General features: G+C 36.8%; 8 protein-coding genes, 2 non-coding genes and 2 pseudogenes across 10 annotated transcripts in view; 6 read left to right on the top strand and 6 right to left on the bottom strand.

Annotated features, from left to right (window-relative positions):
• Positions 1-5,136, bottom strand: part of LOC137737577 (uncharacterized) — a 6,200-nt gene extending 1,064 nt beyond the window's left edge. Inside the window, exons 1-4 of the mRNA XM_068477107.1 lie at positions 4,672-5,136; positions 2,789-3,024; positions 1,757-2,576; positions 1-1,364 (exon numbers count right to left, since the gene is read on the bottom strand). The exon at positions 1-1,364 is cut by the window's left edge and continues 1,064 nt beyond it. Of these exons, the coding sequence (XP_068333208.1) occupies positions 1-1,364; positions 1,757-2,576; positions 2,789-3,022 (2,418 nt within the window). The 5' untranslated portion in view covers positions 3,023-3,024; positions 4,672-5,136. The remainder of the gene's footprint in view (positions 1,365-1,756; positions 2,577-2,788; positions 3,025-4,671) is intronic.
• An 8,645-nt stretch (positions 5,137-13,781) lies between these two features.
• On the bottom strand, positions 13,782-13,855 carry TRNAN-GUU (transfer RNA asparagine (anticodon GUU)). Its single transcript has one exon. It is a non-coding gene; the product is annotated as a tRNA-Asn (tRNA).
• Positions 13,856-17,755: 3,900 nt separating this feature from the next.
• On the top strand, positions 17,756-19,528 carry LOC137736710 (xylan glycosyltransferase MUCI21-like; annotated as a pseudogene).
• A 5,375-nt stretch (positions 19,529-24,903) lies between these two features.
• LOC137736888 (xylan glycosyltransferase MUCI21-like) lies at positions 24,904-28,898 on the top strand (annotated as a pseudogene).
• A 2,066-nt stretch (positions 28,899-30,964) lies between these two features.
• On the top strand, positions 30,965-33,707 carry LOC137736527 (chorismate mutase 3, chloroplastic-like). Its single transcript, XM_068475785.1, has 6 exons — positions 30,965-31,161; positions 32,092-32,314; positions 32,414-32,500; positions 32,641-32,784; positions 33,269-33,361; positions 33,468-33,707. Exons 1-6 carry the CDS (start codon positions 30,965-30,967, stop codon positions 33,705-33,707), a joined length of 984 nt encoding a protein of 327 aa, XP_068331886.1.
• Positions 33,708-34,757: 1,050 nt separating this feature from the next.
• Positions 34,758-38,013, bottom strand: LOC137738143 (protein RETARDED ROOT GROWTH, mitochondrial-like). Its single transcript, XM_068477772.1, has 7 exons — positions 37,656-38,013; positions 37,169-37,280; positions 36,501-36,642; positions 36,148-36,296; positions 35,814-35,965; positions 35,330-35,444; positions 34,758-35,093 (listed from the first exon to the last, which is right to left on the bottom strand). The coding sequence occupies exons 1-7, from the start codon at positions 37,949-37,951 to the stop codon at positions 34,959-34,961; spliced, it is 1,101 nt and encodes a 366-aa protein (XP_068333873.1). The 5' UTR covers positions 37,952-38,013; the 3' UTR covers positions 34,758-34,958.
• A 142-nt stretch (positions 38,014-38,155) lies between these two features.
• LOC137738144 (cell division topological specificity factor homolog, chloroplastic-like) lies at positions 38,156-40,257 on the top strand. The gene is made up of 2 exons (XM_068477774.1): positions 38,156-38,321; positions 39,367-40,257. The coding sequence occupies exons 1-2, from the start codon at positions 38,235-38,237 to the stop codon at positions 39,949-39,951; spliced, it is 672 nt and encodes a 223-aa protein (XP_068333875.1). The 5' UTR covers positions 38,156-38,234; the 3' UTR covers positions 39,952-40,257.
• On the bottom strand, positions 40,243-40,314 carry TRNAW-CCA (transfer RNA tryptophan (anticodon CCA)). Its single transcript has one exon. It is a non-coding gene; the product is annotated as a tRNA-Trp (tRNA).
• Positions 40,315-49,435: 9,121 nt separating this feature from the next.
• Positions 49,436-51,478, top strand: LOC137736759 (eukaryotic translation initiation factor 5A-2). The gene is made up of 5 exons (XM_068476018.1): positions 49,436-49,677; positions 50,424-50,546; positions 50,639-50,695; positions 50,824-50,898; positions 51,135-51,478. The coding sequence occupies exons 1-5, from the start codon at positions 49,555-49,557 to the stop codon at positions 51,234-51,236; spliced, it is 480 nt and encodes a 159-aa protein (XP_068332119.1). The 5' UTR covers positions 49,436-49,554; the 3' UTR covers positions 51,237-51,478.
• Positions 51,479-52,209: 731 nt separating this feature from the next.
• Positions 52,210-55,392, bottom strand: LOC137736758 (isopentenyl phosphate kinase). The gene is made up of 11 exons (XM_068476016.1): positions 55,209-55,392; positions 54,628-54,858; positions 54,406-54,503; positions 54,248-54,290; positions 53,866-53,927; positions 53,704-53,760; positions 53,510-53,545; positions 53,348-53,425; positions 52,886-52,952; positions 52,728-52,790; positions 52,210-52,605 (listed from the first exon to the last, which is right to left on the bottom strand). The coding sequence occupies exons 1-11, from the start codon at positions 55,285-55,287 to the stop codon at positions 52,403-52,405; spliced, it is 1,017 nt and encodes a 338-aa protein (XP_068332117.1). The 5' UTR covers positions 55,288-55,392; the 3' UTR covers positions 52,210-52,402.
• Positions 55,393-59,895: 4,503 nt separating this feature from the next.
• Positions 59,896-63,197, top strand: LOC137736992 (probable WRKY transcription factor 3). Its single transcript, XM_068476329.1, has 4 exons — positions 59,896-60,440; positions 61,283-61,986; positions 62,084-62,245; positions 62,417-63,197. Exons 1-4 carry the CDS (start codon positions 60,000-60,002, stop codon positions 62,685-62,687), a joined length of 1,578 nt encoding a protein of 525 aa, XP_068332430.1. The 5' UTR covers positions 59,896-59,999; the 3' UTR covers positions 62,688-63,197.
• Positions 63,198-63,317: 120 nt separating this feature from the next.
• On the bottom strand, positions 63,318-68,460 carry LOC137736993 (protein ENHANCED DISEASE RESISTANCE 2-like). Its single transcript, XM_068476330.1, has 10 exons — positions 68,189-68,460; positions 66,035-66,347; positions 65,582-65,665; positions 65,233-65,478; positions 64,998-65,136; positions 64,747-64,909; positions 64,515-64,643; positions 64,227-64,421; positions 63,839-63,961; positions 63,318-63,750 (listed from the first exon to the last, which is right to left on the bottom strand). The coding sequence occupies exons 2-10, from the start codon at positions 66,306-66,308 to the stop codon at positions 63,640-63,642; spliced, it is 1,464 nt and encodes a 487-aa protein (XP_068332431.1). The 5' UTR covers positions 66,309-66,347; positions 68,189-68,460; the 3' UTR covers positions 63,318-63,639.
• Between the last annotated feature and the right edge of the window lie 1,111 nt (positions 68,461-69,571).

Here is a 69,571-nt window from a genome sequence, read left to right as displayed (position 1 = left end):
CGATGATAAAGGCATTGCTTTCTGCTTTTCAGCAGATGCTTCCACAAGAACGACACTATCATCAGCCTCGGGAACAATGGGGGCTTCCAAATCTATTCCTACTGTGATCTTCACACTGGTGCTTGGAGCAGGAGATTTCAAAGATTCTTCATCATCACTGACATACGAGTTCAAATCGATGACATGTCTGAAACTTGCAACCTTCATATCTATTCTCTCTTCCACAACTACAATTTCTGATACATTCAGTGTGGCCAAGTCAGGAGCTGAAGGATCACAAGGCAAGTTGATATCCAGTCCTCTGTTTCTCTTATTATTTTCCACAGACGGGGAGGTAAGAGAATAGGACTCGTTCTTAGCATTATGAGGCCTTTCAAAAATAGGAAATCCAAGAAGTTTTCTCTTGCACAGGCTGTCACCAAGTTCGGTCCTTCTGGCCTCAACATCATTCTCGCAAGGAACTGATTCTATGTCCTGAGCAAAAACTTGATTTAAATCGTCCACACCAGTCTTTGAAACTCTGCCTGCATTGGCAAACTCATTCTTAGAAGAAGGCTTGGCTCTTAGCCACGGCAAAGCTGCAAGATGGTCCTCATGCTTTTGTTCTACCCCTACGATCTTAAGACCTTGCTGGGGTATTTCCTCATCGGATGAGCTATTTGAAAGCACTACATTTAAGTTTACTTCCTTTGCAAACTTCACATCCTTGCAAGTTGAACCCTTGTAGTGCGCTGCTGAACCCTGACTCCTCAAGTGCTCAGAGCCTCCATTGTGATCGTTACTGCTGCTCTGATAGTCGTAGCTAAGAGACGGGAAGCGAACTAGTTCCTTAGATCCTGAAGATGAACCATGGTGAAACCCATTTTGGTATGGTACTTCACTTCCAGAACCATGGTTAGAACTAGAATTGCTGTTGAGATACCACCTATCTCCCAAAATCCCATTGCTCTGAACTGATGACTGTGAACTCTTGCTCAAGGTAGCAGATGAGGGAAAACACGGGTGAGTTTGAACTGATAACGGCTTTTGGCTTACGCCACTGCCTGTCTTTTCCAACGATGGAACCGAGCGAGTCCACGGCCTGGCCACATCTGAGGAAGGAAGAACGGGATGATATGGACTGGGCATATGAGAAGCCACAAAATTGTTCAGATGCTTATTATTGGAAATTTCATGATTTCTTTCCGAATCCTCCACAACACAAACTGTCCTCTCTCTCCACAAGTCCACCTTGCTTTTATCAGTCAGATGGAAAGCAGTTTCGTGAACATTGTTAATAGAACCTTGCATTGGCTGGGACGATATCAGCAACCTTTCCGTTTGGAGACATTGGGAAACAGTTTTAAGGTTGCTTTTACTTTGCCCTGTAATACAATACATGAGAGCTGGAATTAACTTTTATAATGGAAATGATCTATAACAAGAAATGCAGCATTCTCAAAGCATAGCCGAATGGCAACATAGCCCATAACAGGTGCCTAAAGATTCACCAACTACGTGCATCGTAAATTATGAAAGAATGAGGTGATCCTGCAGCTCTGAACACTAATGTAAGTTGTTCAGGTTAATCCCTTATTTCATCTTTTATATTTCTTTGTTGTTTTCTAATACACTCCTATTTATAATTTTGATTTCTTTATCAATTTCTTTGAAACAATCTAGAATATACTATAATCGCACATATGAATACTAAAGCAAAAGGAAATGCAGAAGTCATAAAGGACCAACTTAAAGTTTCACCAAACTTCATGTATACCTGCTTCAAGGACATGGGAAAACCACCCTTTTCCACTTCCGTTCTCCAAATGTATGTTGTTCTGGATAACCTTATCACTTACAACATGAGAGTTGTTGAATGATATTTCCTTTGGCAAACCTAAAAGCTGCGACCTCGACTTAGCAGCCTGATAGGGGCCCTGAATCTTTCCTTGATAAGAGTCATGGCCCAGAGGATAAGCGTATTCTGAAGCATTTGTTTCTTCAACTTGAATAGGCTCATTCAAGTCAGCCAAACCATTTGTGCTCCTCAAACATGTATCAGATCTTGAAACATGTCCTTTGCAATCTGTCTTCACACCTTCACCAAAAAAGAGCTTTGCACCACCCTCGAGTTCAGTTTTACAATTTTTATTCGGCTGACAACTAGGTGTGCCAGAAACTTTCTCATCAGTGAACTGCTCCCCTTCGTCAGAATCAATGTACACATCAGCTGGAAGTTGAAGATCAAACATCTTTTTCCTCACTTTTGTGGGTCTCGACTCCATCACCTCAACATCTTTCGAACTAATCCCATTTTGGTATGGAAATAAACCAATTTTTTGGTTGTTTCCTTTGACAGCACTAGATGGAGAATGGGTACCTTCAACACCTGGAACCAATGGTCCAGCATTAACAGAGTTTACCAAAGGAAAGCTGGAATCATGCCATTTCCGAGCATCTTCAGATGTAATTTGAGATGCTAAGGGACTTGACGACAATGATGTTTCCATGGGTATCTGGTTTCTATTAAGTTCTTTCATTTTTATTTCATCCATCAAGTCCCTTTGAATTCTGTACAGCCGGTGAAGTTCAATCACCTAGAAGACATGAAAATCCATAAATGTTCAAGTTCCTACTATATAGAGTAGAATAACAAATTAGCAAACAGCATTTGGATTCAATCAGTCAATATACCAACTTAAGGTCCTCCAAATATAGAATTCAATTAATTTACAAAGATATCCAATTGACAGAATCACAAAGAATTGGTAAAGGTTTGAGAAATATTGTATGATAAGAAAGTAAGTACCTGATTCTTAAATGTGGCCTCGTGCTCAAGCATGGTCTGCTTGACTACATCCTTATCATACCCTGGAAAAGCATCACTTGTGGCCCTCGGCAAGAAACCGTTGCAATACTGCCTGTTTGACAAGGTTTTATCTCCATAATATAAGGGCCAGCTACAATTGTTTGGATCCTCGTTAAGATCTCTCACTGAGTAATACCCGGGCATGTAGCTTTTGCACTCCATTTTTGTCCCCATTCCTGGAAAAGGAAAACAGTAAAGCAATACTTCAGTGACAAAATTAAGGCATACCAAACAGGGAAACTGATGGACTATACAAGGAAAATGATATCAAGTACACGTCAAGGAATCCTATTTGGCAGAACTACTCATCCTGGCTCTTAATATGACCGGAGAGGGAAATGAGTTTCGTTTATATACAAGAAACAACAATCTTCCGTGCAGTGTAACACAGTAGCCTGAATAAGAAAGATGCTTACATTTAAGTCATAAGAACTATTAAATCATCCACATTCCCACCCTGAAATAAGGTGGGACGAACAGAATGACAACAGTGCTAACCACTCAAGTTGGTACATACTAGAACACAAAGGTGAGGAAATTCTAATGCAAAAATCAGCGCAAGGGCCAACAAAGCAACGTGGTTTGCTTTCACTATGGCTAAACTGAGAACCTAATGTTTCTTGAAACAAATTACATGAATTCCATCTTCATCGAGAACTGTCAGAGTAATGCAAGCGATTGCTACACAAAAAGGCCTCCAGACAGTCTTGAGTCCTGTGCAATATGAAAACTTGGCAGTGCCTCAAATATGAAATCACTAGTTAAAGCTACTATCTAAAGTCTATTTTATGAATCATGTCACCCAAAATAGAAAATTTTGCATGCTTGAGAGCCCCAACTATGAATATTACTGCGCTTCAGCTGAAAATTTAACAAACGCTTTTGTCCCCTCGTAGACTTTGAATGCTATCTAGAACAAAAATCCAACGTACTGCTGCTTTTCGACCAAAAAAACACAATGCTGCTAAAAGAGCAGGGATCCACATCTGTCGTTTACAAGGGAAATCAGCGACAACTGAAGGAACTGCGCCAAAGCAGCACAATAATAGCACATGCACAAAGACCTCAAGTACCATTTTTTACAGGTTAACCGGAAATATAAACCAATCCATTCAATTTACAAAAGACACACAAGTGAACACTTAATATGATTTCAAATCAGTGATGTCATCTATAACGAACAAGAACCCATTGCGTTTAATGGGTATCGATCCACCAAAACGGAATCAACCCACAGTAGAAACCTCAATGAATCAACAACAATAGAAACTAAATTTACCATTCCCTTCAATCTCAAGCCTAATGGATGCGAGCTTCAAGAAAACAAAAGAGGTATCTTTAACTGATGCAATTCGAAGCAGACACAAAAAGGCCAAAAAGCTGAAAGCAAAATAAGCAATAACTAGAGACAAGCTATCACAGTATCACCAAACCAGAGTGAAATTTGAGGGGAAAAGCCCAACATACTGGAACTTTTAGAAATCATATGTTCGAGAATTGAACTCTGCAATAAAAGTTAATTAAACAGATCTGGAAAAATTGCAGACGACAGAAACCCAGAAATTACAGTAACCAAGTCTAAAATTACCCACACACAAAAAATCTAATTTTCCAACAAACCAATCAACAAAGAAAAGAACCTGAAAACTTGCAATGAGGAAACAAATGCACAAACCCATAAACCCAAACATTCAACCCATAAATCCCAACAATTTACCAAAACTTGATACTGAATTTGAATTTACCCAATTCATCAAATCACCCAAAAAAACTATCTGAATTCAGAAAATTCAATTTACCCAGAAAGCAGATAAGAATTTTACCTCAGACCCACATCCTATTTTGTTCACCTCTCCTCCTCAAAGCATCATCCCCAACAGATTGAATCATTCAGAAGAAGCTTTTCACGCGGTGGAAAATTCACACTAAAAAAAAAATAGCAAAGCAGCTGAAAACCAAAATTGTATATCTGAAATTATACAAAAAAACAACAAAGTGGGTGCTTTTGCAAACACCATTCAGGAAGCCTAGATCGTCATCAGGTTGAAGAAAAGGAGGAGATTTCGATCTGATGGGCCACACACACTCTCTCTCTATCCCCCTCTCTCTCTAACAAAAAAAGAAAGCACAGAACTTTAGAGAGAGAAAGAGTTTTTTTTTTCTTAGAGAGAGAGATCCCAGATAAGAAATCTTCACACAAACAAAAGACCTTCTAAGAACAGTGACATGGAATTTGTCAACATCCGGTCTCTTTTTATTCTCTGCTTTTTCTTCACTTCTCTCTCTCTCTCTCTCTCTCTCTATTTTTTTTTTCTCCATCAATATTTTTACCAATAATTTATATATATATAGGTTTTCCAGGAAATGAAAAGAAATGGGCATTTCTAGATTCTCTCCACCTTCCTTGCTTTTGGTACAGATATTAAAAAATATTATGAAACAAGTCTTGGTAGACTACATAGCAGATTAAATACATATAATATATACACACACACATATAATATATATTATATGTAGTAACATATGCAACGCCTGCATTACTGCAACAGCAGGAGGCACACCAAAGCTTTCTGAGCCCAGGTTTGTTACAAAAACACTGATTAATTAACACATAAAGCACTCGGATTTTCCCATTTTAAGCAGTGATTAATCGGTTAATCCCAGCAGACAAAATGTGGGTCCCACTGGTACTGTGGCAAGGATGAGGTTTCCTGAGGCTTTATGACAGCAAACAAATGCCCTTCCGGATGCATTTTATTTACGAAAATGGGATTTTTTATGCTTCTGCTGTTTGGCATTGATTGGCCGGTACTCTGTTTTTTCTTGTAACAGCGAGTTTATTTGGTTAAAAAAGCAGATAGTATAGCCTCTACCACGTGGCTGTTTTGGAGCAAATCTTAGATTGCACGATGAGTGTGCCAGGTCAATTAGGAATGTTAATCACTTTATTAATTACAAGCTAATTAATCATGATTTTCTTCGTTTTACCAAACTAATCATTATAGAAGGTGAATTTATGGAGAGATTTCACTTATCATATACTTCATGAAAATAATTACTCGGGCGACGTTAATCTGCTGTTGGGTATACTAGATTTTTATGCAAATAAATTTGCTTCAAATGATATTCGGGAAACAAAAAGTTTGTAAATGCATCCAATTATTTGATTAGTACATCTCTATTTGAAAATTAATAAAAATTTTGGTCCGTTACTATCTTTATGGGACAATTACTCTCTGTTTAAAAATAAACGGTGAAATTCTTGAAATTCTAATTTACGATTTGAAAAAACTAATGCTTGTTCGAAATAGGGTTATGCTTGGGAGACTACCAGTTTAAATCATATTTTGTAAACCATATCACGTGGTTGTCGATAATTATATTATTATTTAAGTGTTGATTAACATGTTGAGTATGGACTAATCACGTCATCTGTAAATACTTTAATAACAGTGTGCTCTCTTGTATTTTATTCTCATCTGACCTTGCTCAGGTCTATACACTGTTAGGGTTGGTAGGGCATCTCTACTAAGGTTCTCTCGAGTTAGGAATCATTGGCCTTGAGCTGGGTAATCTACCTATGTGTAACAATTTTTTTAAAATTTTCACTCCAAGTGCGCAAATATTGACACAAAATGTTGAATAATGTAAACGATCTCGCACCAAAAAGTTGATAAAATAAAACACAACACTTAACAAATAGTTATGCTACTGATTGCACCGATATTATTTTTGGACAAAACTTTACATATGCGTAACCTTAATACAAAATAAGATAAAACGGAAAATAAAATTGCGATTAATAGTGTGTTGAAATATATTTAGAAATGTCCATCAAACAAAACCAGCAAAGTCGCGACCCCAAAATACAATCCCAAAAATGGCATCAGTGGATGGTCTGGGCAAAGCAAACAATGCATACCTGTTTTGGACATAAACTAAACATGGTGCCTAGCTCAAGTAACACAGATATGGAGGTTGAGTTGTTCAAAACCCTAGGGCAAATCCGACCTACAAAACAAAACCAAGTTGCAACAACCTAAAGTTCACGGGGAAGGAATCGTACTCGAGACTTAGGTTTTTCAAAGCGAGTACATTTGTTCTAGTTAACGTGGCGCTATAACGTTTGCTTCATCTTGGTCATGTTAGAAAAATTAATTAAAAATCAGAATGAAGATTATGAATATTTTTCTTAAATATAATTTAGATGATATTTAATCATAAATTGGTTGTGTATCTCCACCGAATGTCTCAAACTTCAAGACACTTGAATCAACCACTTCTAATTCTCTTTACCAGACATGAAAACCTTTTCTTGTACATACTCATTGAGTCAAAGTTCTTTTTTCATCCTCTTTTTCAATCGTATAAACCTATTTAAAAAATGCATATATATATATATATGTATGTATGTATCTGTCTCTCTCTCATGACTCTCTAGTGGTTTTGACAAATCTACCCAGAAAAATTCAAGCAATTTATTTTCAATATACAATTAAAGAATTAATTACAATACTTATATAATACAATTACTACTTGAAGATCAAATTAATTCATGTGAATATATGTATTTAATACAATCACCATCTAAAAGCATTGTAGTCAAATCCTATCGTTAAACTCATATAAGTTGAACAAATGACAATTTTTATAGTTAAAAGATTAAAAAAATAAGCATAAGACATTAGCAAAAAATGAGTTTTTCCTAGATGCGATTGAGTTGAATTCTTCTCCATACATGTAGATTAAAGTAGATTATCAATTACAAAAAAAAAATTAAGAAATATAATTAACCTTCTAAACAAGTAAAGTAATCATTGCATTTTTTTTCTTTTTCTTTTTTTTCCTCTTTTTCATTTGATATGTTAGATTTTTTACTCATACATGCGAGAAACGTCAACAACAAACACATAGCGCATGCTAAGAGGTTAGCATTTAACTTAAGTAACTAGAGACAAACTCTCTAATCCATCCAACCTACAATGCCCACATACAATTGAGCACAACGAATAACTGGTTGTTAATTATTTAATCAGCCTAGATATTTTTCCGATGGTCCTTTAATTCCCCCATTAGTCACTTTCATGGAAAATGTGTGAGGCTTTCCAACCAGAGGAAGATTTGGCAAACTAGATGTTAAGGGCCCCACAAGGGTTTATGGTGCATGGGGTCCCACAAAATTTGATTGACTCAAGCTTTAAATATAAAAGGTTGATTTTTGGTCAATTAACGCTAATTTTATTTCCATTTTGTGGGTAATTTGGTGAGAGGCTCTGGTGGAAAAAAACTTATTGAAATCAGATAACAACTCTCTATGTGTTTTTCCGGCTTCCATAATAGTGAATTTTCGTGGCAAAACAACCCGCTTGTCTTCTTTTAAAAAAAATTCAGATAAAGACAAATTTTTTTTTTTCCGGGTAAATTGATGGAACCCTAGTTTGTTACAGGAACAATGAGTTCTTGAGATCTACTCCTCTGTACAATTTTCAGAAACAGTTGCAAAAGCCAACTCAGTGTTTCAATTTATTCCCTTGAATAGCAACCCCATCCCCCTTCAATTGGTTTCAACTACAAGAGTTAATAAAACAGCATGGACTTGGTACAAATGATTTCGGTGACAGAACTACGGGTTTTTTATGTCTTGGCTTTCACATGATCTTTTTTTCACATATTTTTAGTTTTGCGTTTGGATTTGTTACGAAGGTTAATGAAAATATTGGTAATTAGAGAAGGTCTTACTTATCTGCCTTTAAGACCGAGGCATTGCAAATTGTTTGTTTTCAAGTCTAAGTCATGTATCCTTATCTCGGTTTAGGTTGGCACAACACTTCACTTTTGATATGTTCGGGATCATAGGGTTACTTATGAACTTAAAGACTTGACTTTACTAAACCGGCACACCTATTTGTTGGCTCCTACCACTCCTCCTTCTTTGGTGGCATATTTGCTCTTAATCTTGATGTCTCTTATAATCAAGATGAAATACTTCTTGTTTCTCGTGTTTTGTTGCTTGAGCGTTGTAATTTGTTTAGAATCTCAAGTACTCATTATGAATCGAGATGAAATATTTCTCGTCTCTACACCGCCAAAACTAGACTATAACGAGTCAAGTTAAGGTAGTTGAGGGTCAGTTTTCGAAAACGAGTTAACTTGTGGGGGCATGTTATTGATTTTTCTTTAACATTTTTTAAAGATGAAAGCAACAAGACTTAATTGTCCAATATCTAGATTGATCCGTGATTTGACTGAAGGGAATTTGGATAAGTTTCTTCTCGCACAAATGAAATTGCACAAAAGTTTGGCTTTGGAAATTAAGGGGCACTATGTGTGTATAAAACAAGAATTGGCGGAGTCACTTTGATAAAATTCCTACCAAACTTTTCCTTTTTCTGAGAAGATTATCCTGCCAAATTTGTTCTCAATAATTTAATATTTTCACTGTAAATAGTAAATTTCAATTAGTAAATTGTAAAGATAGGTTTTTAAATTTTTTTTTATTAAAAGCAGCATTTTAGAAAAGTTAGAATTTCAATTGTGTTTGGTAAATGAAAAAAAAAATCTTTAATTCATGGGTTCAAAGCAACAAAAACTAGAAGCAGCTATATATATATATATATATATATATATATATATATATATATATATTTGTATTGAAAAAAAAACAATTCTTTTTATTGAAGTCAGGTGAACAGTACCAATTAATAAAACTTCAGATTGAAAATCTTACCCCACTTTTTTGTTTTTGCTAAAAATACTCTTAGCACTATAATCTACTAAACTGTTACCTACTTCTTTTCACAGTTGTTTATTCTCATAGTACAACAAAAGCAGTTTTGAAAAAAGCACGGCAACCCCAAACTAGCCCTAACTCAAGCTTGTTTTGATTACAGGCAAATATTAATGTTCTAAAGAACAATAACGAGAGGAGAGGGTTATAACTTGAAAAAAAAGTAGATTGAAGAGAATGTAAGTGATTTTCGAAAAACACTAGTTATAAAAACTGCATCAAATTTTATAGGGTTAAACTTTTCGAGCATATAAGTGATTTTTGCACACTCATATTTACATTTCGTAGATCAAATAAGATTCACGTGACAAAAATAAACATAAGCATGCAGAACGAAAAACCAAAAAAAAGGTTTGCGAAAACTATTTCCCTTTCAAGAATTGCCTAATTTGGTATTCCCACAACTTGATGCATGTGCATGGAAACGGAAAAAGATTTGAAACAGAATCCCAGCATCGAGAAAGGTAAGCCTGCAGCAAGAATAGAACGCCCAAAATGATCAAATGGACAAGTCATCACCATCGGTGGGGTTTTATTTGGCAAAGTCATGGAATTTTAGGGTTTTCCGACTGTGAAAGAATCCTGGTTGGAAATTGATTTGCAAACCAAAATTAAACAATTAGGTGCGATTTGTTTGTGCAAATTAGGCATGTCAATTAGTGCAATTTCAGTAGCTGTCCTAATTGAAAACAAATGTAACATGCACGAAATAGGGTCGTGGCCTAATTGAAAACCAAATTAAAACATATGTTTTGAGGTCACCAAACTTTGATCATTCATCTAATTAATTGTTGTTTTCTGGGACCTATAGTTTAATGGGTACATACACAGGTGCCCATTTGCACGCAATTTTGGTCGAACAATACAAATTGTGAAGCATGTGAATCTACTAAATACAAAGGACGGCAAAAATATATATCATTGCTTTTTATTCAAGCGATGGAGATATTTTTGCTCAACACCTTCAAATGATGATAATACTCACCACCCTATTTATTATTGTTGGATGAGTTTAAATTTTGAGATCTGTGCAGTGGATATATACAAATCTCAAAATTTAAACTTGTCTAATGACAATAAATAGAGTGGTGAGCAGTACCACCATTTGAGGTGGCGAACAAAAATGGTCAGTAAGTGATGTGAGGATAAGGTAATCGAACATAGGATTTTCGGTGCATAGAACAATACTCCTAAACACTTAAGTTACTAATTCTCTATGTAACATATATCACTTCAAGTTAACGAAGTCTTTTTTTTTTTTTTTTGAAAGATGTTATTAACACTTTAGACGACCACGTTGTTGTTGCCGCTTAAATAAAGACCGTCCACAGTTGCAAGTAAGACCGACATGTATTAGAAAGGTATTCAATAATATAGTTAGTTTGTTGATCACCTTTTTGATAGATATTTTTGTCCATCATTGTATGTAGAGAAATGCTAAGGAGATTTTCTCAAAAGTGGAGCTTTTCATGGACTCCCTACCACCTCGTATTTTCAACATAATTTTTGTAATGTTAGCACATGAATTGACGTTAAACTGTGAAGTGACTGAGTGTCCATGGAGAGTTCCAGTTTAAGAGATTCCCTTGGCATTTCTCTTATATGTAAAATGGGAGACCTACAGGTGTCAAAAAGGTATTCAACCTCGTGATCAATTTTTGTGTCTAATGAGAATTACTCATCTATTATACGCAAGACCAAATGTCTTAAAAAATAATCAACAATATGGTTAATTTTACGTGTCTAAATAATATTTTCTCCACCAACTTAACGGGAGAAGTATTTGCCCTAAAATCAGTAAGAGAGCTCCTCTCTGTCAACTTAAGCGTAGTTACAATGACAAATATGCCCCCATTCTTATTAACAATTTAATTGATGGATAAGGAAAAGAAAAAAAATCAAGGGGAAACTTGATATAAGTCTAATTTATTAAAATAAGTCAAATTCCTTAAATTTAATTATTTTATTATCAATAATTATCTATTTAATGATAAGATTTATTATAAAAATCAAATTTATTCCTAATTATCTCTTTGATTATTTCTTTTTATTTATTTATTTTTTGTTATTTCTTGTTCTTCCTCCTGCTTTAAACCCCATTTATAGATTTTATTTTTAATTTTTATAATCAACCTATATTACAGGTTAATTATTTTTATGTATCTATATGACAGATTCTTTTTTATAATCAACGTGTCACAGATTAATATGTTTTGTTTGTAGGTATATTATGTTTTTTTCCTACCTTTTAATTAGGTTTCATATCTCGCCTACATGTATAATATACATTCATATATTTGTTACTTGAGTTAAGGTAGAATGTTTTATAGATAATTTATGTTAGTATATTAGTTTTTTTTTATAAGATATTAATTAGATTTTTTGGAGTTGAAAATGCATAATATTAGATCTTAATTGATTTTTAATATTTAAAAAAATATATAAAATGAGTATAAAAGATATAAAAACATGAAATTAAATAACTAGACTCACTCCTAAAAACCACCTATATTTTTGGACCTAGATCTAAAAGCCCCAAAAACCAATTTATTTTTTGAAAGAAAAAAATCCAACTTAAAAGAAATTCTCCATTGTAAAACAGTCATTAAGCGAAGGGTAAAACCGTCATTAAGGGGGGATTCTTAAGCTACTGCGGGAGTATTTCAGAGGGATAACATTGAGATTCCAACGTTGTCCGTTCATGTCTTTTATGAGTCCGAAATCTTGCGGCGTGAAATTCCATTTAAATCCCAAACTTGAAAAATACTCTCTCTCTCTCAAATCCCTATGTCGATCTGTGTCCACGATTCTTGGGCTTCCAAACCGAATAGCATCTGGAGAAACCGCCCCTCACTTTCAACAAAAATAACGGGAACGCCCCTGTCTTAGCGAGTTGACCAATATACCCCTGATGGGTCCCCACAATCACAGCATCCGCCCTCGACGTCATCATCTCCAATTCTCTCTCCGTGTCCCCCTCTCACAACTCCCAAGAATCTGATTATCTGTGAGCAAGGCATCTGGTTTCCTTTTACCACCAGCTTTTTCAAGACATTTGGTCAAAACTATTGCCCTGGCATTTACCATAATTGTCCTTTAAAGGTAAACTCATAAACAAAACCCACTTTCACTTCTCATGCCTTGGCATTTATCGGTAGCGTTATCTATGTATTTATTTTTATTTTTAACATGTTTTTTAAATTTTTTATTGTCGAATTTTCAAAAATTCTCAAAAGTGACCTAAACTCCTTATATTCGGATACCGTTGAATCTTGCATAAGTATAACTCTCAATACAAATGATCGACTCCACCTGAGAATACCCTAACCAATTACCTAACCAAATTGCCAAAATTTTACTCCTAGTTATTGTCTATTTTGCTTTTTAAACGTGATTTTCACTTCCCCTTTTCTTCTATAAAACCATTCATTTGTTTTTTGGATTTTGATTCTTCATTTATTTATTCCAAGCCAATAAAAGAATATAAAAAAATGTGTAAAATAATGAGATGTGAAAATCATTTTTCTACAAATGTAAATAAAACTATTTTGCAACAATGGTTTTTTTTTTTTTTTTGCACTCATGCAATTAGTATGTGCGTTTGCATGACCTCCTCAACAACGATTTTGCCCGATAATTTTGCTCATTAATTTTATGATCGAAGAGTACTGACATGGACAATTGTCTGTAACATATTTCAATAACCACATATCGTCTATATCGGAGTGATAATTTGATGTAAATTACTTTTGCCAAAGGGTGTAAAGAGGCCAAGTCGGTTAATATAATCAGAAAAGGTGATTGGTAGGTATAGGATTTTATTCCCTTGAATGGTCAGTTAAGGTTCTACGGACAACCACTGTTTTAGTAGGGTAGCAGCTAGATACCAGTGATAAGTCACAACTCATAGGTCATTAAACTCAATTTAATTACACATTTAATCTTCGGTTTGGTGCACTATGCAAATCATTGCCCTGCCTTATTCTTATTAGTCCAGAGATTAACTTACGAATTAACACTTATAACAGAGTCAGCTTAAAAAGTGACATTAAGAAATTATAAAATAAATAAAAAATAAAAAAATTAACACTTATAACGGAGTCAGCTTAAAAAGTGACATTAATCAATTATAAAATAAAAAAACACCGCTAGAAGGAGGGTTCGAACCTCCGACCTTGTGGTTAACAGCCACACGCTCTAACCAGCTGAGCTATTCCAGCTTCCTGATAAACGTGGTTCAAATATAAGATTTAACTAAGGTCTCATGCTTATATGACAACCTTTTGCGTGAGAGAGGTGTTAAGGCCAGTTTAAAAGCTACGCGGGCTTTTCTCTGTTCCTTACGCAGCGTTTTAGCTAATCCTTAGGCCCGGCCACTTTGTACTTGGAATTCTACATCCTTATTAAGAAGATGCATTTCATCAACTAAGTAGGCTATTGATTCCAGAATTCAAAACAAAAGAACAAAGTTCATCCCACGGAATTAGAATATGTATATCTCCACCTTATGTTTTGAGTTCTATGTATCTTATTCCATCATGTTTTCATCTGAAAATGGTGTTTGATGTACATAACCATCTATCATCTAGACCACATACTATCAACAATCCATGAAGTAAGAAATTGGCGAGTAATTTAAAATTTTATGGGTCTTTATCATAAATGGTTCCTAAATTTGACCCCTCCATCAAGATAGTTCATGAATTAGAAAATCGATCAATGTCGTTCTTAAATATTAATGTCCCAAATCATTGTGTTTCTAAAAGCTCTGCATGTGAATATTTTTTTTGTCCGCCCTCTAAGATGTGTTGATGGGCGTGCGAGAGGCCTTTTTATTATCATGGGCACTATGTGCCATTAAGGATTGTTTATTGGAATGTGCTATCCACACATCCTTTTTAACTTCTCACACATCCTTGTTAATTTCTGTCCATTGATATTTTTCAATTCATCTGATCTGACGGTTAAAAACTAAAAAGGTGTGGAAGAAGTAAAAATGAGTGTGTGGATATCACACCCCTTGTTTATTTATGTGAGGACGACATGTCATTTGGTCCTGAACGTAATTGTAATTGCAAATAATCATGATTATTGACATAAAATTGCTCTAACTCAAATTCACTTCACAACCACTATTGCATTATTAGTTGTTAAGATGGAACAATTTAACTAAATATTCAATTATGCTTGTCTAATTAGCAAGATTGGAAATAAAATTTGGAAGCAATTGTAATTAATAAAATGTTTATGCAGACGACATACCACAGTACAACAATATCGTTTTGTATCAATCATGCAATACTATGCGAAAGAAAATTACCATAATGTTGTATGATCAGTAGAAAATGCTATAGTTCGAGTGTATTCGTGCTATATGAGCCTTTGTCCTAATTAATTATGAATAGTTTTATTCACATATTTTTAATTTTTTTCAATTCATTCTACGTCGAATATTGAGAAGAGTATGAAATATAAAAATAATGTGCAAATAACGTTACCTTTAATCATTTGTATTCGTAATTTGACGTCATAAATTGTAGGTACCGTTACATGTAATCCGATGGGACTGTGAATGACTGATGAATGGTCATTTTCCTATTCAGCGAGTCAGAAGAAGGACGAAAAAAACAGAGAACCGATGAGTCCCGGGACCCACACCGGAATCCATTTTGGTCCAATCCGCGCCTTCCACGTCAGATTAATCATCTGCGTCCGCGAGCCCTCCATTGCCCCATCTATCTCCTCCTTCCGGCCGATGGTGCTATCCTGTGGGATCCACCGGATCGATCAAACGCCACGTGCGAGTACAGTCACGATGATGAAATCGTGCTCTCCGGTGTGCGCGGGTACACATGAAGATTTTCACAGCCCTCCTAGTCATGACCATCGTTTTTCATATTTTTCAAAAATTTTATAGGTAATACTTTTGACAAATATATTGTTGTGAAGATTATTTAGTAGTATATTTTAACGATTCGAATGACTATAAAATGTCAAGTCCGACACACTGGCCCTACCCTTGTGTTCAATGCGGACGGGTACACCGAAATCACGCAGGAGCCCATCCTTGTGAATGGAAAGCACGCGATTGGTGGGTTAGTAGGTATGCAGATTGACTGAGTTTTAGCAAGCACCCGATAATAAAACTTCGATAATGATACTGCCAACCATTGTTTTACTTCTGCCATCCCACAGACTTGTCATCATAAACCCTAAGTTGTTGCACAACCCTATAACGATGGTATTTTTCCATACCATCCTAGACAAAGCCTTTGGCAAAAACGATCACCATTCTAGACCTTCGACTTCCTGGCCGCCCCTCGTCTTACTCAGTCGAACCCTCGGCGTTGGTCAGGCCATCTTGAACCAAAATGAAGCGAAGCTAGCAACATAGAAGGTCGGTTTTGAAGTTGTGACTTTTGAACCGACGTCTATGATTGATATGCACTTCGCGTACAAGTAGTAAGAGCCACGCAAAATGGTCAGCGTGCATGGCACGGCGTGGCGCTTACACACTTCTTGTTCATGAGGCCCAGCGCAGTGTTCAAGCAGATTGATCCTCTCGGCACCAACTGGACGGCAAAGGTTTGCTACGAGTGTCCGGCTAGGGCTATGAGGTTGTAGTACATTGACTACAGGATTCATGCAGAGGAGAGTAGCTTGGTGCACAAGTATGGCAAGGATGACATTTTGGTGAAAGGTCCGGCTGCTAAAATTGGTTCCAATTGGGATATTTTGATGAAGATATATTTGAAGGAACAAGATGTTAAGTTGGATTTGAATAGGTTTACTTGGTTTTTGATGTCTAACTTATGGGAAGGCCAAGAAATTCATGGATAAGGAAGGGCAGTGCCAAACCATATACATTATGCATGATCGCGTTTATCATACAAAGTTTGAAATTGATTGACGACACAGAATATCTAATTTCATCTTTCAATAGAATTAAAACTAGTGAGAATCACCCCCATTATATACTGAAAAATAAAATAGGGCATGCATAAATTCAACAATGGAACCAACCCAAGTGGCCAAATTAGCCATACTCACAAAAAAGTGGCCCAACAATTTTTTTGTATATTCAAAACACGATTACCTGAAAAAAAGAAGAAAAATAAGCCACTTAGTATTACGATCTAGTGATACTTCTCTTCACTTATAAGTTAGAGGTATTAGGTTTGATTCTCGAAATGAATTTGAACCACATTATTGCTAGCCTATTGTGAAACTAAGCCCGTCCATTTCCTCCTTAGCGTAAATAATATTAATTATTCAAAAAACAAAACACGATTACGTGAAGTTACTTCATTTACGCTATAACATTTGAATTTGTTTTTTTTTTTTTTACTAAATAGAAGTGATATAATACGTGAAAAGACACATCACGAAACATGTAATATAAGCATTAGAAAGAACTTAAATAGTTAAGTGGTCAAGAAATTCATGAACAAGGAAGGGTATTGATATGTTTTGATATTCTGGCAAAAGCGACACATCACATCATCTAGCTGTTTTATGTAACTGACTTGCATGCAACGCACTTCCAAGAAAATTAAAGATTTTTCATTAATTAGAAAATAATTAATTGGATTGCAAGCTTAAGCAAAGCTTTAATTTAATTTCTTTTCAGGCACAAATAGGTCACTTTAATCTTTCTTTTTTTAAATTTTATTTCGCACTGTTCTCCCTAATCATCTTGTACAATTTCAGGGAGGCTGATTGTTTTTCCTTCCCATCCTCTTCTATTTGTACGGTCACAGTTAAATTACGTCAATATTTTATATTCCTATTGCTTTTTATTTTATTATTTCTACTAAAAAATCAATATAAAATGTTAACGTACTTAACCGTGACCGCACAAAATAGAAGGGGATAGGAATGACATCCAAACAGGAGGGCAGACAATCTGCCTCCCAATTTCAGAACCCTAACCTACCTCTCTCTCTCTCAACACATATTTTATCAGCATCCAAAGCAGTTTCATATATGCCCTGGTTGTTCTCCATTGGATTCATGCCACGTACGTCGGCGTGCTGATAATATATATAGCTGCAGAAAACTGATCACTTCGTTTTTGACATAGCCATTGCCGGCAGCCAAGCCCCCGCCGCACAAGGAGGATGAAGGAGACAAGTCCGAGGACTGAGGCGGTGGCTGTGGCAGCCTTGTGCTTGTTTTTCATTTTGTTCGAAATCAGCCTCTCTTCAACCTCCAGATTTCTCAAATATGCTACCACCACTACATATTCCGCGAAGATTACTACTCAAGGTATGAGAAATATTTTCAATCTCTCTGCTATTTTTCATCCAAAGCAATTACGTATCAAATTCCCTCAAGTTTTAGAAGCATATATATTTCAAGAAATTTGAAGGAAGTTCACCATTTTAGATCAAAGTTACAACCCAAAAAAAAAAAAAAAGTCCAGATGCACCATAAGTCGTTTAACGTTTAAAGCATAGGTTCGATGCTTGAAGCTCAGTTAATTAATAGCATTTACAATGCAGCCGCAGTCTCGAGTTCGATTACTTCTTTAATATATTACTCGACTTAACGCATGGAGGCCTCTTTCATAATAAAATATAATTTAATCAAATACAGATTAATGATATATTATCATTTACTACTAAATATCATCACTAATTTTGTTTTAAACTTCGATTTCAGAGGAGGGTACTTATGAAAAAACGAGGCTGATTAATCAACCAAACTCTCACCCTTCAATTTCCAATCGTCTGCGACCGTACAGATTGACGATATGATCTCTGTTCAATCAACGGTTCAACTGTCTTGGACCCAAATATTTTCACATTCTTCACTATGGGCCCAGCCCAGCTCCCACAGGTGGAAAAAGTCCAGCCTTACCCTCGAAAATTCGAAGGGTTCATAATGTCTCGCATCAAGAACATCACTCTCACTTCCGGCCCACAAAGCCCATCATGTAAAGTCCAGCACAATGTTCCGGCCCTAGTATTCAGTGCGGGTGGGTACACCGGAAACTTCTTCCATGACTTCAATGACGGGTTTGTTCCGCTCTTCATCACTGTCAACACAATCTTCCCCCATCAAGACATCGTGATCGTGGTTTCGGAAGCTCCCAATTGGTGGCCTAGCAGGTATGCAGATCTACTAGCATTGTTCACCAAGTACCCTATCATTATCCTAAAAAATGCTACTGCCACCCGTTGTTTTCGTGCAGCCACCATAGCCATAGGCCTCATAGCACATGATTTCATGGCCATAAACCAAACTCTACTACCAAATAAAAAATCATGCATGGATTTTCGTGTGCTCCTAGAGAAAGCCTATGGGGCAAAAGCCCACCCAAGGTTTTAACACGCAAGCCCACTAGATCACGCCCAAGACTCGTGTTGGCCTACCGCGAAAATGCATGTGGACGCATGATTACGAACCATAAACAAGTGATTAGGTTAATTGAAAAGGTGGGATTTGAAGTGATTGTGTTCAATCCCAAGAGGACAACCCCATTGCACGAATCTTATACGTTACTGAATTCGAGCCATGCCATGATTGGGGTTCGTGGAGCATCACTAACGCACTCTTTGTTCCTTCGATCAGGTTATGTGTTTATTCAAGTGGTTCCGATTGGGCTCAATTGGGCTGCATTTGCTTATATCGGGAGGGGGGCTAGGTCCTTGAATTTGGAATATTCCGAGTATAAGATTAGAGTGAACGAGAGTAGCTTGGTGGACAAGTATGGGAAGGAGAATTTCTTGCTAAAGGACCCATCTGCCCTTCTGAAAAAAGGTTAGCCATCTGAGTTTATGAAGATCTACCTCAAGGAGCAAAATGTCAAGCTAGATTTGGAAAGATTTAAGAGTTGTTTGAAGAAGGCTTATACAAAGGCTAAGAGATTTATGGACAAAAATGGTTAATTACTGTGGTTTTTTGTTTCCGTGATATGAAATAATGGAAGCAACATTTACAGGCTGGTAGTGGCTCTGTTTATTTTTGTTTTTTTTAATATCAAATTTGGTCGTCATTACAGCATCTTAGTAAGTAATCATTTTATTTTTATATTTTGACGGAATGGAAGAAAAGTAATGAAATCCACGATGGTACTGAATAACCTCCTTTTACTTTTGCAATAACAAAACCTTTTATCTTTGTATTTGTTCATCAAATATTGTTCAATTCCATATCCAAGCTCGGTTTTGTCTAAATCTGGCTGAAGAAGAAATTTCTCATTGCAACTTGTTCATTATATAAAAAAAGACTAAATAAAAAAAAACTAAAAATCCTGAGTGCGCTTAATAGATATTTTTGGAGACCACAACAAAAAAAAAAACAAAAAAAGTATAAATTAAAATAAATTAAAACCAGATATTAGAAAATCAAAATGGCTAAACCGAATTTAATTGATTTTTTTTTAAGTGCGAGGTTTTAGTGTTTCGATTCTCATGACTACTTACACTACATTATTATTGACTTGTTATGTAACCCGTATGATGTATCAATCTCGCCCCCAAATATCATTGTATATAAAACAAATTACGCTATATATGAATTTCTAATGTACTTAGAAGTTGCCAAGACGTTACCAAAGGATTGATTAAAAGTTGCCGAAAATATAGAAGAGTAGTAAGGTAGGTGAGTGAGCATGCAGATTGCAGAGGCAAGCAAGAGGCAGAGATGGGAAACAATGACAGCGCTGCATGCAGCTACTAATTTTCAGTGTAACTGACATGCATACAACACCGTGGCGCACGTCCAACAAAAACAACTATATAGACTTCGTGTCAATTCCTAGAACTAATTGGATAACATGCTTAAGCAATCAAGCTTCACTATTTTTTAAGAAAACCGAAGCTTTTCTCCCAAAGTAATGTTTCCTTGCATTAATTTTAGTGAGGGATGGTGGTTCAATGAGTTGGGATATCAACGTGAGTCGAAACTGATTCGTGTTTTGACTCAGTTTCTTTCAAACTTAAGTTTTTTATTTTATTTTACCACCGATGGAATACATGCACTCAATCAAGGGATATATATTGGGACCAAGGTGATACTAGGAATAAAGTGGTCCCAAGACACTCAGAGTCTGGGAAATATACATGCGAAGGTCTTCCAAGATTCCTTTGAAAGTTTGATACAAGTCCCTTTTGTACCTACCAAATGTTGATAAATTCTCTCGATATCACTCACCATATGCTACAACATATGTCGTTATATGTTGACATGTGCGTAATATGGTTTGGCTGCCGACGACTAGCCACCAAGTGTCGATGAAATGCCTCAGTGAATCAACTAAAATTTTTACATAAAAACTTGACCCTCAACACTAGGACGTCCTAATGTTCGAATCCTGAATCCGTCACTACTTGCAACAACATATGCACAACGGTATAAATCACACCAGAGTTATGCCATGATAATACGACTAAAACGACCTGATATCAATGTGAGTTAAACCCGAAACTAGAACTCATCGTTACCTAAAGGAAAAACTAGCTAGTTTTACCTCAAAATTATCAATAGCACAAGACCTACCTCTGGTTAGTTATTTAGCACCTTTTCTTCAAAAGCCCATGATCCCATTTAATTTGGTCGTTTGTCACAAACTCAGTTCCTATAAGTCTGTAAGAGCATCCAAATGCAGGTTCAAATTTATATAAACTCCACTATTTTTTCACTACAACTCAAAAGTCCAAGAGTCCATACATATACCTCCCTCTTCACACACACACACAGATATATATATTAAAGATGAGAAAGAAGTGGTAAGAGGCAGCCATTAGCCAAAGAAGGTCAAAAGATGATGAAGAAGACAGTTTCGAAGGCTGCGGTGGTGGCTTTGGCATTGTGCTTCTTTATCATTGTATTCCAGATCAGCATCTCATCAAACCTCCATATCTTTTAAAAAATATGCTACTACATACTCAAACCAGACTCATCAAGGTAGGAAATTACCGCATTAATTAATTTATTATTTAGTTAATTAAAAGCTTTAACATTTCCATTTCCTCTCCAATTTTCATCTTATTTTGCATGGCAACTACACATATTTGGATTTAACAAGTTCTCTCTGCACTCAAATCACTGATTTCATAGTTTAAATTAATTTAACATACTTTTAATATCGTTTGTTAAATAAAGGTTTGCATGCATTGTCCACCACTTTTATTAGTTATCTTATTAATTGTTTCCGTTTCTCGTTGCATGCAGTGATCCCTCGCAAAGATCTTAATTGGTCCACCGGTAATTCAATAGTATTCAGAAATGGAACCTTTCCCATTTATCCTTTTTTTTGGGGTGCCTTCTTCACTCAACTTTTGATATGTGAACTTTACTTGCACTTGAAACTAAAAATTTAAGATTCGTGTGAAAGTGTTTTTAAAGTAACTGAAAACTCACCCTATCATCATCCCTAAAAGTTTTACCACCCCTTGTTTTCCTTCGGCCACCATAAGCCTCATCTCCCATGATTTCATGACCATAAACCAAACACTACTATCCACTCCAAAAACGTTCATGGATTTTCGTCTTCTCATAGACCAAGCTTATACCGAAACTTCCCATCGCAAAATCTTCGCATCCGACCCCACTGACCCTCAACCGATACTCGTGTGGGCTAACCGGCTTGTGGACGCACGGTCGCGAACCTATAGACCAGGTGGTGGAGCTGATGAAGAAGGTGGTATTTGATGTGAAAGTGTTTGAGTCCAACACCACAAACCCATTGAATGAAGCTTGCATTGTTGAATGCAAGCCATGCAATGATCGGAGTGCATGGGGCTGTACTCACTCACCAATTTTTTCTCCGGCCGGGATCTGTGTTTGTGCAGGTGGTTCCGATAGGGTTACAATGGGCGGCGGATGCATTTTACGGGAAGGTGGCAAAGGATTTAAATTTGGAGTATATTGAGTATAGGATTGGAGTGAACGAGAGTAGCTTGGTGGACAAGTATGGCAACGTGGGTTTGTTGTTAAAGGCCCCATATGCCCTTCTGAATAAAGATAAAAATGGGTGGCCACCGGACATTATGGACATTTAATTGTACGAACAAGATGTCAAACTTGATTTGACCAGGTTCGAGGGTTGTTTGATGGAGGTTTATCGAAAGGCTAGGAGATTTATGGAGTTGAATGATTAGTTACGTAACTTTGCATTTGGACGAAGGAAATAAAATTAAAATTCAGTCCAACGAACAAAATGTTGAATTGAATCATACCAGTTTTTATTGGGAGTTATTACTCATTTTTGTACTTGTTGTTTTATTTTCTAATTATTTTTTTAATTAAAAAAAAAAGAAAAAAGAGATAATAGGAATTCTCTTAGACCAACTCCAATGGTGGGCTAAAAGCTAAATTACCCTCCAAACCCACTCCAACCCAAGAGGAAATTTTGGGTTAAATGCTAAATGCTAAACCAATGTCAAATTCCCCCCAAAATTTAGCCCAGAAATCGGAGTGGACTCCACCCAATATTTATCGGAATTTAAATTTTTTTTAGATTAAAATGTTCATAAAATTAATTTACGATAGTCTACATATCTATTTTTTTTTAAATTTAATTTAACAAAAAAAAATAGCCTAAATTCATTCTTTAATAATCTCGGGCTAAAATTTTAGGCTAGAACAGTTGGAGTAAAAAAGTTGTTTCTGGGCTAAAAGCTAAATTTTCCGGACTAAAAAATTTAACTTTGAGCCCAACCATTGGAGATGATCTTAGGCCACTCATTGGTGCTTTATTTTTCATTGTATAGCAGATCAGCATCATATGAACCTGCTCTGGAAATTGTCGAGGTGTCAAATGGTTAGGTGGCAAGTTGAATTATAATGATTTAAAATTTGAACAGCCTCAGATTTTCCTTTCCTATTTGTTTCTTTAAGCCACAATGTATCAATTATTTCATGGAATCTTAATTAATGGGTTCAACCCTAAATAAACAATATTACTTGAACACCATGTGATTTTCCTAATAAACAAAAAAAACAACAATAATTAAGTTTTATTTTATTCAGTAAGATTGGTTGTATACATCTTAAAACGTCATTATGCTCAGTTTTGCGCTTTTCCGTAAGTTTTTCTAGATCTTTCTCTACCGCTTCTGCCATGAGCTTCCGTCTCGTAGTTACATATTTTAACTAGAGTATATGTAGATCTTCGTTTCATGTTTCCAAACCACCTTAAGTGGTTTTCTCTCACCTAAACGCTGATTTTCCTAACAACTGTTGTATATATAATTATAATAATTAGCATGTTAAAGGACCCTTTCAAAGTAAAATCTTAACGTGCTGAAGACTTGGAAGTCATTCTTCCAAAAAAAAAAAAAAAAAAGACTTGGAAGTCATTTGTTTGATTTGGAAAGTTTCCAATTGACTATATTTCCAATAAAGTGGTAGAAAGAAATCCACTTTTTGAAATGGTACGCATGTGTGTGCGTAAAAAAAAAAACCTTCTCCTTCAAGAAAAAGGTATATGTGCTCGAGTTTTTTTTCTCCACTCACCCTCTTTAATCACATGTATCAACAAAATAAATTGTCAATTATATACCTTTAATTCACTTTCAAATTTTTTAATAATTAAAGTTGATCGTTATAAGCGAGAGAGATTTGATTGACATTTCATAAAAATCGATATATGTCGATATCTGTCGACAAGTGCGCAATATGGTTTGGATAATGACAACTGGCCACCAAGTGTCGACGAAATGCCTCAGTGAATCAACTAAATTTTTACAAAAAAACTTGACCCTCAACACTAGGATGTCCCAATATTCAAATCCTGAATCCGCCACTACATGCAACAACATATGTACCACGGTATAAATAACACGAGTTATGCCATGATAACACGACTAAAACGACCTGATATCGGAGTTAAACTTGAAACTAGAACTCATCGTTACCTAAAGGAAAAACTAGCTAGTTTTACCTCAAAATTATCAATAGCACAAGACCTACCTCTGGTTAGTTATTTAGTACCTTTTCTCCAAAAGCCCATGATCCCATTTAATTTGGTCGTTTGTCACAAACTCAGTTCTTATAAGTCTGTAAGAGCATCCACATGCAGGTTCAAATTTATATAAACTCCACTATTTTCACTACAACTCAAAAGTCCAAGAGTCCATACATATACCTCCCTCTTCACACACACACACACACACACACACACACACACACACACACACACACACACAGAGATATATATATATATATATATATATATATATATATATATATATATATATTAAAGAAGAGAAAGAAGTGGTAAGAGGCAGCCATTAGTCAAAGAAGGTCAAAAGATGATATGAAGAAGACAGTTTCGAAGGCTGCGGTGGTGGCTTTGGCTTTGTGCTTCTTTGTCATTGTATTCCAGATCAGCATCTCATCAAACCAGTGGCGGATCTATAGAGGGACCTAGGAGGTCCCAGGACCTCTCGGCGACCCTAAATTGCTGCTAGAAATTTTTTAAGGACCCCTCGTACTCGAACACGAGGTCTGTTCAGGGTGTTCTGTAACTTCTGGGTTTGGTGGTTTTGTTCTTGCGAAGACGAAAGCAGGAAGAAGATGATTAAATGAGTCTCTCTCATCCCTTCATTCCCACGTGACCACCCTCAAACTTTCCCATTTAATGTATTTTTTAATTGGTCCAATCACGTTTGGACAGCTAACATCAAGTTGATCTTTCCAAAAAAGAAAATGGGTTGTCAGTCCCTAGGTGTATTTTTGCTAATTGGTGTGGCTGCCTTTTTATGCGTTCAGTACCTCATTTTACTTTCTACACCCACATATTTAACATACTTATTTGTCTTAAAATTCAATATAAATCAATATGATCTCTAAAAATATTATGTAAATTATTATGAACTTGTAATTATTTGAACTTGTAATTATTTGAACTTTTATCTTATACCTTAAATTCACCAAAATACTAAAGGTATATAATAAATTTACTTAAATTCACCTAGTCCGCCTAGATCGCAAGCGGAGAAAAAAGAAAATAGGACCGCTTTTAACAATTGGTATATGTTTTGTGTTTTTTTTTTTTGTTAAATGCGTAGTTTAGAAATAAAAAATATGGAGAGATTTTTCAAGCCAAAGACAATAGCATCATCTATTTGTTCATTGAGAAAGATAGTTGAGTGACTTAATTAGTTATTTATATTGAGAAATATGGTTTTTTATGTACTGGTAATGAAGTTATCATAGAACATTTTCATACTATGAAACCCCGTTGTGGACGCTCAAATTAGGATTTTATAACTTGTAATGTTGTTTTGCGTATGATTTTTTAATGAAATGTATTATATTTAACTTTTCATTGTTAATGTTGTCTATAAAAAAATTTACCTTTCTTAATGGGACCCCCCAAATTTAAAATCCTGGATCCGCCACTGCATCAAACCTCCAGATCTTTTAAAAAATATGCTACTACATACTCAAACCAGACTCACCAAGGTAGGAAATTACCGCATTAATTAATTTCTAATTTAGTTAATTAAAAGCTCAAACATTTCCATTTCCTGTCCAATTTTCATCTTATTTTGCATGGCAACTACACATATTTGGATTTAACAAGTTCTCTCTGCACTTAAATCACTGATTTCGTAGTTTAAATTAATTTAACATAATTTTTAATATCGTTTGTTAAATAAAGGTTTGCATGCATTGTCCACCACTTTTATTAGTTAGAGTAATGCTATTCATACCATATTTTTGTACCACATTTTCATACCACCTTAGATGACATTTGATGTGGACAGTCACATCATTTGAATTAATTTTTAAATTTAGTTCATTATTTAATAAACTAATAATTAAAAAAAAACTAGTTAATTAAATGATGATTGTGGTATACGAGGAGTCTTTCTCCTTCATTTCCTTGGGTTTTGTAAATTTTTCAAATGATGTGGCTGTCCACATCACATCAGATGACACCTAAAATGGTATAGGAATGTAGTATAAAAACATGGTATGAATAACATTACTCCTTATCTTATTGATTGTTTCCGTCTCTCGTTGCATGCAGTGATCCCTCGCAAAGATCTTAATTGGTCCACCGGTAATTCAATAGTATTCAGAAATGCAAACTTTCCCATTTGTCCTTATTTTTTTGGGTGTCTTCTTCACTTAGCTTTTGATATGTGAACTTTACTTACACTTGAAACTCAAAATTTAAGACTAGTGTGAACGTATTTTTAAAATAGTTGAAATTTTTTTGATAAAAAAATATTTTGAAAACCAATTGTTAGTAAAAACGCAAAAATATTCTCTCAAAGGGTTTTTAGTTAATTATTTTAAATTGGCGCTGTCTAGGTTTGGGGTTTTGTAGAGTTTTTAAGGTGCAGCGGCCTTAGCCTCTCGAGAAACAATGAGCCTTACAAGGTTGGATATCTTCATCATCGAATTCAATTCTACTGCGGCGTGGCGGTGGCTATTGTGGTTGTGGCAGTGTAAAGAGGCCTAAACCCTGTTAAAACATCGTGTGTTTTGCCAATTTTATGAGAAAGAAGCGTTTGGATGGGAAGACGTGATAAGGTGAAGAGGTTTGAGGATACCCATGGCGGCAAGTGTGCTGCAGAAGGAAGCGGTAGAGACGGGTAGGTTAAGATGGTAAAGAGAGGTGGATGGAACCAATTTATATTCATTTTTAGTTTGTTGGATTTATTAAAGGGTAGCGAGAAGAGAACTGATTTGTATTTTCAAAAATCAATTTCGGATAACTCTAGGAAGACTAAATTTATAGACAAAATTTATAAAATAAATGATATGTCACCAATACAAATGCATACGTTGATCAACATTTAAGTAATAATTCAATCGTCAAATTTCATATTATTTAATTTACAAAATTTTATCTTTTTAGCATTACCCTTAAATTTTTAGTTAAGCGTAAGCAAATGCCACATTTCAAAAGCCATGTGAAGAAGGCTAAAAGAAAAGGATAAATAGGAAAGGTTATTAGAATTTCTCAATTTTTTTTCTTTTTCTTATTATATTTTAATTTTTTTTTTTTGAACTTTTATTAAAATTAACTCTTTGATTTCAGAATTAGAAGGAGCTCATGAAAAATTGGAGATGATTAGCACACAAAATTCACACTCTCAAGAATCTTTGCAACTTCCAGTGAAGAACACAACAATCATCTGTGACCGAACTCATGCACGCTACGATCAATGCTCAATCAACGGCCCAACTGTCCTGGACTCGAAAACGTTGACATTCTTCACCATGAGCTCATCAGCCCAACCCCCGGCGGTGGAAAATATCCAACCCTACCCTCGAAAATTCGACGGTTTCATTATGCCTACCATCAAGAACTTCACGCTCACATCGGGTCCAGGAGGCCCGCCGTGTGAGGTCCAACACGACGTTCCGGTACTGGTATTCAGCGCCGGCGGGCGCATTCGAAGACGCAACTTCTACCATATTTTTGATGACGGGTTCATCCCACTCTTCATCACCGTCAACACGATCTTCCGCCCCGATCAGGACATTGTAATCGTGGCTTCTGAGGCCACCAAGTGGTGGTCTCCCAAGTTCCCAGAGTTAATGCGCATGTTCACCAGGCCCCTATCATCATCCCTAAAAGTTTTACACCCACCCACTGTTTTCCTTCTGCCACCATAAGCCTCATCTCCCATGATTTCATGACCATAAACCAAACACTACTATCCACTCCAAAAACGTTCGTGGATTTTCGTCTTCTCATAGACCAAGCCTATACCGAAACGTCCCGTCGCAAAATCTTCGCATCCGACCCCACTGACCCTCAACCGATACTCGTGTGGGCCAACCGCAAGGGGGCTCGTGGACGCACGGTCGCGAACCTGGATCGGGTGGTGGAGCTGATGAAGAAGGTGGGATTTGATGTCAAAGTGTTTGAGCCCAACACCACAACCCCATTGAATGAATCTTATGCATTGTTGAATGCAAGCCATGCAATGATCGGAGTGCATGGGGCTGTACTCACTCACCAATTTTTTCTCCGGCCGGGATCTATGTTTGTGCAGGTGGTTCCGATAGGGTTACACTGGGCGGCGGATGCATTTTACGGGAAGGTGGCAAAGGAGTACAGGATTGGAGTGAACGAGAGTAGCTTGGTGGACAAGTATGGCAACGAGGGTTTGTTGTTAAAGGACCCATATGCCCTTCTGAATAAAGATAAAAATGGGTGGCCACCGGACATTATGGACATTTAATTGTACAAACAAGATGTCAAACTTGATTTGACCAGGTTCGAGGGTTGTTTTGACGGAGGTTTATTGTAAGGCTAGGAGATTTATGGAGTTGAATGGTTAGTTATGTAATTTTGAGTCTGGAAGATGAACCTCAAGAGATTTTTTAGTAAGACTGGTATACGGGATGATACATCACATGTCATTAAATAAATAATAGGATATGTGTGTGTTAAAAAGTTAATAACTTAAAAAATAAAAATTCTTACAATTCATATTAAAACAAGTGGTGTACCATTTGTATTCCCGTTATAACTAAAAGTTTCTTATAAACCTGCTTTGGAAATTGTGGAGTTGTCAAACGGTTAGGTGGCAAGTTGAATTATAATGATTTAAAATTTGAACATCCTCACATTTTACTTTCCTATTTGTTTCTTTAAGCGACAATGTATCAATTATTTCATGGAATCTTAATTAGTGGGTTCAACCCTGCATAAGCAATATTACTTGAGCACCATGTGATTTTCTTGGGGTTACATATGTATTGTATTGCCATGTGATTTTCCTATTAAACAAAAAACAACTATAATTAAGTTTTATTTTATTTAGTGAGATTGGTTGTATACATCTTAGAACGTCATTGTACTCAATTTTACGTTTTTCCGTATCTTTTCTTAAAGTCATTTTCTAAGTTTTTCTAGATCTTTCTCTACTGCTTCTGCCATGAGCCTCCGTCTTGTAGTTACATATTTTAATTGAAGTATATGTAGATCTTCATTTCACATATCTAAACCACCTTAAATGATTTTCTCTCACCTAAACGCTAATTTTCCTAACAACTGCTGTATATATAATTGTATAATAATTGGAATGTTAAAAGACCTTTTCTAAGTAATATATTAACGTGCTAAAGACTTGGAAGTCATTTGTTGGAAAGTTTCCAATTGACGACATTTCCAATAAAATGGTAGAAAGAAATCCACTTTTTGAAATGGTACGCATGTGTGTGCGTGAAAAAAAAAAACCTACTTCTTCGAGAAAAAGGCGTATGTGCTCGAGTTTTTTTATCTCCACTCACCCTCTTTAATCACATGTAACAACAAAATAAATTGTCAATTAGTAACCTTTAATTCACTTTCAAATTATTTAATAATTAAAGTTGATCGTTACAAGCAAGTGAGATGTGATTTACATTTCATAAAAGTCGTCATGGATTCCACAATTATAATATATAGAAAAAGAAAATTTGTTTTAAAAAGTGCAAAATAAATTTTTTAAAAGCATTTAAAAAAGAAAAAAATTGGACAACTGGTGGTAAGTCATAGTTATCCACTACTTCTGGTGGTCGGGAAGACTCGTAGATGCATTTCAACCTCCCCTTGGCCGCAAATTTGGCTTCCACACCAGCAGCATGTTTCAAACACGAGACCTCCAGTTTTTAAGAGCATTTTTAAAGGAGATGTCAAAAAGTCTTACTTGGACTGTTTTGACAAACAAAAGTGATTTTCTGGTTCCAAAGGAGATGTCAAAATTTTACATGGATTGACATTCTTCACTTTGATGCCAAATTTGAATGCAACGTCAATTTTTTCTATTTTATTTTAATGTTGGGGCAACATATTTCTTTGTTTTTATTCAATTATTGACGATTTTATTAAATCCAACCCACTTGATGTTTTTTAAAAAACCAAAAAACTACTTTTATTTGACATCTTGGGCGGAATACTAGACTTTACAAAAAGTTGTTTAGCCACATCAGCTGTAAAAATGAAATTTAACATTTTAATTTGACATCATCATTAGAGATGATTTAAAGTGTCAATAATAACCCTTTTAATATTCACAATTCACATTTTTGTCGGTGAATTATAGTTAATCACGCACTTCTATTTTCTTCTTCAAACATCTTTATTTTTTATCATCATATTAAATAAATAAAACAAAAATAACGGACATGATTAAAAAGACCATTTAAAAAGAAAAACATAATATGTGCATAACAATTTTCTTACCATAATGTAGTCAAATTTGGCCAATTAGTCACCAACTTCTTTTTTTTGTGCCCACGTGTGAATTTAGCCGTTAACACAAAGCCACAGCAGAAAACGTTTATTTAAGCACTTTTTGCTTGAGGATCCCCATAACGTACGTTAACAAGTCCAAACAAATCAAATCGCACCAGTGATCGCCATGGGTGCCAAGCTCTTGCAAGCTTCAGTTCCCAACGCTTCAGCCCACAACGCCTCAAGGCCTTCAATACCCACTCCACATTTTGTCTCCCACACCATTTTCAACACACCCAACAATTTTTTCCGATCAAATCCCGGAAGAAAACTGCACTTTCCTCTCCAAGTTTCTTCTTCTTCTTGTGCAACCTCTCCCATCAAGTAAAGACGATTGTTTTCACTTTTTTGTTCTTCATTTTTTAATTTTTTTTTTTTACATCGGCTGTTTAGTGCTATGTTATTGCTGCTTAGTGCCATTAAAAAAAAGGGAAATTCTAATGGAGAATAATCAAATTATATGGTTTTCTGAAAGTGAGTAACTTGGGATTGTACGGTTTGCTGATTGCATAATGTTCTTGCAAGGAAAGGTTGTTTGTATAATCTGCACTCTATTAATAACGACAGATAGATTACAGCAGTGTTCTTGAGGAGCATTTCCCATAGGATTTTAACAATCTAATTACATGTCAGATAAGTTTTCAAAGGGTTTTGAGGTTTAATTATTCACTAGTTTTCTGTTGGGTTAGTGAGTTGAAGCTCTTCCCATATTTGTGTAATTCCAGAGAACTCTACTTCTTGCATTTTTAAAACCAGGATATTGTTGCAAATCAACCCTTTGAGTTTACCAATGAAGTTCAGCAGTTTCTTGTTTTGCCTGCTAGAAAAGTCCGGTCTTGGTTTATCTGAAAACTATTGATTAAATAAGATTAGCTGACTCATTTGATACTCTTTGTTTGTCAGGTGAGGTGGTTTTGTTATTTATTTGTATATGAAACGTGATTAGTCTATTATTATGCTTGAGATCGAACGTAGAAAATCGACCTATTGTTACAATAAAATAACTTTGGACTTGCAGCCGAGTGCTGCATGTTTTGTAGAATCATGTTATGTTTTTCTTGGCGGCCGGAAATTTATCATTGTGCACTCATTTCCCAATTAGCATACTTGCTAAGATCATAACTAGTTCAGATGTGCCCAACAAAGCCTATGTATCAGCAGATTTTATGTAAAAGGAAATGAACTTGCTATTTCTTAATGAATCGATAATTTTCCGCAGGCTAACTTCTGACATGCGGCTTCTTTTTCGTGTAGATATTTAAGTAAGAAAAGGGTGGATGAGAGCGAAATCTTAACTCTGGACAGTATAAGGCACTCTTTAATTCGACAAGAGGATAGCATAATATTTAGCCTTCTGGAGCGGGCTCAGTACTGTTATAATGCAGACACGTATGACCATGACACCTTCTCGATGGAAGGATTTCGTGGTTCACTGGTTGAGTTTATGGTCAGGGAAACTGAAAAACTCCATGCCCAGGTAATCTAAATAAGATAAAAAAGATTAATATAACTACTACGATCCTATTATTAATGATGCCGGAGATTTTCTTAACTGCCCTTCATTTTCGCATGCCAGGCGGGGAGATACAAGAGCCCTGACGAACATCCTTTCTTCCCAGCACACTTACCTGAGCCAATGCTTCCTCCTTTGCAGTATCCACAGGTAAATTCTAATACACAGCATGATAATTTACCCTTGTTCTGTATCTTTATAAATTTACTTGCATAATTTGGCTTGTTTTAGTGTATGCTTTTGAAGTGATTTCTGACCTGATTTGGCATTTTCTCTGATAATGAAACTAGGTTTTGCATCCGTATGCCGATTCGATTAATATAAACAATAAGGTTTGGAATATGTACTTTAGAGATCTCCTTCCCAGATTAGTCAAGGCAGGAGGCAACGGTAATTGTGGATCAGATGCTGTTTGTGACACACTTTGTTTGCAGGTAAACCACTATCAACTGAATTTACAGAAGTTCACGATTCTCACGTAACGGTCCAGAAATTATGACAAACACAAATAATAGACTATTAAGTTATCACATTATACTAGTTTAGGTAATTAAGTGTCGTATTATAGTTGAGAGGATTGTTTTATTTGTTTTTCTGTTTCGTCTCCTGTCTGGTTGTTTAGTTTGTGGCGTCTGCATTGGGCCTTCTAGTTTGGCCTTTCGTTTGCATCTCAGTTTAACGTTTTCTCCTAGCCTTGTCCATGACATATGGATCCTTTGCCTCCTCATGAGTTCATTGAATTCTGCTCTTGCGAACCGGTTTTTGAAATTTTGAGTTCGGGACAGTAGTTTGCATTTTCGATGTTTTTGTTCCCTACTGTTGTTCTTAAGACTTTGCGTTGTTGTGTTAGATTCTACATCAATCCTTTTAGTGTACCCTTTTATCAAATTCCTTTCCGATGTTGGATGTTTGTTGCAGGCGCTTTCGAAGAGAATCCACTATGGGAAATTCGTGGCAGAGGCAAAATTCCGTCAATCCCCTGCAGAATACGAGGCTGCCATTAGAGCACAAGTAAGCTTCCTCTTATAAGTGTGCCCTCATCATGGCATTGCTTGATGGTTCATTATCTCATATATTGACGGCGTCTTTTTCTTGTGCCGATGTGTGGTTCTTGCAGGACAGGAATCAACTGATGGTGTTGCTGACATTCGAAACAGTGGAAGCAGCGATCAAGAGGAGAGTGGAGATGAAGACGAAACGATACGGGCAGGAGGTTAAAATCGACGAAGGGGAGGATGATGCAGCTAACCCTGTATACCAAATCAAGCCACATTTAGTTGCCAGTCTCTATGGAGATTGGATCATACCTCTCACAAAGCAAGTTGAGATTGAATACCTCTTGAGAAGATTGGATTAAAGTGAAAATCCATGATTTGTTTTTGTTCAATTTATTTAGGGTTGTGCTATCCACACACTTATTTTTACTTCTCACACATCCCTCTCAATTGGCTGTACGATTTAATGAATTGAAGAATATCAATGGCAAAAAAATTAACAAGGGTGTGTGAGAGATAATTTGGATGTGTGAATAACACTATCTTTTATTTAATACGGATGTGAATTGTCTTCTCATTGTTTACAAGTCAAGTTGTTATTTAGTAGACCTTTTAATCTATTCGTCCATGCCATTCATTTGCCTTAGATTACTGAATTAGTCTTTGGATATGAAACTACGTTTTAATCATGTGAGAAGAGAAATAGACACGTAACGATATATGCTCTGTGAGTTTTGGCCCGACCTCGTTCCCCAAACTAGGATTTGAAGGAATAACCTACATATGTTCAAAGTTGTCGTCAATCAAATGGCCTGAAAATTACGCGATTTGTGATTCCCACCATGTGCAGAAGAACCTTTAGCATCCAAAAGGGGAAGAAAACAAAGGAAAATAAGAAAGAAAGAATGAGGCTTAATCGGATAAATGGTCCTCGTGGTAATAGATATTTTGCCACACGTGAAGTTAGATTCAAGGATTCTTCTGTTATGAGGTATGCAAAAACGGGTAAAGGCGATTCTTTTGAGGGGAAAGCTCACAGGGATTAGAGGGAATGAAGACAAAGGTTCTAGTATGGGTTACGGTCACTTGTGTAATAGTTGAAAGTTCTAAGTCCGATGACGTGTGGTTTATAGCCGGCGTCAAGAAGTCGAGACCAAAGGATGTTTACATAAACATCACGTGACTCTGTGAGTGTAGAAAAATTATGAGTTTAGAGTAACATCGGCGTTTCTATTGCCGTTAGTGGGAAGATGACCTGAAAAAATCTCACATTTTGTCTATTGGATGGATAATGCAAATCAGTTGCTTCCTTCTTTTTCTTTCTTTCTATTTGATGTGCATTCTGTTTAAGGCATATGGTACAGTAAAAATGAACTTTCTACGGAAAGGCGCGTAAAAGATGAGTTAGGATGTATACTGAAATTGCAATTTAATTAGAAAGGAATCACAGGATTTTTTTTTACAGTGAAAGAATATCCATAAAAAATCACTTTCTCTGTTGACAAAATTAATTTCCTACGGTAACTTTGGCTGCTGCAACTTTTCTCATCTGCTTCCGAGATCACAGAGATGTTGAAGCTGAATCACGAACAATCTCGTGTAGTGATATAATGCTAAGCTGCAGCTGAATCACGAACAATCTCGTATAGTGATATTATGTTTTCTATGCTCAACAGGAAGATGATGCACCATTCCAGAAGATCCGACTTTCTGTTTTGAAGGACTTCTTGCAAGAAATGAATGTTGTGCTGCAAAGAAAGAATGATTTAGTTTCGAAGAAAATGTGAATGTATTGAAAAAGATAATATCTACGCCGGCAACATACAACCTCACTTTTTATAAGTAACTTGTCCATTTATATGTTTTTTTTCAAGAAATAAATTTCAATTATATTCTCTTTCTAGTCAACTGAGACGGGATGAGGTAATTAAGTATCCATGATTTAAGAACAAAGATGAATCAATAATTACAAGGAAAAAATTACCTCTACAAACTTTAACTTGAAATCCAAGTTTCCAAAGCGTTGTGTAACCTCGTACTCCTCCCGAAGGTACTCATGTATTTGAGCGTACTTTGCATCCCTCCAAGCAATTTCTGATCTGATGGATAAAGAACAAAATAAATCCTAAAAGCTGCAATGCATATTATGAACCAAACTGATATATTCAAGCACTAGAAGCAATTCCAGATAAACAAAGATGGCAACTGGTGGTACCAAAATTCAGTTCAATCTGATCTTAGCTCAGCCAAGTCGTTGCTTATTTTCTGAATTTCACTATAAGTTGGTACCAAGATTTCTAATCCACAAAAGGGGAGAAGTTGAAAATTACAGTTTAAGGTTGAAATGCAATATTCAAGGTCTGTGAGAAATCTAGATCATCCAGTATACAGAAGGACTAACTTTAAATGCAATACTACTGATCTTGAAATATCGCTACAAACAACCAAAGAAAGCACAATGGCATTACCTCTCAAAAAGACCAACTTTAAGAATTACATCGGCTAAGTTTGAGTTTGCCTTCCCAACAAGTTGAAGGAGCTTCTTTTTGTGCATTGTGAATGTTCCAGTTTTCTCCATTCCACGATTTATATCTGCAAACTCTTCAACCATACCATCAACCTAGAAAGAGAGACCCGTGCAACCGCGGGGTTGGAGAGGATAGAGAAAGATTTAGATTCTCTTAATCTAATACAGAAGGTTCTCCAGAAATTTGAAATGCAGCAATGTTGATTTACAAAAGACGCAAGATACCATCACAAAGAAATCTTTTCACACAAAATTGAATCCTGGTTAAGAATTACCTGCGAAACAAAATAATCTAAAGCAATACTTTGGCCAAGCACACTGCCAATAATGCGAATAGAATCAGTGTCCAAAGTCTTAAGAACTATGTAGTCTGGGCCACCCTGCATGTCCTCATCCAGCTGTGGCTTTTCTTTTACAGCATAATCTAATGCATGCACACACAGAAAGCCAAACGGCAAATTAATTATCGTAATAATTCAAAATATCTTCAGCCTTTCTATTTCAGAAGAATACTACACTAATATCTTAAAAAAATTAGCATTTGATGATTCGATGCAGTTGAACTCAAATGAAGTGTAAGATCACATTGAGCAATCAAATGAAATATGGTTATCTTCAATAAATTTACCGTCTTTTCTCATCTCTGGAAGTAATCCAGAAGCATGTCTTGTAACTAGATTCAGATAACCATCAACTTCACGATCCTCAACATTAAACAGAACAGCAGATCCATACTGGAATACGACCATATAACGCCAGACTCCAAATTCCTAAAAGAAAGCAGCAAGATAATGAAAGGACTATCATATCACTATTAGCCTATTACTGAAAAAGAAAAGCACACTTGTAGCTTTGGAGATGATTTCTTCACTCGAAAAAGTGCACTTGTTCCTCTATATAAGCCAGGTATGACCCCGGGTATAAATATGATTATGATGTCCTCACTCGAAAGTAGTCAACCAGACATCAATCACTCAATACATACATGGCCTACCCCAAAAAGTAAATGAAGAAAATAGCTTAATGAACTATGCAAAGTCAAGCATCAGTTTCAACACTCGAGACAATATGCTTGTACCAGTTGGAAAAAGCGCTACCAGGTTCAGTCTAAATTCCCTTTTATTATTGCTAACAGAAGAAAATGGATGCATTGCACTCCCGCAACGCAAATTTAATGTCCACAAATGATTTCTGTATGTATATCATGCAGCAGAATAGTCTCAAGAAGGAAATTTAATCACAACAAGAACTTCAACCGAGCTAAGTATCAAATTGTTCAATGAACCATCATCTTACAGTATTTTCTGAAGGGAAATCGCAAAATCTGAGAGCAATGTAATTCGATGAGCGAGAAGAAGGAGGAATGACATTGATTAAATTCTCGGCTTGCATGCTCTTCAAATTGATACTGCGAAAACCATGAATCTGAGAAAGCCAAATCATAAAGAACATAGCCGGAAACAACTGAGAAAGTGAGAGAGACTACGGAAAAGGGAACTGACCCAGTACAAAAACCACGACAGACCCCGAAACAAAAATCAAAATCCCAGATCAAACATAAGAAAATGAAAATCATAGGAGCATTGAAACAGCAGTAAATGGTCAGAATGTGCAAAACAAAACCTTAAAGCAATGTTCTTTAATGAAAGTTATCAGCTTGAAGAAACAATACGAGCCTATATCAAACTAAAAACACAAATGGAGACAGACCCACATAAACATATGACAAAAACAATCAAACCCCAGACGAGGATTCGCAAAATTAAGAACTATGACGGCTAACCTGGTACAAAGGAAGTAGGCTTTAATAGGTATTTTTCCCGTTTCTTCGTCGTCCTTAGCTTGGCTCTGACTCCGAGCGTAGCAGGGCGGCTCAGAGTCGTAATCATTGGCTTCAAACGAAATCCGAGACGGGATTGCAGAGAAAGGTCGTGAATTGAGGAAGCGGAAGTGGAAGGAGGTGGAGGCTGAAGGGCAGTGTATATGGAAAGGAGGCTTGGCAGGAACGGATGATTTAGAAGCTCCGGCGGCGGCCACGCGGCTGAGGAGAAGAGAAGCAGCGGCTCTCCACCTCCCCATTCACTGAAAGCTTCAAGGTTTTGGGAAGTTATAATTTCGCCGCCGTCTTCCAAGTGAACGAAGCAATAGTTTTGGTAGTTGTATGTTTTTGCCCCTCTTCCAACTTTTCGTAAATCGACATGTCGTTTGAACCCGAGAACAAACGACGTGTAGTTTTATGTTGGACTAGCCAGTGACAACCTGAACCCTTGGACGGCTGAGAAAGCCAGTCCCTTTGAGGAAACCAAAAGCGCGAGGAGTAAGCATTTCTGAGGAGCAGAGAGACTGAGGAGGAAGAAGAAAAATGGCGATTTTGGGGGATCTGAGTGTCTCGGCTACGCTGAATTCTCACTCCACGCACTCTATCCGAACCCTTCGGCCCAATTCAAAGGTCCGAACTTCTTTTTTTTTGGTTAAATTCTCATATTTTGTTTTTTGTCTGGGTTTCGTGCATTTCCTCGAATTTGGATTTCTGGGCTGTTTGTTTCCCGGGAAAATGAGAGAAATGAACTGAGAATTTGGGTTTTGATTGAGGTCAAGCGTGATACTATTATTTTTCTCGTCCCTTGGCGGAGAATTTTGTGAATTTTTATGGTAGATTTCTTATTCTGTTTAGGAAGGAAAATTTGAATGATTGTATCGAATTTGTTAAACTACCAGTTAATTTACAAGCTTAAGTTGGAAGGATATGGTGCAATTTAGTTATTTATGCCCATTTAACTGAGGGCTTTAACCCTTGGAGCTTGGACTGATAGCTGAAAGGAGAATGATGACTTGGTTGAGGGTCCTTTAGAGTCTTACTTGTTGTATTTCATCTCCGATTCCGCTTAAAAGTGTCGATCTGAAGCTGAAAGGGTTTTTCGCATAGTTATTGTCGATTTGTTGTCAGAGTCATAGTGATGACCATGGTGTCAGATTTTATTGGAAATACTTTCTTGTTTTGTTCACTTGCTTTGCTGTCATGTTGAATTGCGTTTGTCGTCTGGGTGGCCGATTCTAGATTTGTGTGTTTCTTCTTAGTAGTTAAGTGATGTCGTCTGGGTGATTGAGGGTATGATAGTTGTCTATTGAGCTATGATTTCATATAATGCATCACTCTTTGTCCATCTTTGTGATCTTCCATGGTGTTTGTATGCAGAGTAGTATAAGGTATTTTTCTGAACTCAATGTTAAATTGAAGTGCTACTTTTGTTTATGGCCGGTTACCTTCTGTGATCTGTATGGTTGCAGTTGGACTGAGGCGTCCCTAACGTTTTTCCTTCTTCATGAAGGGAAAGAAATTATCACTATCGTTTTGTTCTTGAAAACCTACCTAAATAGAAGTTGAAATCTTCATTTGCACCTAATTGTCGAGCTACATAAGACGGTTTAATAAGATATGGAAATGTCTTCCCCTTCGTCCCTGCTCAACTTTCAAGTTTTGTGCTGTGTTATAGGTAGACTTTGCTAGCTTTCCAAATGGAGGGTCTTGCATTTCTGAGATTACGCCAAAATGGCCCAGTATGTCATTTGATAGACGTAACATTCGTCAAAATTCCAAGCGGTTATCTGGAGATTTTCAATTGTCATCGAACTCAAGTAGCCAAGATTCCGAAAGCTTCCTCCTCAACGCCATCAACATGAGTTTCTTTGACCGTTTAAACTTGGCTTGGAAGATACTATTCCCATCTCCAGCATCTAGGAGGAGCTCAAATGCTAACATTGCCAAGCAGCGGTTGAAGATGATCCTGTTCTCTGACAGATGCGCAGTTAGTGATGAGGCTAAAAGATTGATCGTCAACAACATTGTGCACGCTCTATCAGATTTCGTCGAGATAGAATCGCGAGACAAAGTTCAGCTGAGTGTGTCAGCCGATACTGATGTGGGAACCATTTACTCCGTCACTGTACCTGTAAGACGGGTTAAGCCAGAATACCAGATTGGAGACGAGACTGGGTCGATAACAAATATCGAGTACAAAGATACTGGAGACAGTTCAGGCTCTGTTGATGTCAAATTTGATTTCTTCATCCCTGACTAAAGCAACTCATTCGGTTTCTTAAAGTTCAAGAAATAGATGATTGTGTTTGGCTGAAACCAAAGAAGTTGATGGTTTAGATGTTTTGGATTGGACCTGTTTCTTCTGTATATATATGAAAAAAATTCCTGTAAGGCGATTAGGAGAAATCTTCTTCTATTGAATTCACGGTTTGATCGTCTGCTTAGTTATTTATTTTTATCAATCGCGATGGATTCGAAATTTGGGGAAATAATCAGAGTTATTTAGAATATTAATTCGTTATAAAGAAAAAAAAAATTAACAAGCGGGGATTGAACCCGACGTGAATCGAACACGCAACCTTCTGATCTGGAGTCAGACGCGCTACCATTGCGCCACGGATCCACTTGTTGTTACGTTCATTAGTTAATCTTATTTAGAGAATAATAAATCAGCGTTAAATTTAAATCCACCGGAATTATTTATTTCTCACTTAGCGGGAACTTTTCATCTTCTCCCTCCCTCCCAAATCCTCTCTACCAAATTCTAGGGTTCATGGAACCTAAACAGGTGTGAATCCCAAAGCTCCATTTCTCATCAATTCTGAAAAAATTACTGGAATTTCTGTCCAATATTGTTCGTACAATGGCCGCACCTCCTTTGTGTTGACTTTTGTGTATATTCCTACAATCTTGGGATTCTTAGCATAGTATGATTTCATGTAATTATTTCTTTCCTTATTGATATGATTGTAACATACTATAAATTCCTCCTTGAGAAATGAATAGAAACACAATACTATTCCAAAAGCATTCTCTTCTTGGCACTAGAGCCTAGGTTAATAACAAAGGAAAAATATAGAAGTCGCACTGTGCGTAGAATCGAGAACCACCAGTTGCGTAACCAATTGTGCAATGCACCGTCAGATCAGTGAGCGACGCCGTCGTTGCTGACCCGAGTTCACCGAGCCGATCGTTGCAGCCACCCACCACTACCCGCTGTTGCGTCACGTGGCCACCACCTAGAAATTACCGCTGCAAATCCCGATTGAGAACCACCACCTGTGCCTGCCATTCCGTCGACGAGACCTGTGAAACGGCTGCTAACCACCTTGAACATATCACCCCAGCACCCACGCCTGATCTGTTCCATCTGCAATTTTCTTGCTTTACAGTGCTTCGAAGAAAGTCCCCACAATTGTCTTGCCTTGTCATGCTTCGAAAGAAGTCCCCACAATTGTCTTGTGTTTCCGTGCTTCGAAGGAAGTCCCAAGGATAAGGAAAGAAAAAAATAAAAAAAAATAAAAAAAAGAAAAAAAAGAAAAAAGAAAAAAGAAAAAAAGAAAAAAAGTAAAAAAGGAAAAAAAGAAAAGAGAAAGTAAAAAAATAAGTTTGTCTTTTTTATTTGGGGTTATTGTTTGTTTTTCAGGGTCTCACATTGTTTGACTTAATTGGTTTGGAATCTTGACCCTATCAATCACCTCAGATGTTGCACTCAACTTACGCGGAGCAATGACACGCTGGACTCGCCATCCCCGCTATAATGAGGCGTGTGCGTTGATTGCCAAAGTTAAGGTAGATTCTGATCATATAAGTAATGATGGTAAGGCTTTAAAGGTTTCTGGATCTGTTCCGAATAATATATGGATAATTGATTATGGTGCTACTGAACATATGACTTGTGATTCTAGACAAGTACAATCACTAAACCCATCCACCAAAACTAACGTGAGTGTTGCTAATGGTAATGTTGCCCCCATCATTGGGGAAGGTGCTATCTCTCTTTCTGATACCCTTAATCTTGATTCTGTACTTGTTGTTCCTTCTCTTGACTATAATTTATTATCTATTGCTCAAATAACTATTGCCTTACATTGCCTTGTGATTTTTTGGCCTTCCTTTTGTGTTTTTAAGGACATTCGGACTCGTAAGACGATTGGTTATGGTATTAGGAAAGGGAAGCTCTACTGCTTAGAACTGACATCGAATAGTACCCAAATGTTGACTCAAGCTCTTGCCGTGGAAGGATCTCAGGGGAAGAAGAATAAAGCTTCGGATGTTTGGTTGTGGCATCGTCGACTTGGACATGCTTCTTTCGGTTATCTACGAAGGTTGTTTCCTAGCTTATTTGTTCATCACGATGTTTCTAGCTTTAAATGTGGTGTTTGTGAATTGGCTAAAAGTCATCGTACCTCGTTTTTGTCCAATTTGTGTCAAAGTTCAGTTCCATTTATGATAATTCATTCTGATGTGTGGGGGCCCTCTAAAACTACTACATTGGGTGGTGCTCATTAGTTCGTTACTTTTATTGACACACGTATGACTTTGGGTCTGTTTAATGAAGTCCAAAAGTAAAGTTCTTTCTTTATTTCAACGATTTCACAAAATGGTGCAAGTACAGTATAAGTCACAAATATAGGTTCTTATGAGTGATAATGGTGGTGAGTATGTGAACTCTGAACTTCATGCATTTCTTGATCATCATGGTATTGTTCATCAAACTACATGCCCATATACTCCACAACAAAATGGAGTTGTAGACCGCAAGAACCGTCAACTTCTGGAGGTTGTTCGTGCTTCCTTGCTCAAGGTGCGTCTCCCGTTATCCTATTGGGGAGAAGCTCTCACTTCAGCTGCGTATCTTATTAATCGTGTTTCATCTCGATTAATTGATTTTCAGACACCACTTCAAGCTCTCTCTTCACATGTTGATGTTTCTGCAATCCCCAATCTTTCACCTCACATGTTTGGCTGTATGGCCTTTGTTCATCTCCACAAACAGCAGAGGGGTAAGCTTGAACCTCGGGCCTTACGGTGTGTGTTTGTAGGATATGCCTCCAGTAAAAAAGGATATCGATGTTATCACCCTCCAACAAAAAAGTTGTCTGTTACTATAGATGTTGCATTTCATGAGCATGAGATGTACTTTGCCAATCCAGAGTCTTCACTTCAGGGGGAGAATCAGATAGAAGTTCAAACTCTTGATTATATAATTCCGGGTACATGTATTGTGAATAATGTGGAATTAAGTGGTAATGTTTTGGAGACAAGTGGTGATCATTCACATGAAAATAGTGATGTGAATGACGTGGAATTAAGTGGTAATGTCTTGGAGACAAGTGGTGATCATTCACATGAAAACAATGTTGAAAACCTTGCAAATGACAAGCCGACACCACAAGACAACTCATTGCCTTCCTCACCACCGGATAATCCAATGCCGCATGCTATCTCACAGTCAGTCTCGCCACTCTTAAGCCCTAATGACCATAACCAATCATCTTCGATCCCAAATGCACCATCACCACATTGTCTCCCAAACCGTGTCACTCGAGGTATTCCTAAACTTACTTATGAAGCTGACCCTAAATGCAATACTAGATATTCAGTGAATAAACCCAACCCTGAGCCTAATGTGTTATACTCGTTAAGCAATTATGTGTCTACCAGTTACTTGTCAGAATCAAACAAGTCATTTGTGCATCAATTATCTACTATATATATATTCCTAACAGTGTGCATGAGGCTTTAGCTGATCCACATTGGCAAGCAGCAATGAATGAAGAATTGAAGTATTTGAAGAAGAATGCTACCTAGGAGATCACTGACTTGCCAGCTGGCAAGAAACCTGTGGGATGTAAATGGGTTTATACTGTGAAGTATAAAGCCGATGGGACGGTGGATCGCTTCAAGGCAAGACTGGTAGCAAAAGGGTACACTCAAAAGTATGGAATCAATTATATGGATACTTTTGCTCATGTGGCCAAAATCAACACGGTCCGTGTCTTGTTGTCTTTGGCTGTAAATCTTAATTGGTCCTTACATCAGTTCGATGTGAAGAATGCCTTCTTGCATGAAGATTTGATAGAAGAGATTTATATGGATCTTCCACTAGGATGTAATGCTCTAGATAAATATAAAAGAAAGGTTTGCAGGTTAAAGAAATTCTTATATGGTTTGAAGCAGTCCCCTTGAGCATGGTTTGGAAGATTCACAAAATCTATGAGAGCGTTTGGGTACAAGCAAAGTAACTCTGATCATACTCTATTTTGAAAAGAAAAAATGGAAAGTTGATTGCACTTATTATGTATGTAGACGATATGGTGGTAACAGGGAATGATCCGGAAGAATGTATGGCCTTGCAAAGATACTTGTCTACAGAATTTGAGATGAAAGATCTTCGATCCCTAAAATATTTTTTAAGGATTGAGGTACTGAGAAGTAGTTCTGGAATTTTCTTGTCACAGATGAAGTATATTATTGATTTGTTGCACAAAACTGGCATGTCAACTTGTCAGCCAATCGCTACACCATTAGAGGAAGGATTGAAGCTTTCTACTGAGCCTAATCAAGTACCAGTTGACAAAGGGAGATACCAAAGGTTAGTAGGTCGTTTAATGTACTTGGCACACACGAGACTAGACCTTGCTTATGCCTTAAGTGCAGTAAGTCAATATATGCATGACCCTGGAGAACAACATATGAATGCAATCGTGAGGATTTTGCGATATTTGAAAGGAAGTCCGGGCAAAGGAATCTTGTTTAAAAGGAATAACCATTTTAGAGTTGAAGGTTATACTGATGCGGATTGGGTAGGTTCAGTTGATGATAGACGTTTAACATCAAGTTACTTTACATTTGTTAGAGGTAACTTGGTTACATGGAGAAGTAAGAAACAAAACGTGGTTGCTCGTTCCAAAGTGTAGAAGCTGAATACAAAGGTATGGTTTTGGGGATTTGTGAAATTTTGTGGCTTAAGCTTCTATTAAGTGATTTAGGTATAAAGCATGATCAGCCCATGAATTTATTTTGTGATAATAAAGTTGCCCCAGACATTGCACATAATCCAGTACAACATGACAAAACAAAGCATGTTGAAGTTGATAGATTCTTTATTAAAGAAAAATTAAAGGAGAAAATAATTGAGGTCTCGGCAATAAGAACAAAAGATCAATTGGCAGATATCCTCACAAAGGCCGTTTCAAGTCAAAAGTTTTCAAGTTTCTTACACAAGTTGGGCATGTGCGACATAGATGCACTAACTTGAGGGGGAGTGTTGACTTTTGTGTATATTCTTACAATCTTGGCATTCTTAGCATAGTATGATTTCATGTAATTATTTCTTTCCTTATTGATATGATTGTAACATACTATAACTTCCTCATTGAGAGATGAATAGAAACACAATACTATTCCAAAAGCATTATCTTCTCTTTGAAGTTCGAAAACCCGATCCGAGATGCAATTTCCAGATTCTGGTTTGCTCCGAATCAGACAATCTTTTCATCTCCTCTTGGGACTGTGTGAGTAGTACTCTACTTTTGAGCTCGGAAATTGGAGTTTCTAGCGTTTTTGTCTTTTCAATCGTAAAAATTGATTCTTTACCTCTTGTTGTAAAGGTTAAGATTATACGATGTCGAAAGCTCACAGCTCAGACTAGAAGCTCTGTTGGAAACGGCTCTCCTCGATTACTGTTTCCAGGATGAGTCTGTCACGTTTACGGCTAGTTCTGATGGCTTCATCAGAATGTTTGTCACTAGGATTTGTTTCATTTTGCAGTGGGATGCTGTTGAAATTAACCTTCATCAATGTCGTAACGTTATAATTTTTAGCTTTAATTAATGGGTAATCATAACTTTAATCAGTTATCGAGGCTGATTTCTTATATGTCCTTTTCACTGTCAAAGCAATATGTGCTGACTCTTTTCTAGGTTTTTCTATGCTCAAGATATGATTTGCATTCTGGAATTTATGATTCAATTGGAAATCACGATCACATACCGACATGCGTTGGATATTCGGGCAAAACCAGTATGCTTTTATCTGCATTCCACTCTCATTAGCATTGGATTCTAATTGACCTTGTAAGTATAGATTTTGACCTTTACACAAATCAATGGTTTATCTTTTCAAAATTTCGACAGATGTTAAGAAAAACATAAAATTGGGATTGAGTAGTTGCACTGACGCCATTCATCTAAAAGTTCATTCAGCTGAGGACAACTTCATACCAAAAACCATCACCGAGGGGCAATGTGAAACCCATCCATCAAAACTCATGTCCTTCATTGAATTAAACACGTAGCAAATAATATCTCTCGGTAAGTAACCGCCGCTTATACCAGTATTGCCCCCTTATTTTCTTATGCATCGGCCGAAAAGGCCGAATGGTTAAGAAAATAATTTATTCATCTTTTTTTTTTTTAGTAGCAAATGGAAATAAAAGTGGCCGAACCATAATCAGGGGGAAGCCAATGATGCTTTATTCCTGGCCGAGATTTTTTTATATCAAAATTCTCAATTTGATTTCCCTTTAGGCCGAATAAAGAATCATTTCCAAATACTTTTGACTTGGTGAAATATTTTTGATTCTCAGCCGCTGAATGCTTTAAACAATTATTAAGCCCCCCGGGCATATTTTGGCTTTTAACTCAAACAACTTAGCCGAATGGGATTTCTCTATATCGGCTATATCGCCAATAATCATATCGATTGGCATGGTTTCTCCGGCTAGGCCTATGTCTCGGCCTTGTTCGTCATTGAAGCACTCTTCTAACGAATCATTTTCTAAGTCAATTTGTGGCTTAGAAACTTGAACTTTTGCTTTTAGGCCTACCACAATTTCAGTCTCGACCAAAAAAACATGTGGCCTAGGTTCTTCTTCGGCCATCTCGACAATCTTCTTAGGCCGAATGTTGGTTGTGGCCGAAGCGAAAAATTCCCCCCCCCCCCCCCGGCCTTCTGATCCAATCATTCTTCAAATGGAATTGATTTGAACCCAAATGGCTTTTTTTTTATCGAGCCACTCATAAAATTGAGCTCTATCTTCATTTAACTATTGATCTTGTAAGCTGTGATGAACCTTCACCTTTATCATTTGAGAGAAAATTTTTCGTCTTTCTTCATCTGCTTCAAGGATTCGATCAAGGAGTTTTTGTTGCTCGACAATTTCCTTGAATAAGCGCCGAATCTCATCCTGATTGTGATCTTGATATATCATTTGAACTTTGTAGTTTTAGCACTTGTCCCATTGGGCGTGCCAAAATGTTGACCCTAAAAACTACCAAGCCTACGTGGCGTGCAGGCCGAGTAACTAATGAGTTAACTACGTCTGCGGGACGTGCCAACTCGTCGGTTGAGGAGTAAAATGTGTTGATGTTGCGTTGAGCGTGTTGTTGATTTCTTGATTTTACTACTGCGGCCGAGGAAGGAACACGCATCGGCCTTCGGGTTTTAGAGCCTAAAGACAAGAATGCTAGTTCTGCGAAGTTCAATATCAAATTCGACTTTCAATGTGCCGAATTTAGTAACCTGTAACACATCACTTCATCGCGATGGCTAATGAGATGACATCTGCCAATAAGGATTCGAAAATCCTTCTCGACCGAGACTTGGATAGATAACTAGTCGGCCTCAACGCAATGCTGTTTATCCAAACTGAAGGTGTTCTGGGAACGGCTGATTCTACAGCAACAATGTTGTTTATCCAAATTAAAGATGTCACCAGTTGCCTCCACAATGTTGTTTATCCAAACTGAAAGTGTGTTGGTGGAAAAAGAAAATAAAAAAAATCTCAAAATGTTTGAGAGGTTTGCGCAGGGCAATTTATGTGTTAAATTGGAGAGGCCTTCTCGTCACGATCCGTCTTGTATTTATAGAGCTTGCATGTTTGACGACCTCATTGTATAATTGCATTCTGAGGAGTACGAAAGCTGCCAATAATATTCCTAAGAATATCTTTTAATAACCCCATGGATTACCATCACGCTATTTGGGCTTAGTTTGTAGCCACGTGCATGTAATCCAATTTTTATCTTCAATTCCTTCATGTGATGTCATTTGACAAGATTCTTGGTAGGATGCCAAGGATATTCGGTCCCACCATCACTTCATAATCTTTATTCATGCATGCAAGCTAACCTTCTGCCACATCACATCACCATTTCCTTATCGCATTTGTAGGCTAAAGCCTATCATGACCTTTAGGGGTGGGTTCAAAAAACCGAAAACCGAAAAAAACCGAAAACCGAACCGGACCGAGACCGAAAAAAACCGAACCGAAAAAAAAACCGAACCGAAATTGTCAAACCGAACCGAACCGAATCTGACCGGTTCGGTTTCGGTTTTTGAGGCTCGGAAACCGAACCGAACCGAACCGAACCGATATATATATATATAATTTTTTTGAATATTTATAAATAGTTTAGTCATACAATCATAACAAAACAGAACCTATTGCCAAGTTGGTTTCAGTGAAACTTTACAAGCATGGAGGCATGGGTTCGAACCCTCATGCCTCCAGGATTTGTGAGATTTTTTTTAATTTTTTAATCTTTTTAACAAAACAACCCTAACCCTCCTCCTCCTTATTTTTCATTCCGCCTAGCCTATTAATATGAATGTGAACTTTTATATTTCCTTTTTTTTTTTTAATAATTTTGGAGGGAGAAAGAAAAAAAAAAAAAAAAAAAAAAAAAAAAAAAACCGAAAAAAACCGAAACCGAACCGAAAAAAACCGAACCGAAAAAAAACCGAACCGAAAAAAACCGAAAAAAATTTGAACCGAACCGAACCGAACCGAAATTTCGGTTCGGTTTCGGTTTTGAGAAAAAACCGAACCGAAAAAAACCGAACCCAGCCCTAATGACCTTTACATCCCAGCCATGCTACGTGATAAGAGTCCCAACGCGAACTATGTTGTTTACTTCCAGATCATTGCATCCCATTTATCTTGGATAAGAAAAAGCCAAGATAATTCACATTAAAAGATAATTATTATGATAATCATAATATTATCCTTTAATAATAACAAAATTATATTCGTTTTTCTATCCGACAGTTGAAAACTATACCCACTCAACGACATTGATTGCACGGGCTGATGGTGTAAATTTGGGTCAAAACACTTATATAACAAAGTATTCGTTAATTTTTTTGAACCCAATTAGATGTTTTAAACATTTCCGATTTGGCTAATATTTTGCAAGGATGATCTATGAGTTGCAACTTGAAAAATAGATGGTTTAGATCGTTAAAGTTCAATATAGTGTAGATCTCATAACTAATCCTCATTTTTATAAATTAAAAAAAAAAAAAAAAAAAAAAAAGATCTTTTTCTTTAAAGATTTCCTAGCGCATCTGAGACGTTTGTGACTTGTCCCATGGCTGACTAGAAGTTGGGCCAAATTGTATGGTTTCATTGTTGGCCGGCCCATAATAGGAGCCGAAAAAGGATAAAAAGAAAAAAAATTAAAAAAACAAAAATGGAAAGACAATGTGTGTGCAGGTGCAAAATAAAACATCCGAGGACGAGAAGAGCAGCCCACGTGCTAAATCCGCATTCGCGCGTCAACCATACGCAACAAATGATATTTTAATCAGTGCAAAGTCAAGCAATCCAACGGTGGACAGCGACCCTCACAGTCACAGCATCTTTTAAACCAAAAAATAAAATAAAATATAAAAAGTATTTGAAACCAGAAGCCGTAGAGAGCTCGTCCTCTTCCCATTTTCTTCCGAAATATAAATGCCCTCCATCACTTCTAACCCTTTCTCCGAGAAATTTTTGGTTGTGACGGGAATCGCCTCCCCTCCATCCTCTCTCTAGCTTTCTCTCTCTTATCTGTCAGAGCGAACAGAACCAGCCATGTCGGACGAGGAGCACCACTTTGAATCGAAGGCCGACGCCGGAGCTTCCAAGACCTATCCTCAGCAGGCCGGTACTATCCGCAAGAACGGTTACATTGTCATCAAGGGCAGGCCATGCAAGGTTCGATCTCTCTCCTGTCTCCTTGATTTTCTTTCGATCTGCATGTATTTTAGGGCTCTGATTTCAGATATTCGCGGGATTTCGTTCGATCATTATATTTGTTTGCATGCCGTATGGATTTGTTGATGAATTCTCTCTCCTGTGCAGGATTATGATCGGTACTTCTTTATTGAGATCGGAGTTTATTTTTTACGATTTTGTTTCTTCTTACTGATTAGATAGTGTTGAGCTGATCAATTATGTATGAAATTATTTGAATTTGATTTGTTACTGTTACTGATTGCTGCTATCTACCTGTAACTGATAATAACTATGCACTTATATACATAGATACATACACGTATATACATACACATATATATATATATATGTATACACAGGCATACATGCACAAACGTATACATATACACAGATATACACGCGCACACACGTATATATGCGCGCATACACACACAGATATATAGCTGATGTCTTGAAAATATCGTTCTAAGCTGAGCTTTGATTGCATCTTCACTGCTATGTCTGAATAATTTTTAATTTTTGTTTACGTTTTCAGTTTTTGTTTTTGTTTTGTGGCTGTCCGTTGTTAGGGAGTGAATGTATTTGTTGAATCGATTGTGTAAGGTCGTCTCGTTGATGGTATTATATCAGTTTGGATTTATGTTGGTGGCTGGGATATGAACATGAAAGAACAACCAACTAATGGAATGTTGTCGGTCTGCTCTTTCTTTTGTCTTTTGTCACAGGTTGTGGAAGTTTCCACCTCCAAGACTGGAAAGCACGGTCATGCCAAGTGCCACTTTGTCGGTATCGACATCTTCACTGCCAAGAAGCTTGAGGATATTGTTCCGTCTTCCCACAATTGTGATGTACGAACCTCTTTAAGTTTGTTTGATTTATACGTAAGCACGTCGTTTGTTTCTTTCGTTGGTATATCAATGTTTGTATCTTTGTATTGTAGGTTCCACATGTCAACCGTACTGACTACCAGCTGATCGATATCTCTGAGGATGGATTTGTAAGACTGCACTTTCGTTTGCTGTTATAAGATTCATTGATTTCATTGTATGTTGCTTGTTACTTGGATGTTCCCACTAGTTTACAATGCTTAGCCTGACTTGAACCGTAATCTGTTGCATACTGAAGGTGAGTCTGCTGACTGAGAATGGTAACACCAAGGACGACCTGAGACTTCCAACCGATGACAATCTGCTTACGCAGGTTAGTTTTGTAACATGGCCCCTGTAACATTCGCCTCTTCCACTTAGTTTGAATGGGATAGTGTGCCTGTACATGTCTGTTGGGCCTTCAATTGTCTATGCTGTTTCTTCCCCTTTTTATTGTTCGACGCAGTTTAAAACATCTTTCCTTTGCTTAACTACTGTTATAATTATGTTTCCTGCTGGTTATTAACCCTGTAGAATCTTAATTGGTTATTTTCTTGGTATTTTATGCAGATCAAGGATGGGTTTGCAGAGGGGAAGGATCTGGTTGTTTCTGTCATGTCTGCTATGGGAGAGGAGCAGATTTGCGCCCTGAAGGACATCGGTCCCAAATAGATGCCCTTCGTTCTTCGGGAACGTTAGCTTTCAGATATAAATTGGAACGGTAAATAGAAACATTGGGGTCACCCCTTTCAGGAACTACTGTTCTTGATTAGAGGTGGCCTTGGGTTACAAGTTAATGTTGCCATTAATTAGCGTGTCGTTATCAATATTTTTGTTATGTTACTGTTCCGAATCATGCCCCCAATTTCATGGTATTGGCAAGAGTTATATTGAAGACTGTATGGTACCTCTCACTTGTTCTTGGTTCGAAATTTCACGGTACGGATTCTTCTTGTTGCATTGTGTTTGCCTGCGTTAAATGACTCTACCAAATAATCGACAGTGAGCCTGGTGTCTTAAGCACCAAATTGAACTGTGATTGTGGTTTTACGGTACGTTATTACCCTGCTGTCGTGCAACCGAGTCGGTTTATTTCCGGTTGGTTGTTTTCCTTTGGTAACTTGATGGTCTGTTCGGTGTTATGGTGCTGGTTTGGAACTACCCATCTCGCTGCAAACCCGGCACGAGGAGTTTCCAAAACATTTGACTCTTCATCCATTCCAATATAAAGGATTCGTCAATCAAATAATAGGTAGTAAATGGTCATTTTGACAATAAATGAATTGCTAGGTGTAAAATATTTATTCTCGTCAGACTAAATCCCAACTAAAATAACAAGAGTTTGGACGATTTTGACCTAGTTACTCTTCGGAATGGAGTGGAAGAAGAGGAGATTCTTGAACAAGAAAATGATCTAATGACTTCAAAAAAAATTGAACAAGGAGTGGTTTCAGGTGAAATTCTTATGTACGGTTTTGTAGAGTGATAGTAAGGATGACTTATCTAGCAGTTTTTTCACTATTACCCCCAAAAAAACCACCGTGCCTTTGTTAAAATTACGAGAGTACGCTTAACCTCTGAATTTGAAATCACTCATTATATACCTAGTTTTGAGGACCGATGAATCATAAACGACCAGAGTTGATTGGCCTGTCGCAGCGGCCGATGAATTTGTTTTTACTTCAAACAATCAATTGTCTGATCTTGTATCGAGCCAGTTCATAGAATCTTAAGTGGTTAACATCCATGTCTTCTCCAAACGCCGATTCCTTTCTTGTGTTGGTCTCCGAATGTTTACGTTTAACACCTCGATTGTTCATAACAGCAAAAGTGATCGATCATTCATTCGAAAACCGGATTGCCGTTCCAAGCCAGTCATCTGGAATGCTGCCTTTCAATTCTCCACTCAATGCCCTCAAAGCATCGGTGGTTGCTGCCTTCACAATGTACACATCGATTCCGAGTTTTGCAATCGCCGCAGCTTCCGATATCTTGGTCAGCATTCCGCCTGTTGTATCATGGGCTGCCGCTTTTGTCTCAACTGTTGTCATGACACACACATTACAGATGCTAGTAACTTGAACAAATTCGGGATCAATTCCCATTTTGGCACAGCCAACAATAACGAAAATAAAGCTCGTAACGTGTTGGGTTCATTCGCACCTTGCTTATTCATGTTCTCAAGTGTTGGGCTCACGATCGACCAGCTCCCATCTTTAGCCACAGCTACAGTTGACAAACTTTGGATAAGACAATGCAATTCGACGAATAAAAACAAAACTCCATTTCTGTGCAAAGCCAGGATTAGTAAGACTGCTTACCGATTTCTCTCAAGAGTACTGCATTTGGTACCGACGGTGGACGGTCATAAACCCCAAAAACATCAGTCTTAAATCCACATTAAATAGAAAACAAACGTAGGATGTTTATCAACTCATATCAAATGGTAATTTCCTACCTATCTGACCCCAACTGGTTGGACTCTGTTTTTCTTCGAGATGTCTAATCTCGGATGCTTTATGGAAGGACAATGCATTCTTACTCTCCTAATGCAGGTATTGAGTTTGAGACAGTGGACAGATTACCACTAGTTCACTTTTGCCTGTGAAGTTTGCTAAAGCAACTGGTTTAGCATTGGTCTCCTACAAAGACAAATGCGAATTTATTGGCCTCAAGTAACTTTTAAGACATTTCTATCAACTATCAGGTTGTGCAGTGTGTTCCAAAGTCTTTTCCCAAAATACAAATGCATGAAACTTTCCATTTGGGGACAGTGTGGATACGAGAAAAACAACAAAGTTAGGCTTCAAGTGCGCTGCAAGGTGACTAATGATGACATCTCCACTCAATATGGTACAGTCCTGATTAGGCAAAGCGATTAACAAAGCATCAGTACAAGTCTAATATAAGCAATAAGCTAGTGAACTTCTATAAGAGAGACCAACCAGTAACTCATCGAGCACAGCATCTCCATGCAAAACCTAGGAAGCGTATAGCAATCAACATTAATCACCGAGGGAAAGATGAGAAGAAAAACAGAAACCAACAGCACGTATAAATCATTCATAGCACAAAAGGAGGCAGTTCAAAACACGTAAAATACAGAATGATAGGAAGAATGATAATAATACGAACTTACAGGTACCAAACCAGATTCAATAGCCTTGGCCACTGCAGACAAATCAGCTGAAGCTATCTGCAGGAAGAGAAAACTTACATCAATAAAGGAAAACTAACAAAAAGGACAGAGAACATAAAATAACATTGGGATCAAAGCATTTATCGGAAACAAGCCACCGACATTTCTTTCACGGGTTGACCATCCACATGAAAATGGAGACATTCCAATGGAAGGGATACCCTCTGGAAGGAAAACACATAACAATATTCATGAACGTGAAAGCGGGGTGCATTTAAGATCTTAAGCAGATAATAGCATGAAATCATGATAGTGAAATAATAGTTTCATGCAGCTTTGAGAGCCAAACAAAATTGACAAATACGGATTGGTCAAGTAAACTAAAGAACTTACAAAATTCTTCATCCGCTAGCTAATAGTATCTCTGATGCATTAGATGCATTGTTAATTTAAAACTGCGAAAGCTGGTTTTTCCTTTGAATCTGTCGATCTTTAGAAATATAGTTTGTATATGAAAACGTTTGTTAATAGGGTAGATTAATACCTCTGGCTAACGCTCTAACAATTTCAAGATTGAGCTTTGTAACCTGAAATAATTGAAATAAACATGAACATGAAAATGGAGGAATAATCCGAAGGAGACGAAAGCAAACTTAAAGCAAAGTCCATAGATGTGAAACGATCAACGAGGCAGAGTCTTACGGAGATGCGTGTGGCAACAAAACCAGCCTTTACAAGGGGTTGGTACAACCCACCTTTATGAACGCCCGATTTACTAGCTTGAAAATGCCCAAAAGAACCTGAAGCCACCATAGCACACAACATATTAGACGAATACATATCTTTAGAAATTAGTGAAAAGGCTACTTTGTATCTCAACAAACAAATCAAGTTCCAAGTGATGAAATAAACCAAGCAGCAAACCTGCTCCATGAACAACTATAAAGGGGCTGGGGTCCGCAACTGGCCGATGTTCAAAATCAAGTATGGCAGATGAAATTTCTGATTCTCCAGGTTGCTTGCTCCAATCCATCCCAAGAACCTCCCCAGAAGGCGACCCCGTAGCCATTGATTGCCTCAGCTGCGACGAAACCGTCTTGAGATTTGCTTCATTTATTGTCTCTAATTCGTTCTTGCAAGTAATTGCTGCACCTCCTGGACTAGGTAAAAAATCGTATTGTAACAATCTAAGACCAAAATACGAACAAATGATTACAAATGCATTTCATAATTTAGTTTTATAAACAACCATTCATCCAAACACCTCAGATTTTCCCAGGTTGAAACGAATCGGTTTTCCACAGTTTATATTAACAAAGGCTTAAAATTTATCAGCTGCCCATTAATCTAGCACACCAAAAGCACTTTTCTGGACCTCGTTTGGGCAATCAGCAGTCAGCGTAAAGATAGCTAGAAATGATCGAAATGAAAAATGCTCAATCACAAAAGCACAAATTCTGATGCAAATTGAATTCTACCAAAAAGGAATAAGTAGATTAACAGACCGAGTTTGACGATGCAGCGAATCTGCTTCGTGAGACTGACAGAAGCGCTTTGGAGATCTTTTGTGTTGGTCTCCTCCATCGTAAATTTGTGGGGTTTCCGGTACCTAAAGCTCTGAGTTTACTCTCTCAAAAGTTCTGGGTTTTTAGTTTCCAAAAAACAAAAAAAAGTTCTGGATTTTTTTACCCAAAAAAAAGTTCTGGGTTTCGTACTCGCAGTCGATGTCAATCTGGTGAAAACTCAAAAACCCCACCGCCGATGTTTTTTTATTTTATTTTTGTTTCCTTCTCTTTATTGTCACAGGGTTCTCGCGGGAAGACAACAAAAAAAGAAAAGACAAACTCTGTTTTCTACTTGGTGGAGAAAAAGTTAATTGTCATTGAACAGTTGGTTCAATAAACTCATCCTCTCCCGATCCTTGGAACATCTGTGAATCGAATCCGTTTATTGTAAATTATGCTGTCAGTTTTCGTCAAATATTATTTGCGTTCAATTTTAAATAAAAAAAATTTAAATGATTTTTTATGGCACGATGTAGTATAAACGAACATAATTAACTGATTTCCGAAATACTTATAAAAAGAATCCGAAAAGAATTCAGATTCGAATAAACTTGTCTTTATCTTAAATAGGTTACATGTGGTATAGATGTAAGACACGTAAGAAACTTGTGATCAATTAATATAAATATGTACACGTGTTACAACAAGATAGGTGGAAAATATATGCAAATTGTTTATCAACAACTATTGCCTTTGATATAAATTATGGCAGTTTGCTTAAAAAAATGTTAACATTTAAAACGAAGTTTTAGAAAATGTTTTTGTCAATATTTAACCATTAAATTGGAAATATCGACGAGATCTGTCGATTTTAGTGAAAATTTAGAGCTTATTCGATATCTCGTAAAGTTTAGACTTCAACTCATTTTTCATTTTTTTTTCCTTCTAATGTTTATGATATCTCACAAAAATATCAAACGTATTGAAAACAAATTTAAACACTGGTTGTAACAAAATCACGTGACATTATTGTGGGGCAACCAAAAATTTACTTGCTTGACTCTTTACTAAAATTTTCGTTCATGAAATTTGACACATCTAAAACACAAATAATCATGAAAATTACAAAAAATGAAAAAATGCGCAAGTCACGGTGTAATCTTTAGACGTGCATATTTTTCATTATTATTAACATTCAAAGACTGATTTTCAATATTTGTGAATAAAAAGATGAATTTATTGAATTTTGTATTGATGCAATTTGACCAAAACCAAATAGCACCTACATAATAACAATTAGCCACTGCATCGCTTGTATTTGACCCTAAAAAAGACGGTAGGTAATATATTAATTGAGTAAAACTTGACTCTAAATTAGGTGTCACAATGAAGAAGTAAGTTTTAAACTAGGGTTAATAGCAACTCTAAATAGAGCATATTTTTCAGTTTGTCCGAAACATAAGACAGAACATCATATGTTACTATATAAATAAAGAAATTTTTTTTTTTTCAAATGTCCCTCAATTGTGTTATATAACATATAATATTATATCCCGTATTTCAAAGATGCTAAAAAATCTCCCCTAATTACGTTGTAATGGTCAAGTTGTAACATGTTACGTGTGTATATGTGCAGTTTGGAACTGCGACTGTACGTGCCACAATACAACATTTGACAGCGCTCCTTTCCATAATTTTATTATATTATATGCCAACAAATTTCCAACACGTTTTGCTTTGTTTGGTGTCTGTATTTGCCTCAAACCATATTTTGCATGTGAAAGAATCTACATGATTAGCCATGCAATCTTATCTTGTGTTTTTATAATGTTCATTTGTCCTTTTATAGATACATCTGGTGAGTTGAATATTAATTACGTCGATTATTCATATTATAAGATATGAAATAATAAATCTAAATAACGATATTTTGATACACACAAGTTTCTTCTAATGACTTGTTGAGTATGGACTCGTTTGGAATATCTTTAAAATAATTCAAAGTGCTTAGCAAAATTTTTTCGGTTTTCAAAACCACTTGAAGTTCTTTGCTAAAATTCATTTACATTTTACAAAAAAATAATTTCAAAAATACTTTGACAAAAAAGCATTTTAAATCATTTTAAAAAGGAAACTTTCTTGAAAAGAGTTTGGGCTAAATTTATTTTAACAAAAAAATCATGCTATAACTTTATTTAATGAAAAAAATTAAATATTAATGAAAGACCCTTAAATTTTAATAAAAATGACAATATAACTTAAAGTTTAATGAAAATGACACAATTTTAATATAAAAAAATTAAAAGACTTGCCGCACGGGACCCCACGCGTCCATCACATACATTGTTTATTAAACTAAACACTATTTATGAAACATTGAACATTACTTATGAAATTGAATGCTATTTATCTGTCCAGTTTCGTAAATAGCGCCTAGTTCTTTGTCTACTTTCATAAATAGTGTCTAGCTCTTGGTCATTCTCATAAATAGTGCCTAGTTATTGGGTCGAGTTTCATAAATAGTGTATGGTAATGGTATAGTTTCATAAATAGTATCTATTTCTTGGTCCGGTTTCATAATAGTGCCTAATTATTGGTCCACTTTCATAAAGAGTGCTTAGTTATTGGTCATGTTTCATAAATAATGTCTAGTTCTTGGTCCAGTTTCATAAATAGTTTCCATCTATTGGTTTAGTTTTAGAAATAGTGCTTAATTATTGGTTTCCTTTCATAAATAATGTATACTTATTAATCCAGTTTCATAAATAGTGTGTATTTATTGGTTCAGTTTCATAAGGTTTAAAACTTACACCTTGTTTGGTCCTATAAAAGCATCAATTGTGCCGAAATCGATGAACCCATAAGTGATCATTTAAATCAAAATCTTGGGAAGCTTATATTCTCAATAATTATATTTAAAAACTAGTTTTAATTACCAAATTAAAATATTGGATACTATTTAAGTGGTGGGAAATTTTTCCTTATGCCCGTAACACAAGTGGTACATCATGTATCATTATGTAAGTGGTGGCAACTTTTATTTTTATGTTATTAATTTTTTAACACAAAAATCTCATCACTTGTATAAGGACACATGGTGTACCATCCCGTGTTCTGAAAACATTGAAAAATCTCTCGTCATCTTGACTACTATTGAGAAACAACATCACAAAAATAAAACTAGGGAATGTAATTCAATTTCAAGTCCTTTTCTTATTATAAGAAAAAAAAAAAACCAATGAGAAGAGCTTGAAAACTTTGAGTTGTAGCGAAATGAATAGTATCAGAATTGACTTTTTAGTGTAAAAATATGATTTTTCGTTAAAATGAACAGTATCGGGAGCTTTTCGTTAAAGTTCCTGAAAAAAAAAATCTATTAATGCAGCCGACAATGGGAGAAAAAAGTGGAGTGTGGAAAGAGAGAATGGGTGGGGGTGGTGTTTATGCAAGCATGGCCTTTTGACCAACTCCAAAGTAATTGGTAAATGAGGTTCCACAATGCGTACGGCAAGCAAAACATGAAAGATTTGTTGTATCAATTTATAAGAAACTTTAACAAATAACTTTAAATACTGTTAATTTTAACAAAAAAATCATATTTTTACACTAAAAAGTCAATCCTGGTACTCAAAGTTTTCAAGCCATTTTCATTAGTTTTCCTCAATTTATATGAGGGCACACGCCCAGCATAAGTTGGGTTCTCTATGTTTTTTCTATTCTTTTGTCTTTATCATTAAATAAAGTTAGTAGATAATTTTTTATTAAAATGTAAAAATTTGAAGCTATTTTTATTAGTTTTCATTTTTAAAAACAGTTTCAAACAAGTCATGTGTATTAAAAAAATAAAAAATAAAAAAATAAAAAAAAAGACATGGAGCACACCATAATGCAAGTACAAGTTTGGCAACATTAAACAGTAAGCACAAGAGAACTCAGAAGCAAACTATCCATAATTAAAGTAATTTGGAAATTAATTTCACTTTAATTAACCGCATAATCAGTCCATAGATATCATAGTACCATCGATAATCCGGATATCTAGCGACCGATTCTTTTTCTTCCCTTTCACTACCCCTTCATTTTCAAACTTGGAAGATGGAAATTTTGTAGTTACTAAAAGTCTCAGGGGCATCACCATCATTTCAAATGCCGATTGGATCGTGGGGGTGCAGTAGTTAGCAACTTTAGCTCCACCAACACCAAACAACCCAAAAGATAAAATAATAAATGAACCCCCAAAATTAAATAAAACCTAGTTTTTTTTTAATCAAAATGGTATTTGAAATTGTCATACATTTTTACTGGGATCTGTAAGATTTAAATTAAAAGAAGATTGCTCACCGTTAATTATTTTTTAACGTTTTGTGAAAAATTTCAATTAAATTGAAGCGAACACTAGTTCAAGTGAATGAGTTGATTTGACAAAAAAAATCCTTCAATTTAATGATGATTTTTTACGAAATGACCAAAATTGCAGTGGTGGACAATCGTAAGGATTTATTTTAAATCTTATAATGTAAAGTGATGAGTTACGTCAATTTTAAAAGATAATTTATTATTTAATTTTAATTTGTTATTTTAAAGGAAAATCAGGAAATGGCTTTTTGGTATGTGCGGCGTGGACTTTTTGCAGAATTTCAGATCCACAAATCCGAAAAATACCAAAACGAAACGGACAGACGCAAACTTCACACGGAAAGAAAGAAAGAAAGAGAAAACGAGAGTTTAAAGAGTTAGTTGAAGGAAATACTTTCTCGCCTTTGTCCCCCTTTGTTTTCGGATTTTGATCCAATGGCTGACAACCACGAGCAACAGTCCCCGCCGCCGCCCGGACCATCGCAACCGTCGAAGCCCGCAGCGACTCATCATCCTCCCCGCCCCACGATCACTCTCCCGCAGCGCACCTCTTTCGAATCAATCTTCAGCTCCGCCGGCGGCGGGAATACTGGGCCCGGTCTGGGCCTGGGGTTCAGCCCCGGACCCATGACTCTCGTCTCCAACTTCTTCTCTGACGGCGGTGACGACTGCAAGTCCTTCTCCCAGCTGCTCGCCGGAGCCATGACGTCTCCGTTGCCGAGGGCGCCCGGGTTCCAGCAGCTCGAGGAGCGAAATTCCGGCGACGGCGAAGGAAGTTCGGATTTCCGGTTCAAGCAGAACCGACCGCCGCCGATGTTTTCGGTCCCGACGCCGTCCGGGTTTCTCGACTCGCCGGGAATCTTCTCACCTGGTCAGGTACACCCCTCGTCAATCACTTCTTCCATTTATTTACTGAATTACTGTTACCATTGCTTGTATGCTTATCAGGGAGCTGGGATTTTTTTGAAAAGTTTACTTTTTTTTTTAATCCGATTTAGATATATATCTCGTCTTTAGTTACTGCGACAACTGAGAAATTAGTTACTCTTGGAAAATTAATTAAAATTTTGTTGAGAAAAGAAAGCAGTGAGTTAAATGGCGGCAAATTAAGGCAGAGGATTTGAGATTCTAAATTTAGTAACTTTTAGAGGATTTGAGATTCTAAATTTAGTAACTTTTAAAGGATTTGAGATTCTAAATTTAGTAACCTTTTGCCCCTTTTTTTGCCCTTTTGGCGGGGAAGGGGAATTTGCCAAATTCTGGGTTATTAGAATTGATTCACTTGTTTGTTAGGACAATTGGGTAAAAGCTACGTTAGTTGCACCGGAGTTGAAATCCGTCTTCCCGTAAATTAGACGCGGGTTAGGTCAATTGGCTAGTCTTGGTTCAAAACAGTTACCAAACAATTTTCATGTTTTCAGTTTTCCTAAAACAAAAATCGACTTGAAACTAGAAGCTGAAACGTTTTTTGGATTTTTAAGTTTTCGAGTTGATATTGTATTTTACACAAACATGCGGGAGTGGGGTTTGAACTTGGGTACAAGGGGCGGGCATACTGCAGTAACACGCATTTGCCTGGTTCCGGGTTCTTAGAATTGATTCACTCGTTTGTTAGGCAAATTGGGTAAGGGTACTCCAAAAGTACGCATATGAGACGAGTCTGCTTGGTACCACACTTATATTGGTTTCTTATGGTTGTGATTTATGAATTGTTGTAGGGACCCTTTGGAATGACACACCAGCAGGCCCTAGCACAGGTCACGGCTCAGGCTGCTGCACTCTCCCCATCCTTTTTCAATTTCTCAACTGAGTATTCAACATCTTTCTCGACAGCACCCGCCACAGCTTTGACACAGCCTCCATCCTCTACTTCCGATACAACACCACCCCAAGAGATACTGTCTGGAACACCTGACTCTGCCGTTGCGACAAAAGAATCATCTGACATTTCCCTTTCAGATCAGAGATCCCAACCGTCTTCATTTACTGTCGATAAGCCTAATGATGATGGTTACAATTGGCGGAAGTATGGACAGAAGCAAGTGAAAGGTAGTGAATTTCCTCGAAGTTATTACAAGTGTACCCATCCAAATTGTCCAGTAAAGAAGAAGGTTGAACGCTCGATTGAAGGACAAATAACTGAAATTATTTACAAGGGTGAGCATAATCATGAACGTCCTCAGTCCAAGCGTCCCCTGAATGGAAATAGTCGGGCAAATTCTGACTTAGCTTCCCAAGTTCATGGTGGGAATTCAAACAAACCAAAAGAAGGGACAGGTCCTTATTCAATGTCTAAGAAGCGTCAGGAATCCAGCCAAGCAACACATGAGAATTTATCCGGGACAAGTGACAGTGAGGAAGTAGAAGATGCTGAAACCAGAGTTGATGAGAAAGATGAAGATCAACCTGACCCCAAGAGAAGGTAGATATTTTATCTTGATAAGCATATGCACATGCTTGCGGGCATTATGCTCCTTGTTTGTCATGTATTCTTAACAAAATTAACTGTTATTTTCCAGAAACACCGAGGTCAGGTCAGAAGCAGCGGCAGCTTCTACACATCGGACTGTGACAGAGCCTAGAATCATAGTACAGACAACCAGTGAAGTCGACCTCTTAGACGATGGTTACAGGTGGCGAAAGTATGGGCAAAAAGTTGTCAAGGGCAATCCTTATCCACGGTAATACTGTTTTTCAATATTTCTAAACTTAGTGTTATATACAGTTTTCTTCCATTGATGTCACGATGTTTTCATTTTTATGTTGCCTAACGTATTCAATCAAACGGTTATATTCCTTCTTGTATGGGTTGGTTTAAAAATTTCCTGATTTGTCTTTGCTGCATTTTACAGGAGCTATTACAAATGCACGTTCCCTGCATGTAACGTACGGAAGCATGTAGAGAGAGCCTCAACAGATCCTAAAGCTGTCATAACAACATATGAGGGCAAGCATAATCATGATGTACCAGCTTCTAAAACCAGCAGCCACTACACAGGCAACAACAATGCATCGAATTTAAGATCAACGAATCCAGGAAATGGGAAGGTTAACCAGATGGATCTTAGAAACAGGGACCAACAGCCTATAGCAAGTTTACGTTTAAAAGAACAAATAACATAGTTTGGGTTGTACCGAAAAAAAGAAAAAAAAAAACCCCCCATAGTTTCTGTGAGTTTCATCAATCAGGAAAGAAAGCAGGAGCCGGAGAACTTGAAATTTCCACAAAGCAGGCAAAATTTGTAAGTTATCGTTGCCCGAATCTGTTGCTCACTATAGGCTGTAGATTTGATCAAGGCCCCCTGTTCCCCAATTGCCAATGTACAAAGGAAAGAGGTAGTTATGGAAAAGATAAAAGAAGTCGGGTCAAATTTTTTTGTTGCACGTAGACTAGTTAACAAGCATACTGTGTTGAAATTTACAACTTCTGTGCATTCTTTTGTATATGTAAACAGTGATGTAATATGATTATTTACGCTTGCGTTTGGTGATATAGTATCGATGTTTGAACCGAAACTCCTTCAAAATTACTTCTACTTTCTGGTTGCCTATTTCTGTTTTGTACTGCTCTTTTTGTTCTTGCTCGGTAGTCCTTTTGCGGACATGTGATAGAATTCTGTACATGTGGGTGACAAGGGAGTATTTGTTGCTGTGCCAACGCACACCAATCTTTGCACATCTGACGTTGTTGAACAAAACCTTGTGCTAATCAACGATTAATCGATGGCATGTACAAGAAAAAGCCCTAATCCGTTTCTTAAAGCCCTTTACGTCCTCATTCTTATAAGCTTTATCGCCGTGATTAGATACGAGTTACAGATCTAATGGCCGAAGACGGATAGGAAACGCATGGTTTTAACTAAAACGAATAGCGTACAGATACAGATGCCATTTTGTACAAGATCAGTAGTACTGCATTTGCAGTTCATGTCTCTGTATTCCTTTTCTTGCACCATCGAACTAGGTCGAGGCGACCGAATGTTAACAAAACGTGGCATTGGCTTGGTGTTTTGGCCGGAATTATATACTTTTAAAGTGCAAACCCTCCAGGATACAGGTGAGATGCCCGTCCGAGTTAATCGTCCATAGTTACGAGAGTCGGAATTTGACCATGGTTCACAAATTCAATCTTGTTCAAGCGCAGGCAGCACAAGACTTGCTCTGGCAGTTCCTCTTGTTTTTGTGCCTGCCAACACCGTCAAACAAAACTCAAACTCACAGAAATGCAGGATGCACATTTACTGTTACAGTAAATGGTAAGTTTGTGAGTTTACCTGGATTGTTAATCCCAAATCAAGTACCCCATTCTTCAAAGTCTCTCTGAATGATTCAAGTCCTTTCCTGGATATGTAGCTAAACCTATGTATATCTAGGTCAATCTCAAAGTAATTAGGTCCCTGCCAAATAAATTACAAAAAAAAAAAAAAAAAAAAAAATGTTAGTTTAATGTAAAAACCGAAAAAAACTTCGGTAAGAGAGCCTGACCACATGGCCCGTCAAACACTCTCACAAAGAGTTAGACCCCTGTGCATGGGAAATTGTACCCATGTGAGGTCCGTTTCTTTATGAGAGTGGCATAACCAACCGCGTGATCAGGCTGCCCTACATAAGTGTTTCTCCTAATAACATGGAACTAGAAAGAGTTCATCGTTTTCATTTTACCCTGAAGAAATTGTGTTGAGGGCGTGACAGAACTGGCTTATCATTGTAAGCATGTATGAGCTTCCTTTCAGTAGAACTCAACTGGAGGTCATCTGGATTGACCAATCCAGCCATGATCTTTAGCCTTTCCCTGAAAGGAACCACAGACTCCTTTGCAAACCCTTTCACCTTCTCAGTCTCATCCTCAACAAATTTCTGAGACAGAAAAACAAAACGTTGTTAGTAAATCCGTCTTCTTTGCGCCCGGATCAAAGATGTGGGAATCCGAAACTTCACGATGAAATTTACCCTGATGCTGTCTTGAAACTGAGGTGATATCTCTTTTTCAAAGTTTTCATTCACTTTGAAATATAGCACAAGACTCATGCCTTCCCCATCGCATTCACCGAGGAACATTGTTGTAGGATAAGTAGGCAACTGCAACAACAACAACAACACCAGAATCAATGCCCCCGAAAACACAACGAAAACTGATCTGCGGTAAATTATTTTGAGATATGGAGGGAGATAGACAGAGTACCTGGATGTTAACAATGAGGAGGGAAGGAACTTTGTCATGTGGTTTTACAGAAGGAAGCTCAAGATGCTGAGCAATGTGATCTCTCTTTCGCGGGCAGATGAACAAATTGACACCAATTGGTACGTACGAGCTGCAGTTTGGAGCCGGGTACTTCAGTTTATCTCTGCACATTTCCACAATTTCATCCTTAGACAGCGGAACTCAATGACGAAAACAAAACAAGATTAGTAACAGGAAAACAAGCAATATACTTGAAGTAATTCTCGCCGCGGAGCTTGAATACTGAGGGTGGAACTGGAGACCAGGATCCCGGTGCTGGCTTCTCTTCCGTTGAGCAAGGGATTCGAAGTCCTGCTCTTGGACGGAATAAGTACTTCTGATCGGACGCACCTGTTCATCCATTGTCGCACATTTAGTATTGTAGCAGAGACCGATAAATTGTTACTTGGATTCTAACTTCAAATTTTGATCACATTTACTACTTACTTTTCCTTTCGCTGTCGTCAACGGATTTCCTCTTATAAGAAAGCATGATCACCGCCGCGGGGTTCTTCTGATTCTTGTCGTTGAAACTCACTTGGGTTTTCTCGACAGAATGGCGTGCATTTCCATCTATCTTTAGATAACTTTCGTAGAACCCTTCGTACTTACATCCATTATCGACAATGCATGATGCAGTTTCATACTGCACCAGTTGAGTATTTGGGATGTTCCCTGCTAAAGGAAACCCATCTGGCACCCAAAAAACAAAGAACTAGTTTTCGCCACCGAAAATTCACAACTGCCACAAAAAAGGAAGGATTAAAATTTACTGGTGATTTAAGTGCGTTATTACCTCCATGCACACTGCAGAAATCGTCTTCTGAATCAGATTCCATCATGCTTAGTGAGTCAAACCATGCTTCCCCTGGGCCTTTCCCTACACGAAGTTGTAATCTGTACGGTCAGATGTCACTCAACACGAAAAACTCGGGAAATATATAGATAGAACTTTTCGCAAATCTTCGATCAAAAATATACTTTTTACCCTAAAAAGACACTAAACATGTTATGAAACACGTTTTATCGTCCATTTATTGTTTGTTTAATGTCCCTGTAGTGAAAAAGTTCATATATGATATGACTGAAGAAGTGAAGATTTATACGTAGTTCTATGTATATTTCCCAAAAGTATTTGAAGTAAGATGGGTTCTGTTGGTGTTAACTTTTCATGATGCTCCATTTCTGGTGATAAAAAAACCAAAACACGAAATGTTTATCAAACGGGTCTTAAACATTTGAAACATACCGCCATTTGCATCTATTTGACTGTGGTTCCACTGAAGCTGAGTGAGATGAAATGTTCCATTAGAAACCTCAGATCTCTTGCAGGTTGTTGCAGCACCCTTCTCGAAGTCAAGATGCACAAACTCACTCACAGACTGTCTTTTAGGCGCATCGGGAATGGCAGCGGAGGCAACCTTCTTCGTTTTCCTCCCCTTACTCCGGCGTTTGCCGGATCTGTGGACCTTCTTCTGATGAGCTTTGATAGTTTCATGTGGTCTTGAGTAACAAACGCCCATGGCAGCTAAGTTTCTTCAAGTAATGCAGATAAACTTAACCTGCAAGGCAAATATAGAACTCCGGTTTTAGAGCAAATACTGGAGTCCCGACTCGTTCGGTGACTAGGACGAAGGTTCTAAATCAAGCTAGACTCTAGTCAGAAGGCGGACTAAGGCTAACACCTAAGCAGCTAGGGGTGATTTAGGCAGACACCTAGGAGGACTAGACGAATTTAAGTAGATATATTATATTTTGTGTGAATAAGTATATGTTTATACTTAACATATATATAATTTCATCGTAAACTACAAAATAGAATAACATATATATTATGAAGTATTGGAATATAAGGAAAAACATGGGAAACAAAAATATAATATGTGTTCGTTTAAGTATTTAATAAGTCTGTTACAGTTTATTGAAAGAAAGAAAAATACAAAATGAAAGTTATCTATTTTCTGTCTAAGTGAGTCGCAACCTAAGTGGATGTCTAGGCGGTTTAGAAGGGCGCCTCAGCAGGTCTAGACACTCTTACTTACTTTTCAAACGCTTAGGTATTAATTGGGATAGTAGCCAATCGTCTAATGCCTAGACTGAATCTAAGCAGCGCTAGATGAAATTTTTTAGAACAGTGGCTATGATTGGATTGTACTAGATAACTCTGTATAATACAGAGCAAGTTTGAATATGCAAATTGACTTTGACGATGAATGGAGTTCTAAGTAGATGGGATCTGCATTAATGTGGAATCTAACATTTTTTCCTACAAAGACGTATTGAAGTTGGCATGGCCCCAATCAGTCCAATCAAATTATAAACATACAATTAATGCACAAGTTTTTCTTTTAAATTTTTAGAATATATGCATCCACTGAGAAATTTTGTACTAGAGAGGCTAATATATTGCAAACATTCAAAATAAAAAATAGTTTGTTTTTCAATGCTTGCATGAAAACTCAAGACTACCCAATATTTCTTGACAAATTCTCGATAGAACCAACAAAAAGTAATTATGCCTATTCACGTGATGCGTGTTTGATACTTACCGAGTTTTCCTTCCCTAAATATTGATATCGGTTGTTTTTTTTGTAGAAATTATGAAAAGTTGCAGTGGAGTAGTATATTAACTCATTCAAATTTAGTTTAAATTAGAAAAGTTTGAAATTTACAATAAATTTATGTAGTGAATCAAAAAACATCATCAATATTCAGTGGTTTTCTTAAATCTCACCACTTCACCCTCCTTTCCATATTCATCCTTGATTTTTCGAGTATTTCGACGAAAATATTGACAATTTCGTAGATATTTTAACCAATACTGCTAACAACTAACAATTTAACCCTTAATACTATCATTTATTAAAAAAAAAAAAAATTACATACTCAGGTTGGAATTCTTTCGGAAATATTCTACCTGCTAAGATTTTATGTTTTAACAAACAAAAAATGGAACATGAAATATTGGAAAAATAAGATGGGAAAAACTAAGCTAAAAGCAAAATAATACAAGAAATAAATTCGAGTCACCATCAGTCATGAATCATGATAGAAAAGACGAGGGCTGATAATTTGAAAACCAAGTTATGATGTTAGATGAATTAAATTCACTTCATCGAGTGGTAGGAAGAGAGTAGTTGCAATGTGTTAATGATTCATGAATACATTAAAACAAACACTAAATGCGTAATTAAGCGTGACAGAAATTCTATGTGTATCACGTCATTTTTTATTTGTACCAATAACATGAATTATTTAAGAATAGACTTGTGTTTCATAGCCGGACAACGACGCATGATTGTAAATTATGAGGAAATGAAAATAATTGCATGCAGAGAGAGAGAGAGAGAGAGAGAGAGAGAGAGAGAGAGAGAGAGAGAGAGAGAGAGAGAGAGAGAGAAACCTGAGAAAGGGTTAAGGTATCGATTAATATTCCGGCATGAAAAAAAGAAGAGGAAACCGTCGTTCCTAGGTGAGGAACTCGGCCTCCTTCCCTTGAAACTTGCTCTGTTTTTCTCTCTGCCTCTCTGTTTTCGATCAACTTAAAAGTTTTTTGCTTTAAATCCAAACAAAAAAAACAGAGATTATAAATTCAGACAAGACAGAACACAATGCAGAGGAACAGAGGAAGGAAAGGAAGACGGGTTCCGCTGTGTCCGGATCCAATTTTCCTAAGTCTCCTCCTCTCTGTGTTTCCTATGTTTTCGTCCCCTTTTTTATCTTATATTTTCTTTTTTTGGGTTGCCTTCTTTATCTTAGTTGGCTTTCGAGTTGGTGGCATACCTTAATTTGACATTGTTTTTTGGGTGGGAATTATGTCTCAGGGTGTTAGATAACCATATATTTAGATTTACTATTTTGCTTGGATTTTGGGTTTTTTATTTTTTGGATTAAGTTTTCAATTTGAATAAAAGTAATTATTATTTTTATTCATTCTGTTTGTTTCTTGTTGTTTGATTTTATTTTCTTTATTCTAATTAGTGGTCAAATATAAGTATCGAGTATGCGTATGAAGAAAGAGTGTTGAAATCAGTTTTGTTTTAATAACCATAGACTTAGCTACAATTAATATATATATATATATATAAATAAATAAAGTGAATTACCCAATTTGTAAACTAAATATGTGCATATTTTGACTTTTAAGCATAGATTGAAGCATTTTTAATCGAAGCAAGTATGCTTATGTGAGCAATAACTAATGCAATTGAAATCTTGATTCGATTGTGCTCCAAAGTTTTATAATACCAATTATGAAAGAAATTAAGGCTTGATTAGGGTAATATTCATACCAAATGAAAGTAGCATACAATTGGAGTCTAATAAGATTAAAAAATACGAAATTCATACTTTGATGAGAGTAGTCTTACGAGTCACATGATCAGACTGGCATACTCAAGTTTGTTTCAATCAACAAAACTAAGGATCCATGATTAGTAGATACATATGTAAAAGAATTAAGTTCAAAAATGCATATGAGTTCGCAATGCAGGATGCAGATAAGAAGGAATTGTTACTGTATATGAACAGTTGGGAGTGCGGGAAGGTCGCCATCGATGGCAGAGTGGTGATTGGAAAAGGTAGACACTGAGTTTATTTTTTTGTGCACGTCCAGATGCGAATAGGTCGGCTGAGACAAGTGACTACTGACCAATACCGCGACTGTTCCACCATATAAGACACCACCAAACTCTTAGTTCTTATTTCAAACTATTGATTGTTGAACCCCCCCACTTCTTCAATAATATGATAAATGTGATTGATTGGTAACTATTACCTAGGATTA

This window comes from Pyrus communis, chromosome 6, assembly GCF_963583255.1.
Source record: "Pyrus communis chromosome 6, drPyrComm1.1, whole genome shotgun sequence".
In the NCBI taxonomy this organism is placed as follows: domain Eukaryota; kingdom Viridiplantae; phylum Streptophyta; class Magnoliopsida; order Rosales; family Rosaceae; genus Pyrus; species Pyrus communis.
The sequence above is the reverse complement of the archived record's forward strand: the minus strand, read 5'-3'. Positions and strand labels throughout refer to the sequence as shown.

Excerpts from the sequence above, each read along its gene's own strand:
- LOC137736992 (XM_068476329.1), top strand. The coding sequence starts at position 60,000 with ATGGCTGACAACCACGAGCAACAGTCCCCGCCGCCGCCCGGACCATCG. Across the intron at positions 61,987-62,083 it reads CAACCTGACCCCAAGAGAAG|AAACACCGAGGTCAGGTCAG; the intron begins GTAGATATTTTA and ends GTTATTTTCCAG. Across the intron at positions 62,246-62,416 it reads AAGGGCAATCCTTATCCACG|GAGCTATTACAAATGCACGT; the intron begins GTAATACTGTTT and ends TGCATTTTACAG.
- LOC137738143 (XM_068477772.1), bottom strand. The coding sequence starts at position 37,951 with ATGGGGAGGTGGAGAGCCGCTGCTTCTCTTCTCCTCAGCCGCGTGGCC. Across the intron at positions 37,281-37,655 it reads GCCTACTTCCTTTGTACCAG|TATCAATTTGAAGAGCATGC; the intron begins GTTAGCCGTCAT and ends TGGTTTTCGCAG. Across the intron at positions 36,643-37,168 it reads ATTTCCCTTCAGAAAATACT|GAATTTGGAGTCTGGCGTTA; the intron begins GTAAGATGATGG and ends GCTTTCTTTTAG.
- LOC137736993 (XM_068476330.1), bottom strand. The coding sequence starts at position 66,308 with ATGGGCGTTTGTTACTCAAGACCACATGAAACTATCAAAGCTCATCAG. Across the intron at positions 65,137-65,232 it reads TGACGACAGCGAAAGGAAAA|GTGCGTCCGATCAGAAGTAC; the intron begins GTAAGTAGTAAA and ends ATGGATGAACAG. Across the intron at positions 64,910-64,997 it reads CGCGGCGAGAATTACTTCAA|AGATAAACTGAAGTACCCGG; the intron begins GTATATTGCTTG and ends GGAAATGTGCAG.
- LOC137736759 (XM_068476018.1), top strand. The coding sequence starts at position 49,555 with ATGTCGGACGAGGAGCACCACTTTGAATCGAAGGCCGACGCCGGAGCT. Across the intron at positions 50,547-50,638 it reads CGTCTTCCCACAATTGTGAT|GTTCCACATGTCAACCGTAC; the intron begins GTACGAACCTCT and ends TTTGTATTGTAG. Across the intron at positions 50,899-51,134 it reads ATGACAATCTGCTTACGCAG|ATCAAGGATGGGTTTGCAGA; the intron begins GTTAGTTTTGTA and ends TATTTTATGCAG.
- LOC137736527 (XM_068475785.1), top strand. The coding sequence starts at position 30,965 with ATGGGTGCCAAGCTCTTGCAAGCTTCAGTTCCCAACGCTTCAGCCCAC. Across the intron at positions 31,162-32,091 it reads TGTGCAACCTCTCCCATCAA|ATATTTAAGTAAGAAAAGGG; the intron begins GTAAAGACGATT and ends TTTTTCGTGTAG. Across the intron at positions 32,501-32,640 it reads CTCCTTTGCAGTATCCACAG|GTTTTGCATCCGTATGCCGA; the intron begins GTAAATTCTAAT and ends TAATGAAACTAG.
- LOC137738144 (XM_068477774.1), top strand. The coding sequence starts at position 38,235 with ATGGCGATTTTGGGGGATCTGAGTGTCTCGGCTACGCTGAATTCTCAC. Across the intron at positions 38,322-39,366 it reads CCCTTCGGCCCAATTCAAAG|GTAGACTTTGCTAGCTTTCC; the intron begins GTCCGAACTTCT and ends GCTGTGTTATAG.
- LOC137736758 (XM_068476016.1), bottom strand. The coding sequence starts at position 55,287 with ATGGAGGAGACCAACACAAAAGATCTCCAAAGCGCTTCTGTCAGTCTC. Across the intron at positions 54,859-55,208 it reads TCGCTGCATCGTCAAACTCG|GAGGTGCAGCAATTACTTGC; the intron begins GTCTGTTAATCT and ends TACCTAGTCCAG. Across the intron at positions 53,761-53,865 it reads GGTCAACCCGTGAAAGAAAT|ATAGCTTCAGCTGATTTGTC; the intron begins GTCGGTGGCTTG and ends CTCTTCCTGCAG.